This window comes from Coregonus clupeaformis, chromosome 7 (assembly GCF_020615455.1).
Source record: "Coregonus clupeaformis isolate EN_2021a chromosome 7, ASM2061545v1, whole genome shotgun sequence".
In the NCBI taxonomy this organism is placed as follows: Eukaryota; Metazoa; Chordata; class Actinopteri; order Salmoniformes; family Salmonidae; genus Coregonus; species Coregonus clupeaformis.
The window spans coordinates 58,876,538-58,948,626 of record NC_059198.1 but is presented as its reverse complement, the minus strand read 5'-3'; the positions used below and the strand labels follow the sequence as shown (position 1 = coordinate 58,948,626).

Below are 72,089 nucleotides of genomic sequence, written 5' to 3'. Positions count from 1 at the left end.
TGCAAGTCCAAAAATACTTTAATAAAGTCCACAGAATGAACGGCTACCAACAGAGCCGGAGGCACAAGAAAAAATAACGCACTCAGCGTAAAAATACAACACACGCACAACAGTGCGGACTCTCTATCTAAAATAGAGCACAAACTGACTGGCAACACCTGCTGACACGGAACAACTACACACAACCACAAGACAGAAACAACGAGAACTTAAAGGACACATAATCAAGACAAAATGAGAAACAGGTGTAACAAAACAGACCAAACCAAACAAACACAGAAACAACGAACGGTGGCAGCTAGTACTCCGGGGACGACGACCGCCGAAGCCTGCCCGAACAAGGAGAAGGAGCAGCCTCGGCAGAAACCGTGACAGTACCCCCCCCTTGACGCGCGGTACCAGCCGTGCGCCGACCCCGGCCTCGGGGACGACCAGGAGGACGCGGAGCAGGGCGCATGGGATGACCACGATGGAACTCAGTCAGAAGGGACGGGTCTAAGATATCTCTCCTCGGCACCCAGCACCGCTCCTCCGGACCGTACCCCTCCCACTCCACGAGATATTGGAGACCCCCCATCCGGCGTCTCGAATCCAGGATGGACCGAACTGTGTACGCCGGAGCCCTCGATGTCCAGCGGGGGCGGAGGAGTCTCTGCTATCTCACAGTCCTGGAGTGGACCAGCTACCACCGGCCTGAGGAGAGACACATGGAACGAGGGGTTAATATTCTTATAATCAATAGGAAGTTGTAATCTGTAACACACCTTGTTCAACCTCCTCAGGACTTTAAAAGGCCCACAAAACCGCCCGACCCAGCTTCCGGCAGGGCAGGCGGAGGGGCAGGTTTCTGGTCGAGAGCCAGACTCGATCTCCCGGTGCGTACACGGTCCCTCACTGCGGTGGAGATCGGCGCTGCCTTGTGTCGACGGATGGCCCGCTGCAGATGTACGTGAGCAGCGTTCCACGTCTCCTCCGAGCGCCGCACCCACTCATCCACCGCAGGGGCATCGATCTGGCTCTGATGCCAGGGTGCCAGAGCCGGCTGGTACCCTAATACACATTGGAAAGGAGTGAGTCTGGTGGAGGAGTGGCGAAGGGAGTTCTGGGCCATCTCGGCCCAGGGAACATACCTCGCCCACTCCTCCGGCTGGCCCTGGCAATATCACCTCAGAAACCTACCCACATCCTGGTTTACCCGTTCAACCTGCCCATTGCTCTCCGGGTGGTACCCCGAGGTAAGGCTCACCGAGACCCCAAAGCGCTCCATGAAAGCTCTCCAGACTCGAGAGGTAAACTGGGGGCCTCGATCAGACACTATATCCTCGGGTACCCCGTAATGCCGGAAGACGTGAGTGAATAGTGCCTCAGCGGTCTGTAGGGCAGTGGGGAGACCCGGCATGGGAAGGAGACGACAGGCCTTCGAGAACCGATCCACAACGACCAGGATGGTGGTATTTCCCTGGGAGGGGGGAAGGTCAGTAACGAAATCCACCGAGAGGTGAGACCAGGGTCGTTGTGGAACGGGCAGGGGTTGTAGCTTACCCCGGGGCAGGTGTCTGGGTGCCTTACACTGGGCACACACCGAGCAGGAGGAAACATAAACCCTCACATCCCTGGCTAACGTTGGCCACCAGTACTTAGTGCTAAGGCAGTGCACCGTCCGGCCAATCCCCTGGATGTCCAGAGGAGGGTGACGTGTGAGCCCAATATATAAGTCGATCCCGAACCTCGAGCGGAACGTGCTTCCGACCCACAGGACACTGTGGAGGGCTAGGATCGGCACGCAACGCCCGCTCGAGCTTCGAATCGACCTCCCACACCACCGGTGCCACCAGGCAAGACGGCGGGAGTATGGGCGTGGGCTCTCCTCCGTGTCATACCGCCGGGACAGTGCATCTGCCTTACCGTTCTGGGACCCAGGGATGTACGTGATCTTAAAAACGAACCGGGCCAGAAACATGTTCCACCTAGCCTGGCGAGGGTTCAGTCTCCTAGCTGCCCGGATGTACTCCAGGTTTCGGTGGTCAGTCAAAATGAGGAAAGTGTGTTGAGCCCCCTCAAGCCAATGCCTCCACACCTTTAGGGGCCTGGACCACGGCTAGCAGCTCCCTGTCCCCCACGTCATAATTTCGCTCCGCTGACTGAGCTTTTTAGAGTAAAAGCACAGGGGCGGAGTTTCAGTGAGCGTGCCAGACCGTTGCAGAGCACGGCCCCTATACCCGGCTTCAGACGCGCGTCTACCTCGACCTGGAATGGTAGCGCGGGATCTGGATGCGCCAGCACCGGCGCCGAGGTAAACAGGTCCTTTAGTCTCCCAAAAGCCCTATCAGCCTCAGCAGACCACTGCAAGCGCACCGGACCTCCCTTTAGAAGAGACGTTATGGGAGCTGCCACCTGTCCAAAACCCCGGATAAACCTCCTGTAGTAATTCGCAAAGCCTGTGACACTCTGGCTCCAGGGACTCTGATTTATGGAGCCAGGGTTGTTCATTTTCATTTGGGTGTATTTCTATGTTGGGATTTCTAGTTGTGCATTTCTATGTTGTGGTGGTTCTTGATTATTCATGTGACTCCCAATCGGAGGTAACGAGTGACAGCTGTCGGCTCGTTATCTCTGATTGGGAGCCATATTTAAACTGTTGTGGTTTCACTGTGTGTTTGTGGGTTTTTGTTCCTGTTTAGTCATTGTCAGTATTGGACTTCACTTTCGTCATTTTTTTTGTTGTTTTATCGTGGTTTCTTATTAATAAAGTCTCGATGTTCGCTCAACCCGCTGCGCTTTGGTCTGCTCCTTTTGACGATCGTGACAGAAAAACCCACCATAAAAGGACCAAGCAGCGTGTCCAGGAGCAAGACAGCTGGACATGGGAGGAGCGCCGGGTAAGGAGATCGAGAGGCTGGCGATGGCCCAGGTGGGCTAAATCGTGGTCCTGGGAGGACATGCTCGGGGGCAAGGGACCTTGGGGGAGGATCAGGCCTGGCGAGAGAGGAGCAACGGCGGTCAGCAGGTCCATCGTTGGAAGGACGAGAGGCAACCCCAAAAAATTTTTTGGGGGGCTTTATGGCTGGGCAGCAGAGGCTGCCACAGGAGATATGGAGAGAAGGCTATCGGATTACGGGAGCCATTGGCGAGTAGAGGAGGGAAGTTGTTGTGGCACGGCGTGAGAGACTGAAGTGTGTTACCAGTCCGGTCCGGCCCGTTCCTGATCCCCTGTTAAGGCCAGTGGTGTGTTCCGGTACGGACCGCCCGTTCCTACTCCACGCACCAGGTCCACGATTGCGTCGCCAGCCCAGCTCGGCCTGTTCCTGCTCACGCACCAGGGGATATGGTGCGCTTCGCCAGCCCGGCCCGGCCTGTTCCGGCCACTCGCACCAGGGGATACGGTGCGCACGCCGCCAGCCCAGCCCGGCCTGTTCCTGCTCCACGCACCAGGGATATGGTGCGGCCCTCCCAGCCCGGCCCGGCCTGTTCCGCCACTCGCACCAGGGATACGGTGCGCGCGTCGCCAGCCCAGCCCCGGCCTGTTCCTGAACCCCTCCACGCACCAGGGATACGGTGCGCCGCAGCCCGGCCCGGCCTGTTCCGCCACTCGCACCAGGGATACGGTGCGCGTCGCCAGCCCAGCCCGGCCTGTTCCTGCTCCACGCACCATAAAAGCCCTGAGATGCGTGTCCTCAGCCTGGGACCACCAGTTCCGCACCACTCAGGCTCGGTCGTCCCCAGGGCCCACATGCCCTGTTCCTTCTCCCCGCACTAGCCCTGAGATGCGCGTCTCAGCCCGGTACCTCCAGTTCCGGCACCACGCACCAGGCCTACGGTGCGCCTCAGACGGCCAGAATCTGCCGTCTGCCCAACGGGGCCTGAACTGCCCGTCTGCCCAACGGCGCCTGAACTGCCCGTCTGCCGCAACGGTGCTGAACTGCCCGTCGCCCAACGGGCGCTTGAACTACCCGTCTGCCCTACGGCGCTAAAGCCGCCCGTCTGTACTGAGCCTGCAAAGCCGCCCGTCTGCCATGAGCCTTCAGAGCCGTCCGCTGGATCGGAGCCGCTAGAGCCTTCAGCAGACAGGAGCCGCTAGAGCCTTCCGAGACAGGATCAGCCAGAGCCGTCTGCCAGACAGGATCAGCCAGAGCCTTCCGCCAGACAGGATCAGCCAGAGCCTTCCGCCAGACAGGATTAGCCAGAGCCTTCCGCAGCTATGAGCAGCCAGATCCGTCAGCCAGCCATGAGCAGCCAGAGCCTTCCGCCAGCCATGAGCAGCCAGATCCGCCAGCCAGCATGAGCAGCCAGATCCGTCAGCCAGCAGAGCAGCCAGATCCGTCAGCCAGCCATGAGCCGGGCCCAGCCAGGATCCGCCAGAGCTGTCAGCCAGGATCCGCTAGAGCCGTCCAGCAGGATCCGCCAGAGCCGCCCAGCCAGGATCCGCCAGAGCCGCCAGCCAGGATCCGCCAGAGCCGCCCAGCCAGGATCCGCCAGAGCCGTCCAGCCAGGATCCGCCAGAGCCGTCCAGCCAGGATCCGCCAGCCAGCCAGGATCTGCCAGAGCCAGCCAGCCAGGATCCGCCATTTAGTCCGTACTGCCCCTTAGCCCTGTGCTGTCCCTTATCCTGGTGCTGCCCCATCCTGGTGCTGCCCCTTTATCCTGGTGCTGCCCCTTATCCTGGTGCTGCCCCTTAGTCCGGTGTCCCCCTTAGTCCGGTGCTGCCCGTCTGGTGCTGCCCCTTAGTCTGGTGCTGCCCTTAGTCTGGTGCTGCCCCTTATCCTGGTGCTGCCTTTGCTGGTGCTGTCCCTTAGTCCGGTGTTGCCCCTTAGTCCGGTGCGCCTCTTAGTCCGGTGCTGCCCCTTAATCCAGTGGGGGTTATATTGGAGGGTGGTCATTTGGAGGAGGCTAACGTAAGCGGGTAGTGACTATGGTGGGGTGGGGACCACGACCAGTGCCAGAGCCGCCACCATGGACAGACGCCCACCCAGACCCTCCCCTAGACTGTATGCTGGTGCGCCCGGAGTTCGCATCCTTTAGGGGGTACTGTGACACTCTGGTTCCAGGGACTCTGATTTATGGAGCCAGGGTTGTTCATTTTCATTTGGGTGTATTTCTATGTTGGGATTTCTAGTTGTGCATTTCTATGTTGTGGTGGTTCTTGATTATTCATGTGACTCCCAATCGGAGGTGCAACGATGACAGCTGTCGGCTCGTTATCTCTGATTGGGAGCCATATTTAAACTGTTGTGGTTTCACTGTGTGTTTGTGGGTTTTTTGTTCCTGTTTAGTCATTGTCAGTATTGGACTTCACTTTCGTCATTTTTGGTTTGTTGTTTTATCGTGGTTTCTTTATTAATAAAGTCTACGATGTTCGCTCAACCCGCTGCGCTTTGGTCTGCTCCTTTCGACGATCGTGACAAAGCCCAAGAACCGCTGCACCTCTTTAACAGTGGTTGGAGTTTGCCAATTACTGTCACGCCCTGGCTCTGGGGACACTGTTATGTTGAGCCAGGGTGTGTAGATCTATGTTCTCTATTTCTATGTTGGCCTGAGTGACTCCCAATCAGAGGCAACGAGTGTCAGCTGTTTGCTGGTTGTCTCTGATTGGGAGCCATATTTAAACTGTCGGTTTTTCCTTTGGTTTTTGTGGGTTCTTGTTTCAAGTTGGTTGTGTTTGACCGTGTACTGTCACGTTACCGTCTTTGTTGTTTTGATCGCGTTTCGCTCAATAAAGAGTATGTTTGCCTGCAACGCTGCGCCTTGGTCCTCATCTGTTCCCGACGATCGTGACAGAAGAACCCACCAAGACAGGACCAAGCAGCGTGAGGAGGAGAGAGGATGGACCTGGGATCAGTGGAGTAGGAGTCTCGACTGGGCCAAGCCAAGTGAAGAGCAGAGAGGTTGGACTTTGGAGCAGTGGGGTGAGAGTCTGGCGAGAACTAGGGAGGCCTGGTCCACGGGGAGGAGAGACCCCCAGAAAATTTTTAGGGGGGGGCTCACGTCGTGGACGACGGGGCAGCAGGAGGCCGCGATGGAGCGGTCCAGCGGGTGCGCAGAGGTGGCCGCCAGGTTAAGGGGGCCACTGGTCACAGAGGAGAGGGAAAGTGTGGAGGCACGGCGAGAGGTACTGGGGTGTGTTACCAGTCCGGTCGGGCCCGTTCTTGATCTCTGCGTAGGGCCAGTGGTGTGTGTCCCCAGTGCGGTCCGGGTCTGTTCCTGTTCCTCGCGTCGAGCCTGTGGTGCGCGTCGCCAGCCCGGTCCGGCCTGTTCCTGCTCTCCGCATCGAGCCTGTGGTACGCTTCGTCAGCCCAGTCCGGCCCATTCCTGCTCCCCGCACCAAGTCTGTGGTGCGTCTCGTCCAGCCCGGCTCGGCCCGTTCCTGCTCCCGCACCAAGTCTGTGGTGCGTTCGCCAGCCCTGTCCGGCCCGTTCCTGCTCTCCGCACCAAGTCTGTGGTGCGCGTCACCAGCCCAGTCCGGCCCATTCCTGCTCCCCGCACCAAGTCTGTGGTGCGTTTCGTCCAGCCCTGTCCGGCCCGCTCCTGCTCTCCACACCAAGCCAGTGGTGTGCGTCGTCAGTCCAGCACGGCCCGTGCCTGTTCCCCGCACCAAGCCAGGGGTGCGTATCGTCAGCCCGGCTCGGCCCGTTCCTCCTCCACGCACTAAGCCAGGGGTGCGCATCGTCAGCCCGGTCCGGTCCATTCCTGCTCCACGCACCAAGCCAGGGGTGCGTATCGTCAGCCCGGTCCGGCCAGTTGCTACTCCACGCACCAAGCCAGGGGTGCGTATCGTCAGCCCGGTCCGGTCCATTCCTGCTCCACGCACCAAGCCAGGGGTGTGTATCGTCAGCCCGGTCCGCCAGTTGCTACTCCATGCACCAAGCCAGGGGTGTGTATCGTCAGCCCGGTCCGGCCAGTTGCTACTCCACGCACCAAGCCAGGGGTGCGCATCGTCAGCCCGTCCGGTCCGTTCCTGCTCCACGCACCAAGCCAGGGGGTGCGTGTCGTCAGTCCGGCTCCGGCCAGCGGGGCCAGACCGGACCAGGGGTACTTTGGGGGGTTGGAGAGGGAGTGGGGATCGGGCCCAGAGCCGGATCCGCCGCCAAGGCGGAGTGCCCACCCGGTCCCTCCCTGTGGTATTTAGTTGGCGCGGTCGGAGTCCGCGCCTTTAGGGGGTACTGTCACGCCCTGGCTCTGGGGACACTGTTATGTTGAGCCAGGGTGTGTAGATCTATGTTCTCTATTTCTATGTTGGCCTGAGTGACTCCCAATCAGAGGCAACGAGTGTCAGCTGTTTGCTGGTTGTCTCTGATTGGGAGCGATATATAAACTGTCGGTTTTTCCTTTGGTTTTTGTGGGTTCTTGTTTCAAGTTGGTTGTGTTTGACCGTGTACTGTCACGTTACCGTCTTTGTTGTTTTGATCGCGTTTCGCTCAATAAAGAGTATGTTTGCCTGCAACGCTGCGCCTTGGTCCTCATCTGTTCCCGACGATCGTGACAATTACGCACGGCCGACACACGGTCAACCTCCATCTTTACCCCTGACGCAGATAACTGATAACCCAAAAAGGAGACAGACTCCTGGAAAAACAGATATTTCTCTGCCTTGACATACAGGTCATGCTCCAACAATCTCCTCAACACTCGGCGCACCAGGGCTACATGCTCGGCTCGGGTAGAAGAATACACTAGAATGTCGTCAATGTACACGACCACTCCTTGCCCCTGCATATCCCGGAAGATCTCATCTACGAAGGATTGGAAGACTGAAGGAGCATTCATTAACCCGTATGGCATGACGAGATACTCGTAATGACCCGAGGTGGTACTAAATGCTGTCTTCCATTCGTCTCCCTCCCTAATACGCACCAAGTTGTATGCGCTCCTGAGGTCCAATTTTGTGAAGAACCGCGCCCCGTGTAAAGACTCCGTCATAGTCGCAATCAGAGGGAGTGGATAACTGTATTTCACAGTAATCTGATTTAGACTGCGGTAATCAATACACGGGCGCAAACCTCCATCCTTTTTCTTCACAAAAAGAAACTCGAGGACGCAGGGGAAGTGGAGGGGCCGTATGTATCCCTGTCTCAGAGACTCGGCTATGTAAGTCTCCATAGCTCTCTTCTCCTCTTGAGACAAAGGATACACATGGCTCCGCCGAAAGCGCAGCTCCTACCTGGAGGTCTATCGCACAATCCCCCCTGTCTATGTGGTGGCAATTGCGTCGCCTTCGCCTTACTAAACACAAGTGCTAAATCCTCATACTCGGGGGGAATGTGCAATGCGGGCACTTGGTTTGGACTCTCCACCGAGGTCGCCCCTACGGAAACGCCCAGACATCGCCCTACACACTGAGCAGACCACTCCTTAAGAGCCCTCTGTTGCCACGAAATAGAGGGATTATGGGTAATCAACCAGGGAAGCCCCAGCACCACCGGATACGCAGGAGAGTCAATAAGATATAGCTGAATAGTCTCCTCATGACCCTCCTGCGTCCCCATCCTAAGTGGAGCTGTGACCTCCCCTAATCAACCCCGATCCCAACGGACGGCTATCTAGAGCATGTACAGGGAAAGGATTGTTGACAGGAAGGAGGGGAATCCCTAACTCTGCACAAAATCTCTGATCTATAAAATTCCCAGCTGCGCCTGAATCTACTAGCGCCTTATGCTGGGAACGAGGTGCAACCTGTGGGGAAGCAAACAGGTATGGTTAGGTGCACAACAGAGAGCTCTGGGTAAGTGGGGCACCTACTCACCTGGAAGGACTCCCCAGTGCGTGGCCTGCCGTCTCGTCCCCTAGGAGACCCCCCCAGCACCTGGCCGCAGTGTGTCCTCCACGGCCACAGTTGGTACAGGGGTTGGTCCCCCCTGGGGCTCCTTCTCCTCTCTCCTCTCTAGCGCCAGCACCCCGAGCTCCATAGGACTAGGCTCGGAGGTGCTGGAGGGTGGAATGGACGACACCCACTCAGGACGTCCGCGGGTGGCCAACAGGGTGTCTAGGCGAATGGCCATGTCCACCAACTGGTCAAACGTGAGGGTGGTGTCCCTGCAGGCCAACTCACGACGGACGTCCTCCCGTAGGCTGCAGCGGAAGTGGTCTATGAGGGCCCGCTCATTCCACCCCTGCGTCTGCCGCTAGAGTCCGGAACTCCAGTGCAAATTCCTGGGCGCTCCTCTTCCCCTGTCGGAGGTAGAATAGACGTTCTCCCGCCGCCTTCCCCTCAGGTGGATGGTCGAATACAGCCCTGAAGCGACGGGAGAACTCCGCATAGGTGATCGTCGCGGGGTCTATTCTCCTCCATTCGGCGTTGGCCCACTCAACGCCCTTGCCGGTGAGACAGGAGATGAGGGCGGAAACGCTCTCGTGTCCCGAGGGCACCGGGTGTACGGTGGCGAGGTAGAGTTCAACTTGTAGGAGGAAACCTTGACACCCGGCAGCGGTACCATCATACGCCCTCGGGAGCGAGAGCCGAATCCCACTGGGTTCCGGAGCGTGGACTAAGGGACTGACCGGTGCTGGTGGTAATGTAGGAGGAGGCGTGGGTGCCCAACTGGTCTCCAGGAGATGCAGTGTATTCAATACTCCCTGTAGAGCGTTGGTGATTTGGGCTATCCTGTCATCCTGTCCGCGGACGCGCTCCTCCCATGACTCGGTCGCTGCTGCTGCTCCTGCTGATTCCATGACTGGTGTGTAGTTCTGTCAGAACGGGCGTAGGTGTGGTGTGGGAATCAAATGCAGGATGCAGATGCAAGTCCAAAAATACTTTAATAAAGTCCACAGAATGAACGGCTACCAACAGAGCTGGAGGCACAAGAAAAAATAACGCACTCAGCGTAAAAATACAACACACGCACAACAGTGCGGACTCTCTATCTAAAATAGAGCACAAACTGACTGGCAACACCTGCTGACACGGAACAACTACACACAACCACAAGACAGAAACAACGAGAACTTAAAGGACACATAATCAAGACAAAATGAGAAACAGGTGTAACAAAACAGACCAAACCAAACAAACACAGAAACAACGAACGGTGGCAGCTAGTACTCCGGGGACGACGACCGCCGAAGCCTGCCCGAACAAGGAGAAGGAGCAGCCTTGGCAGAAACCGTGACAGCAAAAATGTTGACGTCAACATTAAACAGTCTCCCTGAGTTTCCTTTATATCCCATTGATCTTGTTTTTCTCTAAGCATGTACGGATAAACATTACATAAGCAGCAAACAGGAACCCTGGGGACCATTTGCAGCCCACTGTCTGATTTAATGACAGCCCCGAAAGTTTCTAACCTTTCCAACTCTTACATACCTCTGTTTCCAAGACTATTTGAAAGGAATACAAATATGTTTGAAGAAAAAAGCCTGTCAGTTAATGCTGTTCAGTCAATGAGCAACTGCTGAAAGCATGTGACTACAGTACAGGCTAAACAGGGGTGTAATATACATATTTTTTAGGCCTCCTGACATTTGCCTTGAAAGGAAAACAAAACCACCATTAAGGTCCACTTAACAAGGCTGTAATAAGAGAGCAGAGACCTTAGTCTCATTAGTCTGTGGGTGGAAATTGTTAACAGTATGAAGGTTATGTAGATCAGGTAAACAGAGCATTGTCATGCAGTAGCCTGTGGATAAACCACACACACCGGTGCGAGACACGGCACACCTCAGCCAGCGGAATGTGCGCTCGAACCCTGGAGCGACAGCAATCAAAAATAGGGTGTTACTCAGAAACTCAACCTCGGCCTCCTCCAGCTACGCTGCACACCTGTCTGTACACCTCTCTTTCTGTCTCTATCTCTACACCTCTCTGTCTGTATGTCTCTAACTCTCCGACTGTCTGTCCGTCTGTCTGTCTGCACCTGTCTGTCTCTACACCTCTCCGACTGACTGTCTGCATCTGTCTGTCTCTACACCTCCCTGACTGTCTGTCTGTCAGTCTGTCTCCACACTGACAAGAGATTAAGACCAACAGCCTTGATGTGATTTTGGCCTCCATTTCTCTCCGTAGCAAGAGACACAAACACATTATTGCCAAGCAATCACACCCCATGGTAATTGATAGTACCCGTAGGCATTGTAAATGAAATATGAAACCCATAATCAACAAAAGGTATGTTAGACTATGGCATAGGTGATGTCTCTCTGTAAAACGAGTGAAACACAACTACTGTACTACGAGTAATGAAATGTTACATTTTGGTCATTATCAGACGCTCTTATCCAGAGCGACTTACAGTTAGTGCATTTATCTTAAGATAGCTAGGTGGGACAACCATACAGTGCATTCAAAAACTATTCAGACCCCTTGACTTTTTCCACATTTTGTTACGTTACAGCCTTATTCTGAAATGGATTAAATAGTTTTCCCCCCCTCATCAATCTACACACAATACCCTGTAATGACAAAGCAATAACTGGTTTTTAGAAACTTTTGCAAATGTATAAAAAAACAAAAACAGAAATACCTTATTTACATAAGTATTAAGACCCTTTACTCAGCACTTTGTTGAAGCACCTTTGACAGCGATTACAGTCTCGAGTCTTCTTGGGTATAACGCTACAAGCTTGGCACACCTGCATTTTCTCCCACAGGGTTGGTCAGTGACAGCATGCTCAAGTGTTTTGGAAAGAAAAGAAAGAAGGGATCTGTAGTTTTTTACGTCAGAGGGGTCGAGAGTTGGTTTGTTGAGGAGGGGAGCAACTAGTGCCATTTTGACGTCAGAGGGGACTCAGCTTGTGGTCAGGGATGAGTTGATGAGGGAAGTGAGGAATGGGAGAAGGTCTCCAGAGGTGGTCTGCAGAAGGGAGGAGGGGATGGGATCGAGGGGACAGGTTGTCGGGATTTCATTTAGAGAGAGAGGGGAGAAAGATGTCAAGACGTAGGGTAGTTACAGTACCAGTTAAAAGTTTGGACACACCTACTCATTCAAGGATTTTTCTTTATTTGTACTATTTCCTACATTGTAGAATAATAGTGAAGACATCAAAACTATGAAATAACACATATGGAACCATGTAGTAACCATAAAAGTGTTAAACAAATCAAAATATATTTTAGATTTGATATTCTTCAAAGTAGCCACCCTTTGCCTTGATGACAGCTTTGCACACTCTTGGCATTCTCTCAACCAGCTTCACCTTGACTGGTAGTATATGTGTGAGTGGGACCAGTGGACTCAATAGGCTGAGTAAATTAGGAGCGGATGTAGTCAACCTTCTTTTCAAAGTCGTTGACAAAGTCTTCCACAGAGAGGGAGAAGGAGAAGGGAGGGGGAGGAGGATTAAAGAGGAAGGAGAAGGTGGAAAAATAGTTTCCTAGGGTTATAGGCAGAAGCTTGAAATTAAGAGTGATAGAAAGTGCCTTTAGCAGCGGATACAGAGGAAGAGAAGGTGGAGGAGGGAGTGAAATTAGGTAATGACTAATTATCAATGTAATATCACATTACTGTCACAAAGTGCACATGCATCCATAAAAGGACCATGATGCTTGGAGCCATTAACTCTAATGACTAACAGTTGCCCTTAAAACCAAGAAACAGAAGAGGAAAAATTCACAGGGTCTGTTTCACATTAAAAATGAAATATGAAATACCACCCCTCCAAAATAATGGCTTTAAGAAACCTTGAAAGAAAAGTTGAATCTTGCCCTGTCATGAACCCTAACTATATGCACAGCTCTCGATGTCAGATTTGTACGGATCATTAAGCTTTAGCCTGAATAAACCATAAAGAAAGAGCTTTAAGTCTCCTCTTTGAAAGACATGCAGTTTGGCTTCTGATGCTTGCGATCAAAGTCCCTAACATTTGCATTTCACTCAAATGTTTTTTCTTCTTCTGCAGTCGATCCAGACTTAGGGTATCATCGCTACAGCTGGCTCCAACAACCATCGCTGCGCTTTCCATCATACTTACTTACACAACACTTTTGTGTTGTCGCAGTAGCCATTACTCTAAAATTCTGTCTCTAGCTAGGGTACCATCCAACTAGCATGCGAAAATTCTAAAATCTGCATAAAAACAATATGCGCATTTTCCCACCAGAGATGTGATTCCATCAAATTGACTTGTTGTGGATAAAAGGCTGTGCGCGATGACGTAACTTTTTCGGTTAAATTACCATGTGCCAAATATAAAATACAAGTTAAATGGGTTTGCATCACATTTTCAACTCTACTGAAGGTTTTGTCAAAATAAATGTTGAGTTATATAGCGAATGTGCCCACTCTGGTCTTGGCACGTGCTCGCACATACAGTGCGGGTATAGCCTACATGATGAAATTATTATGGACTGTGGTATCTAAAAATATGTTGCTAATTATGCTGTGAGAACAAGGAAGGTGTGGAAATGTTCAGATTCCATCATCGACGTTGCATTGGAAGTCGACACTGCTGAGGAGATGAAGTGTAGTGGACTACATTCCAGTGTCTGCAATGATATATAGACATATAGATAGAGAGAATCCACAGGAGGGTCCGATGGGTCGACCAGCCTGAATGTGGACATTTTTTATTGTATTTTGTTTGCTGAGGCTTTCATGTGTATTCAAATTGCATCATAGTTTAAAATGCATTGATAAAGATTTATGAATTGATCTGGAGTACTTAGGTGGTTGCCTGGGGCAGAGGGGCCGTGAGAGAATTTTACTGTCTTGATTGATTGATGGATATTTGGAAAGAAAGCTGCCAGATCGGTTTTTCGCTCTCACACTCCATAAAGATTTGTTCATATTTCATAGACATTTATTTACACTCCATAGAAAAATGTGTTTTTTGGTTTATTGTTAAAGTTATTCAATAAGAGAAATTGTTATTTGTCATAATCCTATTTTTTATTTTCGAGTCTCGAAGGGGGGAAATATGTAGTGTTTAAACAGTTTATGACTTTGTTGATGTTTGCAAATGGTGTGTTAGAGGAAGTCTGTTAGGTGGCCTCCTGGGATTGGTTTATGGGAAAACACCCATATTATGTTACATAGGGCATAGGATATAAATACCACGGTTAAAACAAAGGAGGAGAGAACAACATATTATTTTGGGTCCGTTGTTCTCCAGATGCCTGCAGATGTCTGTAAATTTACGCTGAAATCCTTTGAAATAATAAACCTTTATAATCAAAGTACAGTGTAAGCGGACTCCTTGTTCTCACAGCATAATTAGCAACATATTTTTAGATACCACAGGACAAAAGAGCGAGATTATTTTTATTTGTCAAACGGCAGCCAAGCATCAATCATCATGTCACCAGAATAAGACCCTCGATATTTATTGGAAAGGAGTATCAAGCTCATCACAGTGCACTTTCACCACCCTGTGAAGTTCATCATAATTTATATAATCTGTAGCCTACACAACATATCATTGCATAACTCCAAATTCACTTTGATATGATGGTTATTATATCAATACTTGTGCATAAAGGCGTTTCCACCGCCATTTCTCGCATAATTAATTATACTGACACAAAAAATATCCCACCTTGCCTAGCGTATTTTGGTTAGTCGAGATTTGGAAAGTTTACCGACAAATTTGCTGTTTTCATCAGGCTTGTCGTTAATTTTTTTATCCGACATGTACTTTACTTGCATAAAAAGATGGATGGAAACCTGGTTAGTGAGAGAGGCATTGAAGAGAATTTGTAAATTGACTGGCTGGCTCAGTAAACATAGCACACTTCAATCAATGCAGTCAGAGGTAGACCTGGGTTCAAATTCTATTTCAAATAATTTCAAACAATTAATCTGTGCTTGATTGAGCTTGCCTGTTGCAGTGGAACTAATAGAAAAGTCCCAAAAGTGCAAACCCCCCCCACCTGGCACTCCATGTAGGTTAAAGCAAATGCTCCCCCCCAAAAAAAGTTTTTGAAGATTTTCGAATAGTATTGGAACCCAGGTCTGGGAATAGAACATTCACTCTGCAGAAAGCAGAAAGCGCAAGGGGGGCATATTCATTTTAAATGGGGAATCCTTTCTATTTAATATTAAAAACAACATCTTTGTTTTATTATGGCAATAATGTGTATGCACAATTTCAAAGGATCTGAATAATGAATAAGCACTACTCTGAAAATGAAAACCCCACTAACAGACATTTGCTTTTATATTTTCTGAAATAAAGCTCAGACATACTACAGAAAATGACATCTTGAACAAGAAAAGCAAGATGAATGCGGATTAATAAAAATCACTAATATATAAAACAAAACTATATAAATAAGAGATATAATACTGTTTTAATGTTAAACAAATACATTCAATAAATATATTACATAAAATTATCAGTTCTTACCTCAAACTAACTCCATAACAAGAACACCATACAAGTACAGTACATATAATTCAAGAATGATAACACAGAGACCTGATAGCAATACAAAGCTCACTATCAATGACCCTTAAAACCAGCTCATTCTCTGTGATGTTGCAGATTGTGAAATGACCCTCTCTGTGTCTGTCTGGAAGGTGACACTCACTACTCAAGATTCACTCAGGCAACGCATGACCTTTGACACCAGCTCCTCTTTCTTGTCCTTGGACCGTACCACCACTCTGCGGCTCTTCAGCCAGGCCTGCAGGGTCGCTACATTGATCTTCGACAGCTGAATAAATAGCAAACAAGACAAGTTCAATCATAAAGCCAATCAATCAATCAATCAAATGTATTTCATAAAGCCCTTCTTACTTCCTACTTATCCTACTGTAGGTCGAGAAAGAATCTGAGGTGGTAGAGCATTTCCTCACAGGTATACTGTAATCTTTGTATAATGTCATCTTTCTGACGCTTACAACGATCACCGACAACGATGAGACAGCCTATAGGGAGGAGGTCAGAGACTTGGCCGTGTGGTGCCAGGACAACAACCTCTCCCTCAACGTGACCAAGACAAAGGAGATGATTGTGGACTACAGGAAAAAAAAGAGGACTGAGCACGCCCCAATTCTCATCGACGGGGCTGTAGTGGAACAGGTTGAGAGCTTCAAGTTCCTTGGTGTCCACATCACCAACGAACTATCATGGTCCAAACACACCAAGACAGTCGTGAAGAGGGCACGACAAAGCCTATTCCCCCTCAGGAGACTGAAAAGATTTGGCATGGGTCCTCAGATCCTCAAAAAATTATACAGCTGCACCATCGAGAGCATCCTGACTGGTTGCATCACCGCCTGGTATGGCAACTGCTTGGCCTCCGACCGCCAGGCACTACAGAGGGTAGTGCGTACGGCCCAGTACATCACTGGGGCCAAGCTTCCTGCCATCCAGGACCTCTATACCAGGCGGTGTCAGAGGAAGGCCCTCAAAATTGTCAAAGACTCCAGCCACCCTAGTCATAGACTGTTCTCTCTGCTACCGCATGGCAAGTGGTACCGGAGTGCCAAGTCTAGGTCCAAAAGACTTCTCAACAGCTTCTACCCCCAAGCCATAAGACTCCTGAACAGCTAATCATGGCTACCCGGACTATTTGCACTGCCCCCCCACCCCATCCTTTTTACGCTGCTGCTACTCTGTTAATTATTTATGCATAGTCACTTTAACTCTACCCACATGTACATATTACCTCAACTACCTCAACTAGCCGGTGCCCCCGCACATGACTCTGCAACGGTACCCCCCTGTATATATAGCCTACCTACTGTTACTTTATTTTACTTCTGCTCTTTTTTTTCTCAACACTTTTTTTGTTGTTGTTTTATTTTTACTTTTTTTGTTAAAAATAAATGCACTGTTGGTTAAGGGCTGTAAGTAAGCATTTCACTGTAATGTCTGCACCTGTTGTATTCGGCGCATGTGACCAATAAAATTTGATTTGATTTGATTTGACTTTGCTTACTTTAGTTTCTGAATTATAGCTCTCAAATTGGACCGATAAGGAAATTTGTATTTTTTGAAAATCCTTCAGCTTAGTTTACAATTCGCAGTTTGAGAGTGATGTCATCAGACACAGTAGTTAGAAACTTTCACCTTCTGAGGGGGGAGCACATCAAACATCATTTCTTATGTGAATCCTCCAAACATTATGTGTTGAGCTCCTTAGTTTTGTTCATTCTTTATTGTACAGGAAAATGTACTTTATGTTGATTGTGTGTAGATGTTGGCAAATTTCCTGGCTCCATTGGGTGTTTGTTTACAGAGAAACGTATAAATGAACTAAAAGCTCAAATCAACTCGGACTTCCATAGTTTACCTTACCTGTGTCATTTATTCAAATAAAACCAAAACCAATGCAGCTACAAAAGATAAATAACTGCAGTTGAAATAATTAACTATGCAGACACTGTAAGTAATTTCAAAGAGTAACATCCCTATAGATTACATCTGGCCCTCCCTAAAGTATATTAGGTCAGGTCACTATGTCCATTCAGTGCCCATGTGTGTCCCAGTCCGAAAACGAATCAGTCAAAATGGCAGCAATCATTCTAACAAACTTTCCCCGGCTCCCTCGTAAAAATGATCAACCGAGTCATAACTTTCGTTAAAATAGTATCTGTAAAAAATAGTATCTGGCTCGGGAACAAGACACTAGATGGATCTCATTTAGTAAAAGCTTGTAATGGAATTAAATTAGGGGTGTAGTGGGAAAATCTATTTGGTTTATGGATCTTGCTAAACACTTACCCTGAAGTATCGTCCCCTAATCAACCTGCTTTGGTGGGATGTTTTGCCTCCCTCAAACCATTTGTCGAATTTATCACCTCTCTCAACATGCAGAACATTTGCAAAATACATCATTTTCACTTTAAATCAAAGCTATGGTAAAGGTAAAAGTATAGTAAAGGACATACCTGGTTACTTCTCGCGTGTTTCTCCACGTCCACATCCTGCACTGCAGACTTTGGCTTCTTTGGTTTTGACTCAAACCAGTCCCCCTGAGAGGTGAGAACCCATTACTTTAATTACAATACAATGTATCTTTATATATATAAAAAAATAAATATTCAAATTCTCTGCAAATACACACATAAAACATATTTGACTACTGTCTAGTCTTTCAAACATACAGTAAAGGGACAAATCCTCACCTGAGAAAAGTATTGACTTCACGCAAACAATCAAGCACTGATGTCAATGGGAGATATGCCCTTAAAGTTAAATTAGGCGAGCTAATCTCAATTCCTAAGATTGAAATCACATCATAGCCCTTTCCTGCATTCAAATAACCTAGTGGCCTCATGGGTGGAATGTTATTCATATTTTTAATTATTTCAAAATTAATAAACATTATTTTAAAAAAACTGCCGAAAATACAGTGTTTCTATGTGAAACAGTTTTTCTCTGTTTGTCTGTTGCCAGTTCGTTTTGTTTCGTCAAGCCTACCAGCAGTTTTCCCCTTGCGCCTGTCTTTTTCAAGTTCCTGTTTTCTATTTTTCTGATTTTGACCATTCTGTCTGACCTGACCCTGAGCCTGCCTGCCGTTCTGTACCTTGTCACACCACCCTGGATTATTGAGCTCTGCCTGCCCTGACCCTGAGACTGCCTGCCGTTCTGTACCTTTTGGACTCTGTTCTGGATTACTGACCTCTGCCCTTGACCTGTTGTTTGCCTGCCCCGTTTTTGTAATAAACTTTTGTTACTTCGGCACTGTCTGCATCTGGGTCTTCTCCTGAAACGTGATAATTACATCTAGCGGCGTGTTTGGTGGTGACTCACCCCTCTGTTGCCTAGCGGGCCAGATGGAAGAGGATGAGGGGGACCCACGGCGATCTCGTCCCTCACCCTGAAAGCGCTCTCACTGGCGTGCACCTGGGAGGAATGTGGGGAAACCCCTTCAGGCCGCGGACGGGGGGTAAAGTGAGGCCGGTGGGCTTCCTGTGTCCAATTGGAAGAGGTAGACGAGGAAAACAAAGAGGGGGGAACAGACCAGAAGGAAAAGGAGGAGGAGAAGGCTGGGCAGGGCCTCTTCTGTCCCGACACAGGTGTCTGCCGTTGCTCCTCGGCTCTCCTCTGCTGCTTCTCAGCCAGAAGCTGGGTGACATTGACATGGCGCGGGAGGGCCTTGTTCTTGAAGATGGGTACCATCTTGGGTCCAGTCGGTAGTGCCTGGCTGGGTTGAGGGTGTGTGGTGGGTTGGGGAGGGGCAGCACTGGGATAGAGAGAGGAGGAGGGCAAGCCTCTCCCTGGGGTATAACTCTGAGGGGGAGTGGGATGGACCCCCTGGGTTCTTCCAGTGCTGAGATAGCTACTGCTGCTACTCTGTCCCACTGGCTGGCTGAGAGACTGGGCGCCTGGTGCCCCCCCAAATGAGGGCTTGATGGGGCAGGGAGCATGGAGTTGGCTCAGCACGGGCCTGCTAGCTGACTTGGTCGTCAAGTTCACTGGTTTGCCACTAGCCACCTGTGACCACAAAGGAATACACAGTGCAGTGATGTTGGAACATGGAAACATATACAGTTCTGGGCATTAAAAAGTGAAACTGTACTGCAGCTTAGTAAAAAACATTTGCTTCAAAGTGGATGTAACTGCACCGTCATTACATGTTGTATTGTTAAATGATTGCTAATTAACTTGGCATTTGGCGCCATGTTTGTCACATTAATGATGTACCTTGCTGTAGCAGGGCATTTTGAAAAAATATGATGTAATGCCCAGAGTTGCACCAGCTTTGTATACTATAAATGTATGAAATGAATGACTCCATAGAAATGAATGACTCCATAATACCTAAAAACCATATATCACATTACCTAAAATCAAGGTACCCAGTTATTACTATTGTAAAACGGATGATTACCGTGAGTTCAAGTCCTACTTCTTCATTAACTTCTTAATTAAACACTGTAAATACCCACTTGGCACACACTGGTTGAATCAACATTGTTTCCACGTTTTTCAATGAAATTACATTGAATCAACATGGAATAGATGTTGAATTGACGTCTGTGGCCAGTGGGTAGGGTGTTTCAACAAGCACCCACATCATTTGTCAAACTTTAATAACAGAGTCGTGTTCCAGGTCCAGCACAAATAAAACTCTATTCACTTTGACAGCGAGTGCTTCCACCACCACCATCTGTGGGCCATAACAAACCAGGGTCGTATTCACTAGGAACCAAACAGACGCAAAACGGATTGAAACAGGGAGGGACTAACCTGAAGTTGTCCAATATGAATCGTTCGTTTTCATGGCTGTTTTCCATTGCAAAACGTTTTGCTACGGTGTGTGCTAATGAATATGACTCAGGGAGGAGGTTATGACCTAGCTGCTAGTAGAATGCTTCGCCATTGTTTCAACTTGGAAATTCAAGGATTTTCTCTGCCTTGTATTATTCACCCAGATTGTACTAATCTCTTTCTGCTCATTTCTCACATCCTATTGGGAGGACCCAGACATTTATCACCACAGGTCCTTTCTGACAGGATGGGATGAGAAAACTGTCAAACATTAATTTGGATGTTGAGAAATCTTATTTTGTGATGATATATTCTACAGATAAAACTAAAGTGGGAAATATCAACCTATTATTAAAGTAAAATCTTTATCACGAACAGTGTCTCTTTTGTAAAACTTCTAAAAGTTAGAAATCTTGCATGTGTAATTTGAAATACAAGCGAAATATGAGATGCATCAAGTCACAATATAGTACCAGTATGTGCGTCTATGTGTGGAAAATGACATACGTTGTACCAATGACAGTCTGGAGTCCTGTACCTATGCATGTGTCTGTGCGTGGGTTGACTCATAACCCACGGATACCGCAGGCCAGGCGGGTTTAGGGTAATTAAATATTGTGTGGATAAAGGGCGGGTTGAATAAAGAGAAAACAATACCTTAAAAAATTCATAAATGTATCATTCTTGTGCAATTTATATCTATAGCAGGGATGGGCAACTGGCGGCCCCCTTTTGTCAGGGTCTCAACTTACTGTTGAGAGTTAAAATAATAGAATACACGGTGCAATTTCTAAATTTGGTTGTGCATCAGCAGACACTCAATTAGCCCATATCAGCTAAACATTTTTAGAGTGGTAAGTTAGTCTAGCGGCCAGCTATCTAAACTTGTAGTAAGCATGGTCAAACGACTGGGATGGGGCCGATTGATCATCAGTTATCACATAGTCTTCATATTAACTCTTACGAAATTAATCATTTCTTGCATTAAAATGAAAACCTACACCAAATGTAGGCAACATTTTGACTCGGGAACAGGAGTGGAGAAATATGATTTCTTTCTTTCAGTATCTTGAGAGAATGCTAATGCTCAGTTAGATACCATCTGTAGAGGTGCTATATTTATCAGCATCATAAAAGCTGATAGTATTTCAACCACATAAAATATGCATCCAAGCCGAACTGAAATCTTATCAGAAACATGTTGGGTTGTTTTCACAGCTTTCTATTTCCTTACAACAGATCAAATTGCTGAAATTTTGGGGGGGAGTTACTGCATTTTCTCCCGGTCCCTAAAGGTCTTTGCTCCATGAAAGAAGACGACAGAGAAAACTTTACCGATGTCAACTAGATTGAAGCATTCATTCTATCGATTTATGACATTATTCTGGTGAGCAAGGGTTTATTTAGTCTTCTAGGGCAACATATAATGAAAGAAGAGAAGCTGCATGGATCTAATTATAGACAAGTTGACTAACAAATAGCCTACCAAAATGTCCTGCACCCCCTGTCAAAAAATCTTTCCGCCATCTTTGACTGTAGCCTATAGAGCATTTTCTATATTTGCGGGTTAGGGTTGGGTGCGGGCCTCAGATTTTCACTTTATCACATATAGTCGGGCGGTTGTGGATTATTAGCAATTGTGGGCATGTGCGGGTGAACAGCTGACCCGTGCACCACTAGTGTGCACCCTGTACCTGTGCTGAGGCAATGCTGAGCAGGCTGGTGGTGTGGTAGCAGGGCTTGCTGGTCATGCGGGCTGGGAAGCCACAGACAGCCTGCAGGCTCTCCCTAAGGTGGGATAGGAAGGAGCTGAGCGCTCCCTGGAGGTCCACCCTGGGACAGCGCTGCACCGGCTCAGTCCGGATACAGCTCAGAGGGTATCTTAGCACACTAGGTAAAGGTCCAATGCATCTGTTTTTATCTCAGTATCAAATCATTTCTGGGTAACAATTAAGTACCGTACTGTGAATGCTTTCAATTAAAATGGTCAAAAATAAACAAAAACTGCTTCTTAGAAAATAGCAGTTTCTCAAGCAAGATTTTTGCTAGGACTGTCTGGGAGTAGTCTGAGTAGGGATGGGAAAACTAAAAATGAGCTGTTATTGGCAGAGAGGTTTGGAACTCTCTTTCCTATTGGTCTATTGGTCTATTAACCGTTGACTGGTGATGTCACCAGGCAGGCCAAAACTCCATCCCACCTAAACAGGCTGAAATTTCATGCAGCCTTTTCAAACAGCTCTTACACTAAAAGTGCATTATCAACATTTTCACAATTTCACAGTATTATTCCAACCTCATAGTGTGGAAGTATATATAAAACACAGGAAAATCTCATTTTTGACTGCACTGGGCCTTTAAAGAAATGGAACAACTTCACTGTCTGGATTGAACTCACTTTAAATGAGTCATCTGGGATTGGTACATCCATTTGTTTTACTTCTAAATTAATGATGTATAGCCATTGAAGAATATAACTTATAAATGCCTCACAAGCTTAGTTAAACTGTTGTACCCTATCAGAAGCCAAAATATAAGCTTGTTTTACTCCATTATTTGTAACAATGTAATTGCCCCTTTAAGATTACTTGAAATGTTTGCAAAATTTGAATGAATTTAAACAGTGGACACTGACTTGAAGAACACCATATGTGAACCATTTTACACTGTGTTTGTTTTGTTATTTTCTCTCCCGATTTCAATTACTGTTTCATTTTACAGCCTATCAAGGGACAAATGCGGGTTACAAGCAGTTACACATTACAAGAAAACAATAACTGTGGCCTATCGCAATAATAGTTGCATGAGTAGACATAAACGTGACAGTTTTGAGTCAGTGTAACAACATAACAGTCAACAGGTGGGCCAAAGGCAGATGCCTCAGATGGTCCCCAATCCATACCACAGGCTTAAAAGGATACGTGAACAGCCTTTCTCCGACCAGTTTGAAGTATACACTGCAATAAATCACTTCTTCCTCATCAATTTGGGGGAGTCGGTAGCCATACTGAAAAATAAGAAAAAACAAGGAAAGAAGAAGTAGTAAGGACAAATGTGTGTGAGTGTGTATTTTTGTGTGTGTAAGCTAGCAGTGTCAAACAGAGGGGATCAGTAGAAGAGACAGCAAGGGAGATGATTTGTTTGTGACCTGGATGTTAAGCACTCCCCCAGATGTGACAACAGACCAACACCAACACTAACGTGTCGAGCATTATTATCAGCCAGCTGTCCCGTACATATGGTCTATCCACTCTCCACTGAGAGCTCTTATTCAAGGCTGAGATACAATAGTCATACAGCCCTATAATATACTCAATGAATAACACATGTTGGGGAGAGGGCTTTGGCAATGCATGTTTATCATTGGGCATTTTAGGAGCAACAGGACCTTAATTAACAACATGATGGTGTTGACAGTCATACAAAAGTTATACTTAAATCCGAACTGGTTCTCTAGCAAATTAGTAAGATTGTCTCACCCAATGTTCAAGAATGGCCTTTTTCCCTTTATTCAGATTACAACCTCTCACTTTCAGTTATTTGAAAAGGAAATCATCTCCCAAATATCACTATTTCTAAAACAAGCCATAGAAAGTTGGTTGCAATTTCAATTTAATCCTCCAGAAACGACAAAACAAATAATGCAACAAATATTGTGGTTAAACTCAAATATACTAATTGACAAAAAAACTTTTTTTTTTGACAAAATGTTTAAAAAAGGTATAATCTTCGTAAATGATATCATCGGTAGGACTGGTGGAGTTATGTCGCACATGTAGCTAACCAAAACATATGGAAATGTCTGCTCTACCCAAAATTACAACCAAATAATTGCAGCCTTACCGCAAAAATGGAAGAGGAAAGTGGAAGGGTGAGAAAGTAAGGAACTTGTTTGTCGGCCTTGCATTAAAGAACATAATTGGATAAGGAAAACTGTGATAAATAAAAAAGTATATCAGTTTCATTTAAGGACCAAAGGATTGACAGCCGTCCCATATAGATTGCAAAATAGTTGGGAAGAGATTTTTGACGTACCGATCCCATGGCATAGTGTTTATGAACTGATACGCAAAACGACACCGGATTCAAAACTTAGAATCTTTCAATTTAAATTATTATATAAAATTCTTGCTACCAATAGAATGTTATTTATATGGGGGATACAATCTTCCCAGCTCTGCAGATTTTGCTGCGAAGAGACAGAATCATTAGATCATTTGTTTTGGTACTGTCCATTTGTAGCTTGTTTTTGGACACAGGTCCAGGAATGGCTAAAGGATTGCAATATTTAGCTGGAGCTAACCTTGCAGATAGCATTACTGGGTGATCTGAAAAGTCATAGTCAATCGATCAATAACATAATTGTCACACCCGGCCCGGCCCGGCCTGTTCCTGCTCCTCGCACCAAGCCTACGGTGTGCGTCGCCAGCCCGGCCCGGCCTGTTCCTGCCCTTCGCACCAAGCCTACGGTGTGCGTCGCCAGCCCGGTCCGGCCTGTTCCTGCTCCTCGCACCAAGCCTACGGTGTGCGTCGCCAGCCCGGCCCGGCCTGTTCCTGCCACTCACACCAAGCCTACGGTGTGCGTCGCCAGCCCGGTCCGGCCCGTTCCTTCTCCACGCACCAAGGCAGGGGTGCGAGTCGTCAGCCCGGTCCGGCCCGTTCCTGCTCCACGCACCAAGCCAGGGGGTGCGCATCGTCAGCCCGGTCCGGCCCGTTCCTGCTCCACGCACCAAGCCAGGGGTGCGAGTGCGTCCAGCCCGGTCCGGCCCATTCCTGCTCCACGCACCAAGCCAGGGTGCGACGACAGCCCGTCCGCCCGTTCCTGCTCCACGCACCAAGCCAGGGGTGCGCACGTCAGCGGTCCGCCCGTTCTGCTCCACCACCAAGCCAGGTCTCGCGCACCAGCCAGTGGCCGACACCCGGTCCGGCCCGTTCCTGCTCCACGCACCAAGCCAGGGAGTGCGCATCGACAGCCCGGTCCGGCCCGTTCCTGCTCCACGCACTAGCCAGGGTGCGCGTCAGCCGGTCGCCGTGGCCAGAGGGCGCGAGCGCTGCTCCACGCACAAGCCAGGGGTGCGCATCGTCAGGCGGTCCGCCCGTTCCTGCTCCACGCACCAAGCCAGGGGTGCACGTCGTCAGTCCGGCACAACCCGTGCATGGGTCACGGGTGCCTGGTCAGGTACCGTCAGCTGCTCCACACCGGAGCTTAAGCAATCCGCTCCTACGATGTCCAGTCCAGCTCCAGCCAGCGGGACCGGATCAGGGCGCTACGGGGATTATTGGAGGGTGGTGGGGCGAGCCCGGAGCCGGAACCGCCTCCGAGGAGGAATGCCCACCCAGCCCTCCCCTGGTTTGTTTATGTTTAGGCGCGGTCGCAGTCCGCGCCTTTAGGGAAATACTGTCACACCCTGGCTCTGGGGACTCTATATGTTGAGCCAGGGTGTGTATATTCTATGTGTTGTATTTCTGTGTTGGCCAGAGTGGTTCCCAATCAGAGGCAACGAGTGTCAGCTGTTGCTGGTTGTCTCTGATTGGGAGCCATATTTATAGAGGCTGATTTCCCACAATAGTTGTGGGATCTTGTTCCAGTTGGTTTGTTCCTTTTGGTCTGTACCGTAGGACTGCACGTATCGTTTGTTGTTTCGGTTATTGTTTGTATTATCACTAACGATAAATAAACATGTTCGTTCATCACGCTGCGCCTTGGTCTACTCCGTCTAACGATCGTGACAATAATAATACTTTTAGCAAAAATGTTTATTTTCAATTCACAATCTGTAGAAACAATGAGAATAGGAAGGTTCAGAACTTTTGTAAGACATCACAGTACAGTTGAAATATATATAAATAATAATAATAATATAAATAATAATAATATGCCATTTAGCAGACGCTTTTATTCAAAGCGACTTACAGTCATGCGTGCATACATTTTTGTGTATGGGTGGTCCCGGGGATCGAACCCACTACCTTGGCGTTACAAGCGCCGTGCTCTACCAGCTGAGCTACAGAGGACCATATATGGCAAATAGAAATCCTATATAGATGGTGTTAAAAAATAGATGGGAGGTGTTGAATGGAATTGAAGGATGGGACTAATAACAACTAACAACAAACAATAACAAGATAACTAATAATGTAGGCACGCTGTGTCCATAATAAGTGTATGGGTTGTAGGTTGAGAGCTTTTGTGAAAGAGCACAGTTAGAAAGATATGGCATATAGAAGCAAACCGGATGGACATCATGAAAATGATCGGAGAGGTTGAGAGTAGAAGTTCAGGAGAAAAAACAAACAAAATATAATTATTGTAAAATTGACTGTGTCCATAAAATGTAGATAGTAAGTATAAGCTGGAAGTAGAGGCCTAAGCATTGTTGTTCACTAGTTTACTCCAAGTAGGGAAAGGGTGGCGTGGTTGGAAAGTAATAAAGGGGAATATATACAGTGGGGAAAAAAAGTATTTAGTCAGCCACCAATTGTGCAAGTTCTCCCACTTAAAAAGATGAGAGAGGGCCTGTCATTTTCATCATAGGTACACGTCAACTATGACAGACAAATTGAGAAAAAAAAATCCAGAAAATCACATTGTAGGATTTTTAATGAATTTATTTGCAAATTATGGTGGAAAATAAGTATTTGGTCACCTACAAACAAGCAAGATTTCTGTCTCTCACAGACCTGTAACTTCTTCTTTAAGAGGCTCCTCTGTCCTCCACTCGTTACCTGTATTAATGGCACCTGTTTGAACTTGTTATCAGTATAAAAGACACCTGTCCACAACCTCAAACAGTCACACTCCAAACTCCACTATGGCCAAGACCAAAGAGCTGTCAAAGGACACCAGAAACAAAATTGTAGACCTGCACCAGGCTGGGAAGACTGAATCTGCAATAGGTAAGCAGCTTGGTTTGAAGAAATCAACTGTGGGAGCAATTATTAGAAATGGAAGACATACAAGACCACTGATAATCTCCTCGATCTGGGGCTCCACGCAAGATCTCACCCCGGTGGGGTCAAAATGATCACAAGAACGGTGAGCAAAAATCCCAGAACCACACGGGGGACCCTAGTGAATGACCTGCAGAGAGCTGGGACCAAAGTTACAAAGCCTACCATCAGTAACACACTACGCGCCAGGGACTCAAATCCCTGCAGTGCAAGACGAGTCCCCCCTGCTTAAGCCAGTACATGTCCAGGCCCCGTCTGAAGTTTGCTAGTGCATTTGGATGATCCAGAAGAGGATTGGGAGAATGTCATATGGTCAGATGAAACCAAAATAGAACTTTTTGGTAAAAACTCAACTTCGTCGTGTTTGGAGGACAAAGAATGCTGAGTTGCATCCAAAGAACACCATACCTACTGTGAAGCATGGGGGTGGAAACATCATGCTTTGGGGCTGTTTTTCTGCAAAGGGACCAGGACAACTGATCCGTGTAAAGGAAAGAATGAATAGGGCCATGTATCGTGAGATTTTGAGTGAAAACCTCCTTCCATCAGCAAGGCCATTGAAGATGAAACGTGGCTGGGTCTTTCAGCATGACAATGATCCCAAACACACCGCCCGGCAACTGAAGGAGTGGCTTCGTAAGAAGCATTTCAAGGTCCTGGAGTGGCCTAGCCAGTCTCCAGATCTCAACCCCATAGAAAATCTTTGGAGGGAGTTGAAAGTCCGTGTTGCCCAGCAACAGCCCTAAAACATCACTGCTCTAGAGGAGATCTGCACAGAGGAATGGGCCAAAATACCAGCAACAGTGTGTGAAAACCTTGTGAAGACTTACAGAAAACGTTTGACCTGTGTCATTGCCAACAAAGGGTATATAACAAAGTATTGAGAAACTTTTATTATTGACCAAATGCTTATTTTCCACCATAATTTGCAAATAAATTCATTAAAAATCCTACAATGTGATTTTCTGGATTTTTTTTTCCTCATTTTGTCTGTCATAGTTGACGTGTACCTATGATGAAAATTACAGGCCTCTCTCATCTTTTTTAAGTGGGAGAACTTGCACAGTTGGTGACTGACTAAATACTTTTTTCCCCACTGTATATATATATATTTTTAAAGGATATGTATGTGTATGTATGTATGTATGTATGTATGTGTGTGTATATGTGTATGTATATGTGTATATATATATATATATATATATATATATATGTATGTGTATATGTATGTGTATGTGTATGTATGTATATGTATGTATACATATATATATATATATATAAAACATGGGGGATTGGAAGTGATGCAGACAATTACATTGATGGAAGTTACAATCTATCTGCAATATTAAGCTGATCTACCCTCAAAAAATTAAATATATATATATATATATATATATATATATATATATATATATATTATTATTTTTTTTTTAAACAACAACATGATGGTGGAGTAAACTGTTAGGCAGCGTGGGTGTGAAATCTGCTGGTTTGTTTCCAGCCAACGTTAGTGAGTCATACCGTTATTCTGACAGGCCAAGTCCACACACACTCACACGCATACAGGCACACACAAGCACACACACTCCGCCAGGCCAAGTCCATGTTTAGTTGCTGACAGATGTTGACAGACCACCGTCAAGTTTGCAAATAGTCCGGGTAGCCATGATTAGCTGTTCAGGAGTCTTATGGCTTGAGTGTAGAAGCCTTTTGGACCTAGACTTGGCGCTCCGGTACCGCTTGCCGTGCGGTAGCAGGGAGAACAGTCTATGACTAGGGTGGCTGGAGTCTTTGATAATTTGTAGGGCCTTCCTCTGACACCGCCTGGTATAGAGGTCCTGGATGGCAGGAAGCTTGGCCCCAGTGATGTACTGGGCCGTACGCACTACCCTCTGTAGTGCCTTGCGGTCGGAGGCCGAGCAGTTGCTATACCAGGCGGTGATGCAACCAGTCAGGATGCTCTCGATTGTGCAGCTGTATAACTTTTTGAGGATCTGAGGACCCATGCCACATTTTCTCAGTCTCCTGAGGGGGAATAGGCTTTGTCGTGCCCTCTTCACGAATGTCTTGGTGTGTTTGGACCATGATAGTTTGTTGGTGATGTGGACACCAAAGAACTTGAAGCCTAGCCAATTAGGTGACCTATTAGTGAATAAGTCTGATTTTACAGTGACACATGGTTCACTACAGTCAGCTTGACCCAACCTGGAATCACAACCTTTAACTAGGGCACAGAGCTTTTCCTAGTCAGGTAACGTGGTCAGGAAAAACTCGTAGTTATGACTCGTAGAGATGTCTCTTTCATGGCAGCTTTATGCAGCCCTTATGAAGGGTAGTTAATGTGAAGTGTAACTTACCTAGCCTGGTCTCAGATCGGTTTGTGCTGTCTTGCCAACTCCTATAGCCATTGTCATGACAGTGACCATAGCAGTTGGCATGACAGCACAAACAGATGTGGGACCAGGCTGTAACCTACCAGACTGCTCCAGTGATTCTGGATGTCAGCGTAGCACTGGAAGGGGCTCTCGGCGGGCATCCGGTGACTGATGCTGACAATCTGACCCCTTTTCATGCTACACACAACACAGACGGAAGCTATATATCAAGTGTACCTATAACATATCAGTGAAGACATACAATATTGACAGGTTGTACAGATGTCGGATCTTAATTTGGATCTTAATTTGTCAAATCTTAATTTGAGCCAGTTTGCTACAGCAGGAAAATAATCCTGCAGCAACAGGACATTTGAATTATTATGTGATTATAATTCATGGACATTTTTGTTGGTGTTGATACATTTATCGTAAGGGAAAATCAAGTCTGACATTTCAAAGTGGAAATTACAAACTTTAGAAGCCTTTTTAAACCTCAAATTAATATCCTAAACCTATACCTTCTATTTTATTCAGGTTTGGGCTCAATTCCATTTTAATTCAGTAAATTCAGGAGGTAAACTGAAATTGCTAAATGTATGTTCACTTCCTGAATTGACTGAATTGAAATGGAATTGAGCCCAACCCTGATTTTGATGTTCTTATGTTTTATGTTATTCTCTGTTCATACATAAGAATTCAAGTTCTCTGGCATATCAACAATTCAATCCAACCTGTCATCGCAATGTTCTTTTTCTCCATTTATTCCATTCCAGCCATTACAATGATCCTGTCCTCCTATAGCTCCTCCCACCATCCTCCACTGGTTTACAGTGTCTTTTTTTTCAAATTCCTGCCTGTGTGCACGTACGTGTGTACAAACCGCTGCCTGTGTGCTCGTAACACTTGTTATTATGAATACTGAAATAATCTGCATGGTGCTTGCAACGCTAGGGTTGTGGGTTCGATTCCCACAGGGGACCAGTATGAAAAAAGTATGAAAATGTATGCACTCTACTGTAAGTCGCTGTGGATAAAAGCGTCGACCAAAATGTGATGACGTGACTGCTGTGAAATTGCTGAGTCTACCTTTAAAAGGAAAATAAAACATGTCAAAGTGCTGACCTTGGCAGAATGTAACACCAGTTGCTGGACATTGAGAAGGTCTGGATAACAGCATCTGGCTGGCTATGGAAGTTCCTCAGGACCATGGGAGGGATGTCAAAGTCCGCCAACTAAAAGTCAACCATAAAATCCTTAAAAAATACATGTTACTGAGTACAACTAGAGATAACTAATGAGAATTTAAATAGAAGGCTCTGAGAACAAATGATTATAATGACAACCTGATGAATGGTTAAGGTAAAAATACTTGATGAAGGTGTGTAGTTTGTTATTGTCTGTCTGGCAGTGTGATGCATGGTACAATACATTGTGTTGGGGGAGAATTGCCAGTGAATAGGCCCTTGTTAGGTTTGGTTCTTCTAACGTACTGTTTTAGCAGTGTTCTATGGAAGATCAGACAGTGAGACCACTGCTTTTATTTTTACAGCATTGTGTGTGTGTGTGTGTGTGTGTGTGTGTGTGTGTGTGTGTGTGTGTGTGTGTGTGTGTGTGTGTGTGTGTGTTGCGTGCGTACGTGTGCGTGTGTGTGAGTGAGTGAGTGAGTGAGTACGTAGGGGTGTTTTGACTGGCTGCTGGGCTCACCCTGGTTGGAGGGAGTCGGACAGTGTTGGCCTCCACACTGACACACAGCTGGCTCTCATTGGCACTCAGCTCCATCACTGGCAATGGAAACATTGAACCTTGTCATTCTGTTGGATTAGAGGCTGGTAACACTTCATTTTAAAGTGGCCTAAATACCCCTAAAAAAAATTCTATATAATTCCGTCAAATACATCTGTACAGGGGTGAATACCAACATCTTTCTACTCAAGTTGATTTTTCACTTAGTCATGCCATGTCAATGTCAGGTGGAAGTTTATATGTACAGTACAGTCCTGTACAGTCCTCACCATATGTATTTGGACATTAAAGCTACAGCCCAGCAATTTGAATTTGAGATCAAATCAATTCAAATTGTATTTGTCACATGCGCCGAATACAACAGGTGTAGACCTTACCATGAAATGCTGACTTACAAGCCCTTAACCAACAATGCAGTTCAATAAATAAAGTTAAGAAAATATTTACTTAATAAACTAAAGTAAAAATAAAAATAAAAAGTAACACAATAAAATAACAATAACGAGGCTATATACAGGGGGTACCTGTACAGAGTCAATGTGCGGGGGTACAGGTTAGTCGAGGTAATTTGTACATGTAGGTAGGGGTAAAGTGACTATGCATAGATAATAAACAGCGAGTAGCAGCAGTGTAAAAACAAAAGGGGGGTGTCAATGTAAATAGTCCAGGTGGCCATTTGATTAATTGTTCAGCAGTCTTATGGCTTGGGGGTAGAAGCTGTTAAGGAGCCTTTTGGACCTAGGCTTGGCGCTCCGGTACTGCTTGCCGTGCGGTAGCAGAGAGAACAGTCTATGGCTTGGGTGACTGGAGTCTTTGACCATTTTCTGGGCCTTTCTCTGACACCGCCTAGTATATAGGTCCTGGATTGCAGGAAGTTTGGCCCCAGTGATATACTGGGCCGTACGCACTACCCTCTGTAGCGCCTTACGGTCGGATGCCGAACAGTTGCCATACCAGGCGATGATGCAACCGGTCAGGATGCTCTCGATGGTGCAGCTGTATAACCTTTTGAGGATCTGGGGACCCGTGCTAAATCTTTTCAGTCTCCTGAGGGGGAAAAGGTGTTGTCGTGCCCTCTCCACCACTGTTTGGTGTGTTTGGACCATGATAGTTTGTTGGTGATGTGGACACAAAGGAACTTGATACTCTCGACCCGCTCCACTACAGTCGCGTCGATGTTAATGGGGGCCTGTTCGGCCCTCCTTTTCCTGTAGTCCACGATCAGCTCCTTTGTCTTGCTCACATTGAGGGAGAGGTTGTTATCCTGGCACCACACTGCCAGGTCTCTGACCTCCTCCCTATAGGCTGTCTCACTGTTGTCGGTGATCAGGCCTACCACTGTTGTGTCGTCAGCAAATGTAATGATGGTGTTGGAGTCGTACTTGGCCACGCAGTCGTGGGTGAACAGGGAGTACAGGAGGGGACTAAGCACGCACCCCTGAGGGGCCCCAGTGTTGAGGATCAGCGTGGCAGACGTGTTGTTGCCTACCCTTAACACCTGGGGGCGGCCCATCAGGAAGTGACAAGATAGTACAGAATGTCACCTTTTATTTAAGGGAAATTGTATTAAATATCTGTTTGACCATTTAGACATAAAAGTGCTTTATATATCTAGTCCCCCAAGTATTTGGACAAATTGACTTATAGTGTATTGAAGTAGTCTGAAATTAGTAGACTAAGTAGTCTTACTAAGTATATTGAACAAAAATATAAATGCAACATATAACAATTCAAAGATTTTACTGAATTACAGTTCATATAAGGAAATCAGTCAATTTAAATAAATAAATTAGGCCCTAATCTATGGATTTCACATGACTTGGTCACAGATACCTTAAAAAAAAGGTAGAGGTGTGGATCAGACACCCAGTCAGTATCTGGTGTGACCACCATTTGCCTCATGCAGCGCGACACATGTTGTCCCACTCCTCTTTAATGGCTGTGCGAAGTTGCTGGATATTGGCGGGAACTGGAACAAGCTGTCGTACACGTCAATCCAGAGCATCCCAAACATGCTCAATGGGTGACATGTCTGGTGAGTATGCAGGCCATGGAAGAACTGGGACATTTTCAACTTTGTTTCAGAACATTAAATTATCTGACAATAGCTCTGGTTGACATTCCTGCAGTCAGCATGCTAATTGCACGCGCCCTCAAAACTTGAGACATCTGTGGCATTGTCTTGTGTGTCAAAACTGCACATTTTAGAGTGGCCTTTTATTGTCCCCAGCACAAGGTGCACCTGTGTAATGATCATGCTGTTTAATCAGCTTCTTGATATGCCACACCTGTCAGGTCAATGGATTATCTTGGCAAAAGAGAAATGCTCACAAACAGGGATGTAAACAAATCTGTGCACAACATTTGAGAGAAATCATGAATAATGATGAGTATAAAAGTTACAGAGGCTACAACAACAGATGCTAACCACTCACCATGACCAAAAACTGGTGATACATGGTGAGGACTATTTAAATTGACTACAGTGGGGAGAACAAGTATTTGATACACTGCCGATTTTGCAGGTTTTCCAACTTACAAAGCATGTAGAGGTCTGTAATTTTTATCATAGGTACACTTCAACTGTGAGAGACGGAATCTAAAACAAAAATCCAGAAAATCACATTGTATGATTTTTAAGTAATTAATTTGCATTTTATTGCATGACATAAGTATTTGATACATCAGAAAAGCAAAACTTAATATTTGGTACAGAAATCTTTGTTTGCAATTACAGAGATCATACGTTTCCTGTAGGTCTTGACCAGGTTTGCACACACTGCAGCAGGGATTTTGGCCCACTCCTCCATACAGACCTTCTCCAGATCCTTCAGGTTTCGGGGCTGTCACTGGGCAATACGGACTTTCAGCTCCCTCCAAAGATGTTCTATTGGGTTCAGGTCTGGAGACTGGCTAGGCCACTCCAGGACCTTGAGATGCTTCTTACGGAGCCACTCCTTAGTTGCCCTGGCTGTGTGTTTTGGGTCGTTGTCATGCTGGAAGACCCAGCCATGACCCATCTTCAATGCTCTTACTGAGGGAAGGAGGTTGTTGGCCAAGATCTCGCGATACATGGCCCCATCCATCCTCCCCTCAATACGGTGCAGTCCTCCTGTCCCCTTTGCAGAAAAGCATCCCCAAAGAATGATGTTTCCACCTCCATGCTTCACGGTTGGGATGGTGTTCTTGGGGTTGTACTCATCATTCTTCTTCCTCCAAACACGGCGAGTGGAGTTTAGACCAAAAAGTTATATTTTTGTCTCATCAGACCACATGACCTTCTCCCATTCCTCCTCTGGATCATCCAGATGGTCATTGGCAAACTTCAGATGGGCCTGGACATGCGCTGGCTTGAGCAGGGGGACCTTGCGAGTGCTGCAGGATTTTAATCCATGACGGCGTAGTGTGTTACTAATGGTTTTCTTTGAGACTGTGGTCCCAGCTCTCTTCAGGTCATTGACCAGGTCCTGCCGTGTAGTTCTGGGCTGATCCCTCACCTTCCTCATGATCATTGATGCCCCACGAGGTGAGATCTTGCATGGAGCCCCTCGTCATCTTGAACTTCTTCCATTTTCTAATAATTGCGCCAACAGTTGTTGCCTTCTCACCAAGCTGCTTGCCTATTGTCCTGTAGCCCATCCCAGCCTTGTGCAGGTCTACAATTTTATCCCTGATGTCCTTGTTCGCTGCTCTGGCACCCCAATGGTGGAACAAGCTCCCTCACGACGCCAGGACAGCGGAGTCACTCACCACCTTCCGGAGACATTTGAAACCCCACCTCTTTAAGGAATACCTGGGATAGGATAAAGTAATCCTTCTACACCCCTCCCCCAAAAAAAAAAAAAAAAAAAGAAAAGAAAATTCAAATAAAAAAAAATATATAGAAAGAAAAAAAAAAAGAACAAAAGAAATATAAAAAAATAAGATTAGCACAAAATTACAAATATTTATAAAAAATATATATATATATTGTCAATTGGTTATCCCAATGGCTATAAGGTAAATGCACCAATTTGTAAGTCGCTCTGGATAAGAGCGTCTGCTAAATGACGTAAATGTAATGTAAATGTCCTTACACAGCTCTATGGTCTTGGCCATTGTGGAGATGTTGGAGTCTGTTTGATTGAGTGTGTGGACAGGTGTCTTTTATACAGGTAACGAGTTCAAACAGGTGCAGTTAATACAGGTAATGAGTGGAGAACAGGAGGGCTTCTTAAAGAAAAACTAACAGGTCTGTGAGAGCCGGAATTCTTACTGGTTGGTAGGTGATCAAATACTTATATCATGCAATAAAATGCAAATTAATTACTTAAAAATCATACAATGTGATTTTCTGGATTTTTGTTTTAGATTCCGTCTCTCACAGTTGAAGTGTACCTATTATAAAAATTACAGACCTCTACATGCTTTGTAAGTAGGAAAACCTGCAAAATCGGCAGTGTTTCAAATACTTGTTCTCCCCACTGTATGTCCTAAGATTTGTCATTTACTGAGCAATTAACAATAACTCAGAATTAAGCCTAATGCATTTGGTTATAGCAACTAGAATTGTTATTATAGCCTTTCCACTATAGGAAACCTTAAACCCAGAGCCATATATAGTATAGTGACCTCTATATCTCTATATATGGCTCTGCGTATACCACTGTGGTTCGAGAGCTAAAGGTTAAAGGTTGTGAGAAATAGCATAAATAGCTCAAATAATTTCTAAACCAATGTTGTAAAGGATACTGAAAGTGTAACAGGTGATCATTCACACTCAAACACCTACCAATGGCATTGAGCTTCCCCGAATCAGCCAGAAAATCCCTCCCTAGAAAGTGAACAAGATCAACAGACATGGTTAAGTAATCAAACATAGAGTAGTGTTGTTGCAGTACAATATAGTTGGATTAGTACTAGTCATCTATTGATCAGTGTGTGTCTCTCTCTCTGTGTGTGTGTTCGTGTGTGTGTGCGCGTGCGTGTGAGACGTGTGTGTCTCTCTCTCTGTGTGTGTGTGTATGTGCGCGCATGCATACGTGTGTGTGTACGTGTGTGTCATTCTGGCAGCCATGAAGGACTAGATAAAAAAGAATACAGTTGGCAAGGAAGGTCACGTTTAGCACGGAACGAACTCCAAGTCGAAGGACAGTCTGTCCTTTGCCCGGTCTGCTATCATAAGACCTGGACACGCTCATGTAAAACATAAAGGATTTGGAGGACATCAGATACATTTTCTCTCCTCTTGGCCAGGCTCTTGAGATGGTGTTATAAAAAAATCAACTTAATTTATTTATAGATTATGGGGGCTGGGGGGCTTGTGAGAGATGCAACGGCAGTAATGATGCAGCATTAACGATAACATTACTGTAGTTGTCTAAGCAGCACTGTTCTCATAGTCGTAATCTAAATAAGTGCCAGACAGGCTGTTCATGGATCCCATCCATCTACTCATTCAAGGGTTTTTCTTTATTTTTACTATTTTCTACATTGTAGAATAATAGTGAAGACATCAAAACTATGAAATAACACATATGGAATCATGTAGTAACCAAAAAAGCGTTAAACAAATCAAAATATATTTTATATTTGAGATTCTTCAAATAGCCACCCTTTGCCTTGATGACAGCTTTGCACACTCTTGGCATTCTCTCAACCAGCTTCATGAGGTAGTCACCTGGAATGCATTTCAATTAACAGGTGTGCCTTCTTAAAAGTTCATTTGTGGAAATTCTTTCCCTCTTAATGCGTTTGAGCCAATCAGTTGTGTTGTGACAAGGTAGTGGGGGGTATACAGAAGATAGCCCTATTTGGTTAAAGACCAAGTCCATATTATGGCAAGAACAGCTCAAATAAGCAAAGAGAAACGACAGTCCATCATTACTTTAAGACATGAAGGTCAGTCAATACGGAACATTTCAAGAACTTTGAAAGTTTCTTCAAGTGCAGTTGCAAAAACCATCAAGCGCTATGATGAAACTGGCTCTCATGAGGACCGCCATAGGAAAGGAAGACCCAGAATTACCTCTGCTGCAGAGGATAAGTTCATTAGAGTTACCAGCCTCAGAAATTGCAGCCCAAATATATGCTTCACAGAGTTCAAGTAACAGACACATATCAATATCAACTGTTCAGAGGGGACTGTGTGAATCAGGCCTTCATGGTCGAATTGCTGCAAAGAAACCACTACTAAAGGACACCAATAAGAAGAAGTGACCTGCTTGGGCCAAGAAACACGACCAATGGACATTAGACTAGTGGAAATTTGTCCTTTGGTCTGGAGTCCAAATTTGAGATTTTTGGTTCCAACCGCCGTGTCTTTGTGAGACGCAGTGTGGGTGAACGGATGATCTCCGCATGTGTATTTCCCACCGTAAAGCATGGAGGAGGAGGTGTTATGGTGTGGGGGTGCTTTGCTGGTGACACTGTCTGTGATTTATTTCGAATTCAAGGCACACTTAACCAGCATGGCTACCACAGCATTCTGCAGCGATACACCATCCCATCTGGTTTGGGCTTAGTGGGACTATCATTTGTTTTTCAACAGGACAATGACCCAACACACCTCCAGGCTGTATAAGGGCTATTTTACCAAGAAGAGTGACGGAGTACTGCATCAGATGACCTGGCCTCCACAATCCCCCGACCTCAACCCAACTGAGATGGTTTGAGATGAGTCGGACGGCAGAGTGAAGGAAAAGCAGCCAACAAGTGCTTAGCATATGTGGGAACTCCTTCAAGAATGTTGGAAAAGCATTCCCGGTGAAGCTGGTTGAGAGAATGCCAAGAGTGTGCAAAGCTGTCATTAAGGCAAAGGGTGGCTATTTGAAGAATCTCAAATATAAAATATATTTTGATTTGTTTAACGCTTTTTTGGTTACTACAGTGAGGGAAAAAAAGTATTTGATCCCCTGCTGATTTTGTACGTTTGCCCACTGACAAAGACATGATCAGTCTATAATTTTAATGGTAGGTTTATTTGAACAGTGAGAGACAGAATGACAACAACAACATTCAGAAAAACGCATGTCAAAAATGTTATAAATGTATTTGCATTTTAATGAGGGAAATAAGTATTTGACCCCTCTGCAAAACATGACTTAGTACTTGGTGGCAAAACCCTTGTTGGCAACCACAGAGGTCAGACGTTTCTTGTAGTTGGCCACCAGGTTTGCACACATCTCAGCAGATCTTCTCCAAGTCATTAAGGTTTCGATGCTGACGTTTGGCAACTCGAACCTTCAGCACCCTCCACAGATGTTCTATGGGATTAAGGTCTGGAGACTGGCTAGGCCACTCCAGGACCTTAATTTGCCTCTTCTTGAGCCACTCCTTTGTTGCCTTGGCCGTGTGTTTTGGGTCATTGTCATGCTGGAATACCCATCCACGACCCATTTTCAATGCCCTGGCTGAGGGAAGGAGGTTCTCACCAAAGATTTGACGGTACATGGCCCCGTCCATCGTCCCTTTGATCCGGTGAAGTTGTCCTGTCCCCTTAGCAGAAAAACATCCCCAAAGCATAATGTTTCCACCTCCATGTTTGACGGTGGGGATGGTGTTCTTGGGGTCATAGGCAGCATTCCTCCTCCTCCAAACACGGCGAGTTGAGTTGATGCCAAAGAGCTCCATTTTGGTCTCATCTGACCACAACACTTTCACCCAGTTATCCTCTGAATCATTCAGATGTTCATTGGCAAACTTCAGACGGGCCTGTATATGTGCTTTCTTGAGCAGGGGGACCTTGCGGGCGCTGCAAGATTTCAGTCCTTCACGGCGTAGTGTGTTACCAATTGTTTTCTTGGTGACTATGGTCCCAGCTGCCTTGAGATCATTGATAAGATCCTCCCGTGTAGTTCTGGGCTGATTCCTCACTGTTCTCATGATCATTGCAACTCCACGAGGTGAGATCTTGCATGGAGCCCCAGGCCGTGGGAGATTGACAGTTCTTTTGTGTTTCGTCCATTTGCAAAATAATCGCACCAACTGTTGTCACCTTCTCACCAAGCTGCTTGACGATGGTCTTGTAGCCCATTCCAGCCTTGTGTAGGTCTACAATCTTGTCCCTGACATCCTCTTTGGTCTTGGCCATGGTGGAGAGTTTGGAATCTGATTGATTGATTGCTTCTGTGGACAGGTGTCCTTTATACAGGTAACAAGCTGAGATTAGGAGCACTCCCTTTAAGAGTGTGCTCCTAATCTCAGCTCGTTACCTGTATAAAAGACACCTGGGAGCCAGAAATCTTTCTGATTGAGAGGGGGTCAAATACTTATTTCCCTCATTGACATGCGTTTCTCCGGATTTTTTAGTTGTTATTCTGTCTCTCACTGTTCAAATAAACCTACCATTAAAATTATAGACTGATAATATATTTGTCAGTGGGCAAACGTACAAAATCAGCAGGGGATCAAATACTTTTTTCCCTCACTGTACATGATTCCATATGTGTTATTTCATTGTTTTGATGTATTCACTATTATTCTACAATGTAGAAAATAGTAACAATTAAGAAAAACCCTTGAATGAGTAGGTGTGTCCAAACTTTTGAGTGGTACTGTATGTGTGCGTGTGTGTGTGAATCAAATACTCAATGTCATATAAAATAGGCCCAAGGTGAAGGTAATGGAGGGTGGCGTAACATATTTGCAGAGTCACTGCGATTATAGATATGCCTTCTCAACAGGACTGCGATTAAACAGTGACCTTTGCAACCGTCTAGCGAAATCACTTCCAACTAGAAACAGAATTCCAGGAAAGACAGGGAAAGGGCCCCTGTTCGGAAATAATTCAATGTTATCAGGCCCAAGAGAATGGGACCTGTAACAGTCTATTAACTATCCGCTTTTCTTACTTTGTAAATGACAAACGCTTTAATTTGATGATGAGCCATAAAAAGGGCAATGGAAAATACCATGGATTAGGGAAATTCCGGCAGCCATGATGGATGAGTTCAAAACAATACAATTTAGAAAGAAGGCCTCATCGATCTCCTCTCCTAGATAAAACAGACAGGTGGTAGGCTAACTACTGTATATCATAATAACTAGCCAATAACAATATTACTAACATAAAACAGTGCCATTATATTAATTCCATATTCCTATATACAGTACTAGTACAAACCAGCAATAAGGAACTGTCCGACTTTGTTCCAGTTTGGAGCCAGCCTGCTGGTCAAGGAGTAGGACAGACAGGTCTGCAGAATACCAGGGAGAACCCTCTGAGGAGAGCCCATCTGCCCAAACACAACACAGAGAGACTACATGTAACTTAACTGACTAGACATCATCCACCTGTCTATGATACTGCATTCTATATCAGTGATTCTCAACCAGGGGACCAATTACTGAAGTGAGCATTTAAGGGGTCACAGGAAAAGCCGGGCAAGACCTCACAAGTAGAAAATAACAGCAGTAAGAACAAAATATCTCACATTTCATGAAAAACAACTGTTTGACATACAATGATATTTAAAACGTGGATGTGGATAATGAATGTAAAACTAACATACTCATAAAACATTTATCTGAATTGGTTTCTAAACTTGGTCAAAATTGCAGAAGTAATGAGTGAGAGTGAATGACAACTAGGCCAGCCCAAGCTTACCTGCAGACTGTGTCGTTGTACATAAGCTTGTACTATTCCTCTCTTAAAAAAGGGAATCTGTTAGGGGGAAAAGTTTGAATTCAATAATATGAAACAAACAATTATTTGGTCAAACAAGGGATCATTGAGTCTTCTGCTGACACACTCGGTTAAAGGGAAGATTGTTAAACAACTGCAACACAGTCAATGATTCACCAGAACTGTGTGTGGAGCACTAGTGAAAGCAAATGGAGTGCTGGAGCAGATGCACAATGTAGATTACATGTTTACATGCAGGGGTTAATCATGCAGATTTTCCAGTTAGGAAGTTATTGGTGTTTCACAAATAGAAAACCATTCATTGTTTTTGTTTGAAATTAAGATTAAAATATGGAGAACCTGTTGTTTCTATGTTTTTGTAAAGCAGCTCAAACCATTATACGCAGCTTAAAATGATACTACATTTGGACAATTATAATATTGTTTTTGTTTTTCTATTATTTTGGCTACAATCCAGAAGGGGTGAAAAAAATGACAGTGTTTGGATTGCAGACCAACCATTTTGGGTTGCATGCAACATGCCTCTGCAGGAGACGTGCAGGCACGCAGACACATAAGTTACACTCACTCACACATCACACGCACACACATTTCTCATTTTCTCACGCACTATTAACCTCTTTACATCATCCATTTAAACCAGAGACAGTATTTCAGTGGATGAATTAATAAATGAAAGAGTACCCGTTTATGTCGCATTATGCTACCCATTCCATATAAGATTATTAAACACTACAATTTAATTGAGTTACAATGATAGATTAGAGAGAGAAGCCGATTGTGTAATCGTGCAATGTGAAACGGGGTAAATCCCTCCTCAAAATCCATAGAAAATCCAGGGTTGTGTTCATTAGGGCATGCAACGGAAACTGCCTTCAAACTTTTTGCAACTGAAATCGACAATGAGCGTTTGTTATTTGACAAGTCCAGGAAGTCCTTTCCCGTTTCAGTCCATTGGCTTCCATTTGGTGCCTAATGAACACAACCCATATATCTCCCTCTAAGAAAAACAAACAATTTCCTATGATTGGAGAGTCGTGACAAAGCCTCCCTTGCGTGCACACCTTGTTGGTGTCATGTTACATGGCATGTGAAGGTGGTGTTTTACTCACTGTGCTCTTACATAACCTCCAACAATTGGTAAACAAGCCAGATCAAAGGCTCCAATGACCTGATTTAGTGCAGTCATTGGTAATCATACTAATGAAAGTGTATGAGACAAAGTATACAGGGGAACTACTGACAATACTGAGTAAAATACATTTCACACAATTCATAAATGCATGATTTTCAACTGATTGTTTCAAAAAGTGTATCATCATCTTACTAAAATATTTGCAGGAGAAAAAGTATTGTGTTGGCTTGTTGCCACAAGTACATTTTGCCAAACGTTAACCAGAAGTAAAATTTTGTGTAATTTGGTCAGCTGCCTGATTAACTTCTGTGTTCAAACGTGTTAGAAATTGAGTGTTCCGGCAAAGTCTTCACCCTCGCAAATGGAAACTCACAGCCAAAGCACCACCTTCACCCAATCCTGATATGTCCAAATAACCAGACATGAAAACCTAAAAACCGGAACTAATGTTGCTCGGATATCACACATCCCATTCAGTCCTGGCAGATTCACTCGGTCTACACGCAGAATTTGCCCACGGGAGATTAGTATGTTTCATGGACTATTAAATACGGACTTGAGTGCAGACTTACCGCCATCACCATTGTGATCTCCGAGAAGCACCCCAATACCGGAGAGGCAATGATGTCTGCATACAATAACAACAGCTCCCTGAAAGTGAATATAGGAAAGTTAATTCAATTGGTCTGCTTATTAACCTGAGAACAGCAACAATGCACTTTAATAAAAATGTAAAAAGTCGATTTTAAACTAGAGAAGAACTGTGCAACCTTTTTGCACCTCAAAGGTTTTCATAATTCATTCAAAAACAACCTGAGTTTCTTACAGAAAGATAAATACATTACCATTGGGTTAAGAAGAGATTGGGCATTTTGAACTTTGCCTCCTTTAATTCATCAATCAAAAAATAAGAACCTGTATTTATTCAAGCAACCTCCAAGCAAACTCTGAGCAGCTGTCTCACCTGCATGTTTTCACCTGCTTGTTTCTCACTTCTCCGTCATCAGACTGCAAGGACAGGGTGACACAGCACAGCTTCCTCAGGTCAGGGAGAATTAGAAAGAACAGGGACTGCTCTCCACCTCCAGCTCCACTCATCCTGCTGAAAGACAGAAATAGAATTGAAAGGGTCTTTGGCTGTGTCAAGCAATGAAACATTGCTCTGTTGGTACAGAGAGTCCTATGTTCTTTTCATTGTGCTCAAGGCTTCCAATAACTGTGGAATTGATGCCTTTGCAGGCATCATGAGTGTACAGCTCTCTTACATTAACATGCAAGTGATATTGCAGTGTAGGGTGTAGCAGCTAGTGCGCCACACACAGTGCTGGTGACAATCACGTGTGTTTAAAAATGAACCTACCTATGAACAACCAAAACATAAACATGGAGTTGTAGCTAGCTAGCTAGCTAGGTCCTTTTTTTGTTGTTGTTATGAATCATAAGGTGTTAAAGCAAGTTGTAGAGCAGGTGTCCTCAAACTTTTTTGGGCTGGGGTCCCCTTTTGTGATCGCAAATTCATCAGTGACCCCCTCATAATCAGAACACAACTCGAGTTTGATAAAAATAGCATACAAGGAGTTTTACTCTGACATCGGCAGTGCATGGCCGGACGAACCAAGTCTCAGGCCCTGGGAAGGAACACTTTAAAGGCTTGGCGTCGGAGATAACATTTTGCATATTTCAAGCTATTTTGATTGCAATTCTACACATTTTGTCATGGGGCACAGAGATTTTTTTGTTGTTGCAGCTTTAAAGGACGCCACCAGAGGGCAATGCCACCCCTATTTCGACGTAATTCCTGTTCTAGAGCAGAAATGTAGAGTAGAGTAGTCTTTATTATCACCAAGGGGCAATTCATTTTGCAGCACGTAGTAAAAACACATGAACATTATTGTAATGTTTGTTTATGTGTCAATTAATCCCATTAGGGATGAGTTGCCAATTGGCGATTTGACACAAAAATCAAATTTCATTCATTCAAAAATAAATCATTAATTGAACACATGACAATAAATATACACCAAAACAATATATACAGCAATATGTACACAACTACCAGTAATACTAGAGCTTATTGAGAAAGCTGATAGCTGCTGGCATGGAGGAGAGTTTAATCCTATTCGTTTATTTGGTCGATTAAGTTCCACCTCTGAAGAATGACTTATACATGATACTTATACATATTCACGAATTGGGGGTGGGAAGGAACGCGAAGGAACGCGGAGTGGAGAAACATCAACAAATAGGGCACTGACAGCTGTCAGTGTAGCTAACTAGCATGCTAACCTTATCTATCTATCTAGTTAGCTTGCTAACCTTATCTAGCCAGCTAATGTTATCGGTTGTAAAAAACAAACAATACTACACTGTATTCAAAAGATTAGTCAGCTGGCTAGGCTATGGCTGGTTCTGGAGCTGGATTTGTTATAAAGATTTAGGGAAAACTTCACCACAGATGGAAACCAGTATCTTTGACTTCGCCATCTATTATCTCCAAAGTTTTGGCATTTTCCATAGATTGCGGTCGCGAATCCTCCATAGAAATAGTAATAAGATGAAGCTCCGGTAATATGGATAACTATTGAAAGGTTTAGAGACATGTGTTTTTCTACATTGTAATGGACACGGTGCCACCTTTGGTAGGTAGGCTGCTGGCAGACTTCGGCTGTGGTACAGCAAAGCCAAATCAGCCCTTGCTCATGGTTATCACAGAGGATGTGAAATGGTAGGTTCCAATGACTTTGCTCATGATGCACGTCGCAAATGACACCTAACAACATCCTGAGCGCATCAGACTTGAAACGCCAATACAAATGTAACAACAGCACACCAAAATAGGTAAACAAGTTCCTTGAATTTTATTTTGCGGGGGCCTTTTCATTACAGGACAGACACTTGTGGTTCTATATCGTGGAGTTCCGCCCCATAGGGGAGCTCTGCTCCTATTAGTTTACCCCGCTGCCTAGGCAGCAAATAGCCTGAGACAAAATTATGCACACACCTGCAGCCAATAGGTGTACAGGTGTCCCTATAAGAGGGGACGCTTCCCCTCAATCAGCCTCCCATTATCTTCAACGACTGGACTGGACTGAAGAAGCCAAGAAGAGACGAAGACTCAGGACGAAGATATCGCCGTCGATTTTCCAGATCATCGACGTCGTCCGAGATGAGCACACCTGGAGATTTTCGACCCCCTAAAGCTCTTTTCAGAGCTCAATGTCGCTGTTCCGCCATGGCGACTGCTGACCCCCACGACTTATGTTTTGTGTGCTTAGGGTCACAGCACGCTAGGGACCGCCTCATTAATCCCCCACTATGCGCCAGCTGCGCCCTCCTTTCCTTGAAAGAGAGGAAGCAGCGATGGGCATTTTTCAGGGAGGATATTCCTCTGGAGGATGTGCTCAGTGTTAGCCTCAGCTTCTGAGGCATCATCTGAGGGCGCTGACTCAGGAGATGACAGGGATATTGGGAAAGAGATGGAGATTCCTTTGGAACAATCCGTCTCAATGACCCAAATATTCAAGACCCCCTTTCCTTTGGAAAGCGAGAGGTCATGTTCATCCCTGGGCGATGACGACACGGGCTCTGAGAGTTCAGCAGCCCTGTCTTACGCCGTAGCCTCTCTGCGCTTGGATTTTCCGGGACTCATTGAGAGGGCTGCCAAACGTCTTGAGATTAAGCTGCCTCCCATTCCCTCCAGATTGGAAGGGAAGCTCCAGCCATGCCATCTCTTAGTAAGTACGTTGAGGGCTCATGGGAGGCACCCTTGGCGGCGCGTTCGCCGGCCAAGGCGTACCTCACATTCACCACAGTGGAAGGGAGACAGCAGGGCTTCTCTAAGGGAATCCCCAGGCTCGAGAGCGCCATGGCTGCGTATCTCGTGCCGGGTTCGAGTCCCTGGCCCTCATCCAAGAAAGCCACCTTGCCTACGCAGAAGGACCGATTCACTGGTTGAGAAGTCCTTCGTGTTGGGAGCCCAAGCTGTAGCAGCAGCAAATAATATTGCCCTCCTCGTGGCCTCTCTGTCCCGTTTAACCACGGGTAAGACTGAGCTCACGAGAGAGGAGGTGGAAGAGGCGTCCAGAATTTCTGCCGCTATTCTCCACCTGACACAAGCATCGGCTGTCTGTGCGGGGAGGTCCATGGCCACTTCGGTGGTCACGGAACGACACCTGTGGCTGTCCATGACGGCCATGAAGGAGGCCGATAGAGCGTCGCTCTTGAACGCCCTCATCTCTGACGATGGCCTTTTTAGGGTCGCCGTCAAGGATGTGTCGGAGCGTTTCATGAAGTTGGACGAGGAGAGGAAGCAGCTCGCTAGACACCTGCCTCTGGCAGGGAGATCTAGTCATGCGACACAGAAGCCGTCCACCTCCACCGCCTCTAGTAGATCTGGGTCTACTGCGAGGCGTCGCGCCCGGCGTCAGACGGCGACCCCGAGCAGCAGCAGGAGAGAGGGCTCCGCCCCCCCAGCGGCACCTGAGGTTCCGACCATTCCGCCGGCAAGGGAGGTCATCAGAGCGTCGACCTGGCATCACCCGAAGGGTAGCCAGAAGCGACGACGGCAATGACGGGACGAGGGGGAGAGAATGGATGCTGGCACAGCGACTGGTTTGACTGCGCCCACTATTCCCCCCACCCTTCTGTTGAGGGTACGGAGGAGGCTGTATGTATCGATGTGTGTAATAAAGAGTTGGCTCCAATTGACTTTGTCACAAGAGAGCGCCTTTTCCAAGTATAAACACCATGGGACCACGCAGCCGTCATACCGCTCAGGAAGGAGACGCGTTCTGTCTCCTAGAGATTAACGTACTTTGGTGCGAAAAGTGCAAATAAATTCCAGAACAACAGCAAATGACCTTGTGAAGATGCTGGAGGAAACAGGTACAAAAGTATCTATATCCACAGTAAAACGAGTCCTATATCGACATAACCTGAAAGGCCGCTCAACAAGGAAGAAGCCACTGCTCCAAAACCGCCATTAAAAAGCCAGACTACGGTTTGCAACTGCACATGGGGACGAAAAACCGTACTTTTTGGAGAAATGTCCTCTGGTCTGATGAAACAAAAATAGAACTGTTTGGCCATAATAACCATCGCTATGTTTGGAGGAAAAAGGGGGTCGCTTGCAAGTCGAAGAACACCATCCCAACCGTGAAGCACGGGGGTGGCAGCATCATGCTGTGGGGGTGCTTTGCTGCAGGAGGGACTGGTGCACTTCACAAAATAGATGGCATCATGAGGAAGGAAGATTATGTGGATATATTGAAACAACATCTCAAGACATCAGTCAGGAAGTCAAAGCTTGGTCGCAAATGGGTCTTCCAAATGGACAATGACCCCAAGCATACTTCCAAAGTTGTGGCAAAATGGCTTAAGGACAACAAAGTCAAGGTATTTAATCCTCCAGAAACGACAGAACAAATAATGCAACAAATATTGTGGTTAAATTCAAATATACTAATTGACAAAAAAACTATATTTTTTGACAGAATGTTTAAAAAAGGTATAATCTTCGTAAATGATATCATCGGTAGGACTGGTGGAGTTATGTCGCACATGCAGCTAACAAAAACATATGGAAATGTCTGCTCTACCCAAAATTACAACCAAATAATTGCAGCCTTACCGCAAAAGTGGAAGAGGAAAGTGGAAGGGGGAGAAAGTAAGGAACTTGTCTGTCGGCCTTGCATTAAAGAACATAATTGGTTAAGGAAAACTGTGATAAATAAAAAAGTATATCAGTTTCACTTAAGGACCAAAGGATTGACAGCCGTCCCATATAGATTGCAAAATAGTTGGGAAGAGATCTTTGACGTACCGATCCCATGGCATAGTGTTTATGAACTGACACGCAAAAACGACACCGGATTCAAAAATTAGAATCTTTCAATTTAAATTATTATATAAAATTCTTGCTACCAATATAATGTTATTTATATGGGGGATACAATCTTCCCAGCTCTGCAGATTTTGCTGTGAAGAGACAGAATCATTAGATCATTTGTTTTGGTTCTGTCCATTTGTAGCTTGTTTTTGGACACAGGTCCAGGAATGGCTAAAGGATTGCAATATTTACCTGGAACTAACCTTGCAGATAGCATTACTGGGTGATCTGAAAAGTCATAGTCAATCAATCAATAATATAATAATACTTTTAGCAAAAATGTTTATTTTTAATTCACAATCTGTAGAAGCAATGAGAATAGAAAGGTTCAGAACTTTTGTAAAACATCACAGTACGGTTGAAATATATATGGCAAATAGAAATCCTATATGGATGGTGTTAAGAGATAGATGGGAGGTATTGAATAGAGTTGAAGGATGGGACTAATAACAAATAACAACAAATAATAACAAAGATAGCTAATAATGTAAGCATACTGTGTCCATAATAAGTATATAGGTTGTATGTTGGGAGCTTTTGGGAAAGAGCACAGTTAGAAAGATATGGCATATAGAAGCAAACCGGATGGACATCATGAAAATGATCGGAGAGGTTGAGAGTAGAAGAAGTTCAGGAGCAAAAAATAAATAAAAAATAAATATATATATATATATAATATATAATATATAATTATTGTAAAATTAACTCTGTCCATAAGGTGTAGATAGTAAGTATAGACCGGAAGTAGAGGCCTGGGCATTGTTGTTCACTAATTTACTCCAAGTAGGGAAAGGATGGTGGGGTTGAAAAGTAATAAAGGGGAGTATATATATAAAAAAAAGAAGAAAAAAACAACAACAACAAACATGGGGGATTGGAAGTGATGCAGACAATTACATTGATAGAAGATACAATCTATCTGCAATATTAAGCTGATCCATCCCCCCCAAAAAAAATAATAATATGTAAATATGTAAACTTCTAACCCACTGGGAATGTGATGAAATAAATACAAGTTGAAATAAATAATTCTCTCTACTATTATTCTGACATTTCACATTTTTAAAATAAAGTGGTGATCCTAACTGACCTAAGACAGGGAATTTTTACTAGGTTAAATATCAGGAATTGTGAAAAACTGAGTTTAAATGTATTTGGCTAAGGTGTATGTAAACTTCCGACTTCAACTGTACATACACACACACACACTTTTACACTCATCATTTGCGGCTGCTACTCTGTTCTTTATTTTACTCTTATTATTATCTATCCTGATGCCTAGTCACTTTACCCTGCATTCGGAATGTATTCAGACCCCTTGACTTTTTCCACATTTTGTTACGTTACAGCCTTATTCTAAAATGGATTAAATAAAATTGATCATCAATCTATACACAATAACCCATAATGACAAAGCGAAAACAGGTTTTTAGAATTATATAATTTTTTTGTATAGAGCCTTCAGAAAGTATTCACACCCCTTGACCTTTTCCACATTTTGGATTTAATTGTCATTTTTTGTGAACGATCTACACAAAATACTCTGTAATGTCAAAGTGGAACAAAAATTATAACATTTGTAAAACATTCATGAAAAATAAAAGAAATATATTCTGATTAGATACGTATTCAACCCCGAGTCAATACATGTTAGAATCACCTGTGCCAGCAATTACAACTGTGACTCTTTCTGGGTAAGTCTCTAAGAGCTTTCCACACCTGGATTGTGCAACATTTGCCCATTATTCCTTTCAAAATTTGTCAAACTCTGTCAAATTGGTTATTGATCATTGCTAGACAACCATTTTCAGGTCTTGCCGTAGATTTTCAAGTAGATTTAAGTCAAAATTCTAACTCGGCCACTTGGTAAGAAACTCCAGTGTAAATTTGGCCTTGTGTTATAGGTTATTGTCCTGTTAAAAGGTGAATTCATCTCCCAGGGTCTGGTGGAAAGCAGTCTGAACCAGGTATCCTCTAGAATTTCCCCCAAACATAACACTTTGTATCCAAGACAAAAACTTAATTGCTTTGCCACATTTTTTGCAGTATGACTTTAGTGTCTTATTCCAAACAGGATGCATGTTTGGAATATTTGTATTCTTTACAGGTTTCCTTCTTTTCACTCTGTCAGTATTGTGGAGTAACTACAATGTTGTTGATCCATCCTAAGTTTTATCCTATCACAGCCATTAAACTCTGTAACTGTTTTAAAGTCACCATTGGCCTCATAGTGAAATCCCTGAGTGGCTTCCTTCCTCTGTGGCAACTGAGTTAGGAAGGACGCCTGTATTTTTGTAGTGACTGGGTGTATTAATACACCATTCAAAGTGTAATTAATAACTTCACCATGCTCAAAGGGATATGCTTTTTTTTTTTTTTTTACCATCTACCAATAGGTTCCTTCTGTGCAAGGCTTTGGAAAACCTCCCTGGATTTGTGGTTGAAACTGTGTTTGAAATTCACTAGTTTACAGATATTGTATGGGTGGGGTACAGAAATGAGGTAGTCATTCAAAAATCATGTTAAACAGTATTATTCCATACAGTGAGTCCATGCAACTTATTATGTAACTAATTAAGCATATTTTTACTCCTGAACTTATTTAGGCTTGCCATAACAAAGGGGTTGAATACTTATTGATTAAAAACATTTAAAATGTTCATTGTTTATTAATTTGTTTAAAAATGTATGAACAACTGAATTCCACTTTGACATTATAACGTATTGTGTGACAAATAAATAAAAACTTAATTTAATCAATTTTAAATTCAGGCTGTAACACAACAAAATGTGACAAATAAAATGTATTTTCATAAAAATATGACATGTAAATATAGCTAGCTATGTATATACTTTCAGATATGGGCATGGACCCCCTGCACTGCAGTACCTCCACAGACCTCACTTTGAGAACTCCTGTTGTAGAGAACCCAATCATGAGCTTTGGAAGCCTTTCGCCATCATTGGCCTGGAGTTGAACAATATAGCTAGGTATCCCAACAATAATAACTCACCTGCAGAACAGTTGTGTCACAGATACTGGGTGGAACTGGATTCTGTACCTAGCTAGCTAACGTTAGCTAGCCACCTTTAGCTACCTTGTCCTCTTCTTTGGCTGGCTAGCTAACCTTGTCCTCTTCTTTGACTAGCTAGCTAAATAACTGACCTGGGTAGGCTACACAGGTCTATAAGCAATAACACCATCTGGCTTGACTGGCTAACAATATTTTAATTGAGACAACATGTTGATTTTGTGACTGCTAACTAGCTACCAACGAAAATATCAGAAAACATCATAAATTCGACCTAGCTAGCTCTTCGGGGCACATTCCTGTTGCTCACTCTGGCGGGAAAACCATCGCGTGCATCCCAAGCCATATACTGCCTGCATTATGTTATCATAAGGCATCACAAAATGGTTAACAGTGTTTCTGCTCTGGTGCACAACATTTTCTCCTCAAGTGTGTGGTTACAATGTTTCAAGTCAACATTTTTATCAGTGCATAGTTCCTCACATAATTAACAAGGTTATCTAGCCTATGTATAATTAATAGCATTCACTGTAGCCCATACATAACCTACACTCACTAGCCTATACGTTTTTTATTGTTGTTGATATATTTATTGATTTACATTAGACTAAGCTAAAGAGTCGCCCAAACAACATTTAGTTAGGCTTGCACACAGCAGGAAAGGACAACGCCTAGCTTGCACTTTGTTATTTTGTTGCATATTTTTTTGCAACATTCCTGGTTTAAAGCAATTGGCCTATACAATGCACATGTATAAATGCATGCCCATCTTATTGCGTGAGAAATAGGTCCTCGGGATGAAGTTTTGTGAACTTTAGTCTAGTCATCATCCTGAACGCTATTTTGAAATGGACAGACTGACATGGAGTACACCAATAAGAGAGCCTCAGAATGAAAATGATTTTTAAAAATAACCAATCACCGCAGTCATAGGCAAGTCTGGGGGAGGTTCCTGGTGCGTGCCAGGAACTACAATATAAATCTTTGAACTCACTTTGAAAACTAGGCTAAATGTCGCTACGTGTGTGCTTGTGCATAGTTACTGCATCGAATTATTTGTAAGATTGGAACATCATTGTTTCCTGGATTCACATTCATATCAGGTATATTTATTTAAAAGATAAATGGAGGATAAAGGGGAGAACGGGCAAGCTGTAAAATACTACCGACTGTCAGAAATCGAGGAACAGAATACGTTCAAGAGTACATGGATTATAATCAACCATAACGTGTACGATGTCACCACATTTCTGGAAGAGGTGAGAAAATTAGGTTACACGAATGGTTAATATTATAGCCCATCAAATGTTACTTGATTTAGGCTAATGTCCATAATATATCAATGGCAACAGTCAACTAAACCAGTGTTTCTCAAGCCTAGGACCAGAATTGAGAAACACTGAACTAAACCCCATGGTCAGTTTTTCTCAGCAATCATCCAAGGCTTCATTTCAATAAGGCCTACCATTGTGTGAACATTCCATAAATCAGAGGGTTTGTAGCCTTTTGGTTGCCGGTAGCCAGCAGATTAAGACCCTACTATTACGCTTGTTTACACTGAGCTGCACTGGGATCAGAACGCAATCATGGTTACATTAAGACACTGTGGAGCCAGCGTGAGATATTGGTCGGAAAACGTACCTCAATGCAGGGATGGGATATGCCACTGTACTCCAAATTGTACCTTTATCCACACTGATACATTGAGAATATTTAAATGCTGCTAGTTCTCCAAGAAAACTGCCCTTTTTGTCTTTATGCTAACTAGCAGTAGCCACATTAAATGGCACTTGTGTTGAACAACAAAGGAGCTGATTGGCTGACACTGCCATTCCTAAATGGCTACTTCTAGCTAGCATGAGGACGAAAAGGGCAGTTTTCCAGGAAAACTAGCAGTATCTCAATCTTTTGCAGCCCTCTAACCAATTGTACTATTATGTGTGTTTTTCTGCATTATTTGTAATTTATTCTGTACATAATGTTTCTGCCATTGTCTCTTATAACCAAAAAGAGCTTCTGGATATCAGGACAGCGATTACTCACCTCGTATTGGATGAAGATTTTTTCTTCAACAAGTCGGACGCGAAGGATATCCTACAGACACTCGACAAGGCCCAAATCCCCGTCATTCGCATGAGAAGGAGACAGAGATATCGTGGACGTAGGTCGGGGTGCCTTGTAAGGATCCGACGGCGAGCGAGTAAACTGCCTCCTCCATCAATCCTATTAGCCAATGTTCAATCATTTGAGAATAAATTAGATGACCTAAGATTATGGTTATCCTACCAACGGGACATTTAAAAACTGTAATATAATATGTTTCACCGAGTCGTGGCTGAACGATGACATGGACAACATACAGCTAGCGGGCTATACGCTACATCGGCAGGATAGAACGGCTGACTCCGGTAAGACAAGGGGTGGCGGTCTGTATATATTTGTAAACAACAGCTGGTGCACAAAATCAAATACTAAGGAAGTCTCGAGGTTTTGCTCGCCTGAGGTAGAGTATCTTATGATAAGCTGTAGACCACACTATTTACCAAGAGAGTTTTCGTCTATATTTTTCATAGCTGTCTATTTACCACCACAAACCAATGCTGGCATTAAGATTGCACTGAATGAGCTGTATAAGGCCATAAGTGAACAGGAAAATGCTCATCCAGAGGCAGCGCTCCTAGTGGCCGGTGACTTTAATGCAGGGAAACTTAAATCAGTTCTACCTAATTTCTACCAGCATGTTAAATGTGCAACCAGAGGAAAATAAACTCTAGACCACCTTTACTCCACATACAGAGACGCATACAAAGCTCTCCCTCGCCCTCCATTTGGCAAATCTGACCATAACTCTATCCTCCTGATTCCTGCTTATAAGCAAAAACTAAAGCAGGAAGCACCAGTGACTCGGTTAATAAAAAAAGTGGTCAGATGACGCAGATGCTAAGCTACAGGACTGTTTTGCTAGCACAGACTGGAACATGTTCTGGGATTCTTCAGATAGCATTGAGGAGTACACCACATCAGTCACTGGCTTCATCAATAAGTGCATCGATGACGTCGTCCCCACAGTGACCGTACGTACATACCCCAACCAGAAGCCATGGATTACAGGCAACATCCGCACTGAACTAAAGGGTAGAGCTGCCGCTTTCAAGGAGCGTGACTCTAACCCGGACGCTTATAATAAATCCCGCTATGCCCTCCGACGAACCATCAAACAGGCAAAGAGTCAGTACAGGATAAGATTGAATCGTACTACACCGGCTCTGATGCTCGTCGGATGTGGCAGGGCTTGAAAACTATTACAGACTACAAGAGGGGGGGGTGCTCTGTCCCCTCCTGTTGGCCAGGCCAGGCACGACTCCAACACCATCATTAAGTTTGCCGACGACACAACAGTGGTAGGCCTGATCACTGACAACGATGAGACAGCCTATAGGGAGGAGGTCAGAGACCTGGCCGTGTGGTGCCAGGATAACAACCTCTCCCTCAACGTGACCAAGACAAAGGAGATGATTGTGGACTACAGGAAAAAAAAGAGGACTGAGCACGCCCCTATTCTCATCGACGGGGCTGTAGTGGAACAGGTTGAGAGCTTCAAGTTCCTTGGTGTCCACATCACCAACAAACTATCATGGTCCAAACACACCAAGACAGTCGTGAAGAGGGCACAACAAAGCCTATTCCCCCTCAGGAGACTGAAAAGATTTGGCATGGGTCCTCAGATCCTCAAAAAATTATACAGCTGCACCATCGAGAGCACCCTGACTGGTTGCATCACCGCCTGGTATGGCAACTGCTCGGCCTCCGACCGCAAGGCACTACAGAGGGTAGTGCGTACGGCCCAGTACATCACTGGGGCCAAGCTTTCTGCCATCCAGGACCTGTATACAAGGCAGTGTCAGAAGAAGGCCCTCAAAAGTGTCAAAGACTCCAGCCACCCTAGTCATAGACTGTTCTCTCTGCTTCCCCACGGCAAGCGGTACTGGAGTGCCAAGTCTAGGTCCAAAAGACTTCTCAACAGCTTCTACCCCCAAGCCATAAGACTCCTGAACAGCTAATCATGGCTACCCGGACTATTTGCATGGCCCCCCCACCCACCCCCACCCCATCTTTTTACGCTGCTGCTATTGTGTTAATTATTTATGCATAGTCACTTTAACTCTACCCACATGTACAGTGGGGGAAAAAAAGTATTTAGTCAGCCACCAATTGTGCAAGTTCTCCCACTTAAAAAGATGAGAGGCCTGTAATTTTCATCATAGGTACACGTCAACTATGACAGACAAAATGAGAAAAAAAATCCAGAAAATCACATTGTAGGATTTTTAATGAATTTATTTGCAAATTATGGTGGAAAATAAGTATTTGGTCAATAACAAAAGTTTCTCAATACTTTGTTATATACCCTTTGTTGGCAATGACACAGGTCAAACGTTTTCTGTAAGTCTTCACAAGGTTTTCACACACTGTTGCTGGTATTTTGGCCCATTCCTCCATGCAGATCTCCTCTAGAGCAGTGATGTTTTGGGGCTGTCGCTGGGCAACACAGACTTTCAACTCCCTCCAAAGATTTTCTATGGGGTTGAGATCAGGAGACTGGCTAGGCCACTCCAGGACCTTGAAATGCTTCTTACGAAGCACTCCTTCATTGCCCGGGCGGTGTGTTTGGGATCATTGTCATGCTGAAAGACCCAGCCACGTTTCATCTTCAATGCCCTTGCTGATGGAAGGAGGTTTTCACTCAAAATCTCACGATACATGGCCCCATTCATTCGTTCCTTTACACGGATCAGTCGTCCTGGTCCCTTTGCAGAAAAACAGCCCCAAAGCATGATGTTTCCACCCCCATACTTCACAGTAGGTATGGTGTTCTTTGGATGCAACTCAGCATTCTTTGTCCTCCAAACACGACTGAGTTGAGTTTTTACCAAAAAGTTCTATTTTGGTTTCATCTGACCATATGACATTCTCCCAATCCTCTTCTGGATCATCCAAATGCACTCTAGCAAACTTCAGATGGGCCTGGACATGTACTGGCTTAAGCAGGCGGACACGTCTTGCACTGCAGGATTTGAGTCCCTGGCGGCGTAGTGTGTTACTGATGGTAGGCTTTGTTACTTTGGTCCCAGCTCTCTGCAGGTCATTCACTAGGTCCCCCGTGTGGTTCTGGGATTTTTGCTCACCGTTCTTGTGATCATTTTGACCCTACGGGGTGAGATCTTGCGTGGAGCCCCAGATCGAGGGAGATTATCAGTGGTCTTGTATGTCTTCCATTTCCTAATAATTGCTCCCACAGTTGATTTCTTCAAACCAAGCTGCTTACCTATTGCAGATTCAGTCTTCCCAGCCTGGTTCAGGTCTACAATTTTGTTTCTGGTGTCCTTTGTCAGCTCTTTGGTCTTGGCCATAGTGGAGTTTGGAGTGTGACTGTTTGAGGTTGTGGACAGGTGTCTTTTATACTGATAACAAGTTCAAACAGATGCCATTAATACAGGTAACGAGTTGAGGACAGAGGAGCCTCTTAAAGAAGAAGTTACAGGTCTGTGAGAGCCAGAAATCTTGCTTGTTTGTAGGTGACCAAATACTTATTTTCCACCATAATTTGCAAATAAATTCATTAAAAATCCTACAATGTGATTTTCTGGATTTTTTTTTCTCAATTTGTCTTTCATAGTTGACGTGTACCTATGATGAAAATTACAGGCCTCTCTCATCTTTTTAAGTGGGAGAACTTGCACAAATAGTGGCTGACTAAATACTTTTTTTCCCCACTGTACATATTACCTCAACTACCTCAACTAGCCAGTGCCCCCGCACATTGACTCTGCACCGGTACCCCCCTGTATATATAGCCTCCCTACTGTTATTTTATTTTACTTCTGCTCTTTTTTTCTCAATACTTTTTTGTTGTTGTTTTATTTTACTTTTTTATTAAAAAATGAATGCATTGTTGGTTAAGGGCTGTAAGTAAGCATTTCACTGTAATGTCTACACCTGTTGTATTCGGCGCTTGTGGCCAATAACATTTGATTTGATTTGATTCTCGGTGTATAAGTACAGTGGCATATCCCATCCCTGCATGGAGGTATGTTTTCCTACCCATATGTCACGCTGGCTCCAGTGTCTTAATGTAACGATGACTGCGTTCCAACCCCAGTGCAGCTCAGTGTAAATAAGCATAATGGTAGGGTCAGAATCTGCTGGCTAGGTTCCAGGGAGCTAAGTGGTTGGGGTCAAATTCACAGATGAAATGTCTAGGATTATAGTTTCCAAATTGACTGTTCTAAATTGGTTCATAGCCTACACATAGCCCTAATGAACTAAATTTACACAAATATGATTGGTCTCAGTCAGCTCATGTCTCAACCTGGATTTGTTACCCAAACTATTAAGTGTTCATAACCATCATCATCAGTGGGGAAAAAAAGTATTTAGTCAGCCACCAATTGTGCAAGTTCTCCCACCTAAAAAGATGAGAGAGGCCTGTAATTTTCATCATAGGTACACGTCAACTATGACAGACAAAATGAGAAAAAAAAATCCAGATAATCACATTGTAGGATTTTTAATGAATTTATTTGCAAATTATGGTGGAAAATAAGTATTTGGTCAATAACAAAAGTTTCTCAATACTTGTTATATACCCTTTGTTGGCAATGACACAGGTCAAACGTTTTCTGTAAGTCTTCACAAGGTTTTCACACACTGTTGCTGGTATTTTGGCCCATTCCTCCATGCAGATCTCCTCTAGAGCAGTGATGTTTTGGGGCTGTCGCTGGGCAACACAGACTTTCAACTCCCTCCAAAGATTTTCTATGGGGTTGAGATCTGGAGACTGGCTAGGCCACTCCAGGACCTTGAAATGCTTCTTAAGAAGCCACTCCTTTGTTGCCGGGGCGGTGTGTTTGGGATCATTGTCATGCTGAAAGACCCAGCCACGTTTCATCTTCAATGCCCTTGCTGATGGAAGGAGGTTTTCACTCAAAATCTCACGATACATGGCCCCATTCATTATTTCCTTTACACGGATCAGTCGTCCTGGTCCCTTTGTAGAAAAACAGCCCCAAAGCATGATGTTTCCACCCCCATGCTTCACAGTAGGTATGGTGTTCTTTGGATGCAACTCAGCATTCTTTGTCCTCCAAACACGACGAGTTGAGTTTTTACCAAAAAGTTATATTTTGGTTTCATCTGACCATATGACATTCTCCCAATCCTCTTCTGTATCATCCAAATGCACTCTAGCAAACTTCAGACGGGCCTGGACATGTACTGGCTTAAGCAGGGGGACACGTCTCGCACTGCAGGATTTGAGTCCCTGGCGGCGTAGTGTGTTACTGATGGTAGGCTTTGTTACTTTGGTCCCAGCTCTCTGCAGGTCATTCACTAGGTCCCCCTGTGTGGTTCTGGGATTTTTGCTCACCGTTCTTGTGATCATTTTGACCCCACTGGGGTGAGATCTTGCGTGGAGCCCCAGATCGAGGGAGATTATCAGTGGTCTTGTATGTCTTCCATTTCCTAATAATTGCTCCCACAGTTGATTTCTTCAAACCAAGCTGCTTACCTATTGCAGATTCAGTCTTCCCAGCCTGGTGCAGGTCTACAATTTTGTTTCTGGTGTCCTTTGACAGCTCTTTGGTCTTGGCCATAGTGGAGTTTGGAGTGTGACTGTTTGAGGTTGTGGACAGGTGTCTTTTATACTGATAACAAGTTCAAACAGGTGCCATTAATACAGGTAACGAGTGGAGGACAGAGGAGCCTCTTAAAGAAGAAGTTACAGGTCTGTGAGAGCCAGAAATCTTGCTTGTTTGTAGGTGACCAAATACTTATTTTCCACCATAATTTGCAAATAAATTCATAAAAAATCCTACAATGTGATTTTCTGGATTTTTTTTCCTCAATTTGTCTGTCATAGTTGACGTGTACCTATGATGAAAATTACAGGCCTCTCTCATCTTTTTAAGTGGGAGAACTTGCACAATTGGTGGCTGACTAAATACTTTTTTTCCCCACTGTAATTTTCTCTCTTGGGTTTCTTTGCACTTTTCATAGGCCTAGTCTATATTACAATGTAGCTTAATGACAAAATGAAATATTGCCAGATAAAATAGTCTCAAAATTAGACGAGTTAAGGCGAGGCCAGACTGGCCCATTGATTTGATCCATATCTGTGATTTCCAATGCTTTCTCAATGGGAGTCGTGCATTGATGGTCAACGAAGATGTGTCCATATCCATCCTTGAGCAAGACCCTTAAAGCTGCAATATATAACTTTTTGGGTGACCTCACCAAATTCACATAGAAATGTGAGTTATAGATCTCTCATTCTCATTGAAAGCAAGTCTAAGAAGCAGTAGATCTGTTCTACAGTATGTGTGCTATCTCTAGGCTTCCCGTTCTTAAGTTGTTTATGCATCTTTTACTTCTGGTTTTGTACACCAGCTTCAAACAGCTGAAAATACAATATGTTTGATTATTGAAAATATATTTCACAGAGGTTTAGATGGTACAATGATTCTCACGTAAACTGAAGTTAGGCGAACTATTCAAATTTTAGCAACCAGGAAATGGCAGAGTGATTTCTGCATATTGCACCTTTAACCTTTAACTTCTCCAGGGGAGTTGCACTGTGGTAGACCCTTTGTTCTCCCAAAAAATATGTTCTCACTCTGTGTGTTTATGTGGTGTCTAGGTGGTTGGGCTTAGGGGCAAAAGACAATTTCCCTTCGCAAGATAGACAATAAAGTACTATTCTATAAAGTTATATTCTACTCTGCACAGTTGTTCATTTGTTCAGTCAGGTTTCACGAAGCTACCTTAGACACAGTGTATAGTGCAATTTGGGGATTCCTTATTTAGGCCAATAACACGCAGTCAATAGGTCAAGCATGACAAATCTTACTGTTCCATTGGGTTCACCCATGATGAAATATTTGAACCTGTTGTACAGTCTCCAAATGTAGGTGTGTGTTCTAGACTTTTTATGTTTCTGTTATATTATGCAAAAAATACTATGTTACATTATTGCTTCTGGTCCTCTCCTTTCCCAATTGTCCATTTTAGCTACAGTTTAACATTAGCTTGGTTGAGAATAAAACAGTGGTAATGGACACTTGTTAGTATGCGCTCAATAAGCCTAAATTGCTTGAAAAAAACTACTCTGACATGTACAGTATATTACAGCACCCAGGCGGAGAGGAGGTCTTGAGGGAACAGGCTGGCGGCGATGCCACGGAGAGCTTTGAAGACGTCGGACACTCATCAGATGCCAGGGAGATGGCTGCCAACATGGTCATTGGAGAACTGCATCCAGTAAGCACTCTTCATGTTTCAAACCAGCGTTTTAACAGCTTTACGTAACTTTTGTCTCTGGCAATCAGAAACTAAGCTTCCTTTCTGTATCTGTAACAATGGCAATGCTGGGAGCCTCTGCCTGTAAGTTATTGCAGTATCCCAAAACCCCATAATATGGTGTTATTTGGTCATGGGGAAGAGAGGTATGTTTAGGGTACTACAGGGTAAATGCTCTAATTTGACATTACTACAGTATACTAACAACCTGTATACAAAACTCTTTGTAGCACCTGCGCTACTGGTTCCTTGTAGCACTTTCGGTACTGGTTGCACTATTATTCAACTGGTAGTGTTTGTCTTAATGAATTCCAAAAGTAATTCATAGGTTGTTATTGTTTCCAAGTAAGGACCCGTCATCTTCTTTACCATAAAATTAAGTTGTATAGGTTTCAGAGTTAGCAGGCAAATTCTACTCTCTTTTGAGGCATGAGACTGGATTGTTAGAATACGGATAAAAACAAAACACCCAGACAAACGTTAAGTTGCTGTCTGAGAGTCCCTTCTTGCACAACTCCTGTGACCTATTGAGTGGGAGGAGCTGCTCAAGACAAGTCTGGCACTGTGAGTGGAGTATAGTGGCTGAACACAATATGGTATTGTGGTTGTGTTGTCCGACCTGTTGTGTTCATTGAATGTAAGCATACTGACATTGGCTACCCTTCCATTCTCTTTTTGTCATCTTGATTGAATGCATATGACCATGATGTTGTGTAGGACGTTTCAGTGGTCCCATAGTCCTGCTATGGCAATGATATGGAAGAGACCTCTTAATTTTCATTGGATATATTTGTTGAATAATTAATCATTCTGGTTTCAGTTGGCTGATGTGAAACTTAATAGCTCTACATTTTGTCTGTTTTGGTAAACTGCTTTGCTGCAGAGTATAGAAATAATTTAGTTCTCAGCCTTCCTCCACATCCAGTGTAATCTAATGTTTTTTATGCCTACCAACTCATAGCATAATAAACAACCTCTCTCTCTCTTTCTCTCTCTCTCCCTCCCATTCTCTTCCTTCCTCTCTCTTGTGTAGGATGATCGGCCAAAGATGGCCAAACCTTCAGTAAGTAAAACAACTATCTAAAATGTGAAAAGTTACGCTACTCATATATCAGCACACATAGTAAGGTGTAGCCATATGTTTTTGCTTCGATGATAATAAGTCACCAACATTTTGATGGCAAGCTGCCTTCATCAAGGTTTATTTTGAAAACTGTAGTTCACATGTATAATACATATAAAACAATAACATGAGTCATAAAGATAGGCCTACTCAAAGATAGAGATATCCATGTAAAGATTTGTGGAGGCCTTACAGACTTTCCTTTTCTTACAGGAGTCACTTGCCACCACAATCGAGGAAACCTCAAGGTATGTAGGCACCCCTGATGCCATTTTCATATTCTTGGTTTGAAACAAAACTGATTTAAATCAGAATTTATTTTAGCAAGTTTGCATCTGCATGAGCTATGGATACTTCAGATGCTTGTTAATGTTTTTATGTATGTTTAAAATTCATTGGGATGATTTTTCAAATGCAGTTTAGTCCTGCAATCTGGCAGAACTATTGTTTGCTATTCTACGACATTAGTCATTTTTGTACCATTTCAGCTGTCCGTTTTACTGATGTACTGTATCAGAGCTCTTGTTGTTCCTCTCCCCTTAACAGTTGGTGGACAAACTGGTTGATCCCCGGTTTGGCTGCGGCAGTCATCACGGTTATGTACCACATGTACACATCCGTGGAGCAGTGACCACGCCATCGGTCCGTCACCTTTGCCAATCAAATGTAAATCACAATCCCTGAGAAACCACTGCTACTTTTTGGGATTTGCACAGCTCATATGCAGTACTGCAGTATCCATGTTTAATTTCATGTTTTTCATCCAATCACTCGGCATCATGTTAATGAAGGCATATACTTTTGTTGTTGTGTTAATCTTATTTTTCCTCTCCTGATTTACATATTGATATATAAATAAAATACTTATATTTACATATATTGAGATATTTTAGACAGATTAACATGAATGTAAATGTTTTTATTATGTTATTGTAATATCTTAAGATTCACTATTACTCGAACATACTGTAACCCTGCAATTGAAACAGAAAATTACAGTTTAGCTTAAAAAAGCAGGCAATTACATCTTACCTGTGCATAACTAGACTGAATTTACTTTCATTTTGGAACAGAACTAATGACCCCACCATTCAAATCATAAAGGCTCAGGTTACATAATGTTTTGCATTAGCTGTGTCTTTTTTAAGCAATATGCATATAGCAAGAGACATGCTTTAAATTGCACAATGTATGTCAGTAGAGTACTGTGTACATAATATATGCTATAAAGAGTGAATTAGTTGATTTAACATCGATATGCAAAACTGTAAACCCAATTGTCCCATATTTCTGGTGCCATTAGTATCAACATTCCATAGACAGAGTAGACCAAAAGATGGCACTGTGCAGACTCATGCTTGGGGAGCCAAGAGGGCAACAACTAAGTGGGGATTAAGTTGACCTCATGTGATTTCCCTTGAACAGTACAATGTGTTTTTAATGGAAAATATCCTGGTTGTCCCTACTTTTAAGATGCTAATGTGTGTAAGAAGCTCCCCACTGAATAGTGTGTGTAGGAAACTCACCACTGAATGTTCTAATCTACAGTCGATCAAATGTAATTGTACAGCAGCAATTGTAGTTTTTTCAATAAAATGATTAATAAAAGTGTTGTTACAGTTGTCTAATTTGACCATAAATATAAACAATTATGCATTGGTACACAGTGGGTATTAAACCATCAAAAGTATGCTATTGTGTCGCATGCCTAACTTTATTACCATACTTTGATTAGGTATTATTTTTGCAAAACCCACCTCTGTGCAGGCTCATCATACCTTTAAATTTGTTCTTGTAGATAGTGATAGAGCACCATCTACTGGATAAATAGTTGCTGTGCTGAGAAAGGTTTTATTATAGAGCCCACACCTAGGATTTTGCTTGTCATTAGAAAATCTTTGGTTGTTCACACAATCTCATTGTGTCAGTAGTTCTAGCCTATTAGCTAAAATGGCCTTTTTTGAAATGTATTTTTCATTTTTGCTTAATTGAGATAGTGATAGGCCTAAATTTGCATAAGGGGGAGACAGTGACAACTTTTCACTTTCATATTCTGGATGAAACATGAACCTAAGAAGTACTGACAAACATTGATAAACTAATCTACACAGAGACACAAAATAGGCCATTTGATGACATGCGAGTCAGAAGATATGACAATAACAGTACGTACTAGATGCTGTTGATGTTAACAGATATCCCCACTTGCTTGAACAAATATGGTGAAAAATCGATCAAAAAGTGAACCAAATGACGTAGGTATGATGTGCGTGCAGCGGACCTCTTGATTTTGTGAGCGGTTTTGTCTACTGTGACAGTAGGATATCGCTTATGCAATTTTGTTGTTTTGTTGGCTGAAATAACAGCCATGATCATTCCTCAGAATAAATAAAAAAATGTGAACGCTTCATTTTAAGGGGTCCTTATTGCAGTGTAATTACATGTGTAATTACACTAGCAAGGATTGTAGTTAATTGCAATAACTCATAGTTACACTGTAATAACAACATGTAACTGATTGTAATTGCAGTCTGTAATTACAGAGGTGTAACAACAAATGCTTGTTAACATGCTTGTTACAAATGGGCAAGTTTCCACTAAATTCACCAATTTAATTTATTCTCAGCTGCATCTGATTCAGTAATAACTGTCACAAGGTTGTAATCTCTTGTGGACAGATGGGCTGGGTGTCCGAGATTACAAAGATTGGAGGCTCAATAGGCTCTAATTGGATCCCCAGACAGATTAATATATGTTTATCCCAGAATCGGCGGAACAGAATCGGCGGAATGAATACACCCCTGTTCACACGCAAACACAGTTCACTTTCATAGCAGCCACATAAAAACAGCATGATCACTTTGCTCGTTGTATATATCATTCCTTCTCGCAACTATCTATGCGCTCTCCTCCTCTCACCTTTTCCCTTCACTTGCGGTCTTCAGTGCACAACACATCAGCTGTCACGTCAGCTGTCTAGGCTAAGCTAGCTAGCTGCATTCACTAGCTAAGTGAACGTGAAAGTTTAAAAAAAGTAGCTAGCGCTCTCTCTTTTGCAACTCCTTAATTTTGGAAGAAATGCATTTGTTCAAAATTGTTCAACTATTGTCTTTCTCTGAGTCAACTACTCACCACATTTTATGTACTGCGGTGCTAGCTAGCTGTAGCTTATGCTTTCAGTACTAGATTTATTCTCTGATCTTTTGATTGGGTGGACAACATGTCAGTTCATGCTGCAAGAGCTCTGAGAGGGTGGAGGATGTCCTCCGGAAGTTGTCATAATTAGTTTGTAAATTTATGGAAGGGGGTGAGAACCATGAGCCTCCTAGGTTTTGTATTGAAGTCAATGTACCCAGAGGAGGACAGAAGCTAGCTGTCCTCCGGCTACACCATGGTGCTACCCTACAGTGCTGCTGAGGCTAAAGTAAACCATTGCAAAACAGTGTTTTAATCAATTATTTGGTGACGTGAATATATTTAGTATAGTTTTATCTAAAAAGTACAACTTTTTAAATGTTTCACTATCTTTATTTTTATGAAATTCACTGAGGAGGATGGTCCTCCCCTTCCTCCTCTGACGAGCCTCCACTGCTTGAGGTGTACATACTTGTAATTATTGTGTACCCACAAAGTACTTTACCCATTCTGAAAATCTAATCGTCAGCTTCTGAAAGCACCATCCAAGTAAGAAAAAAAACACACTAATACAACACAGAGTACATATCTGTAATATCTGCATAAGTACAAGGTTGTCACTAGTTCTTACACAGGATTTAGCTATTTAAAGTGAAGTGTAACTTTATAGTTACCTATAAACAATTTATATGTAATTAGTTATTACTCATTACCAAGTGAAAATACCTACAAACAAAAGATGAGCTTCTATTTTAGGTCAACTTTATTGCAACAGGTAAAAAGACCTTACATTTCTTACAAAATAATAAGGATTTATATTGTTAGATGAATAATTAGATTAATTAAATTAAACAAAGATGTACAGTATAGGCCTACTCAATAACATAAACATAACTATTCTAGTGATGACTCAAATCTGTAGCCTACAGTATGGTGAGTAGCCTAGATAGCTAGGTCATTTAGAAAAATGGGATTGTCTTTTTCTTCACTTTTTAACATTACAAGTAACAATGGAAATCGACCTCTGTTTCTGTTTTCATACGTTTCTTTCTTGTAAGTATTTTCCCATCCTGGAGTCTGAGACCTTGTGGGAATCTGTGGTAGAGAAGAAGAATGTATGACAACCTAGCATAGACACTATACATTACCCCTAGTTATCATCATAGTGATTTCTATAGTTTAGGCATATAGCTAGCTAGGCCTAACTAGTTGTTGTGTTATCCATCTAGTAATAATAGTGCTTGTGTTGACACAAGTAGCTAGCTAGTTAGTTAACGTTAACATGCAGAGTGTCTCACGCAATACCCTTGGGGTACAAGGGTTATGCCCTCCGCTATGCCCTCCGACGAACCATTAAACAGGCAAAGAGTCAATACAGGACTAAGATTGAATCGTACTACACTGGCTCTGACGCTCGTCGGATGTGGCAGGGCTTGAAAACTATTACAGACTACAAAGGGAAGCACAGCCGCGAGCTGCCCAGTGACACAAGACTCCCAGACGAGCTAAACCACTTCTATGCTCGCTTCGAGGCAAGCAACACTGAAGCATGCATGAGAGCACCAGCTGTTCCGGATGACTATGTGATCACGCTCTCCGTAACCGATGTGAGTAAGACTTTTAAGCAGGTCAACATTCACAAGGCCGCAGGGCCAGACGGATTACCAGGACGTGTACTCCGAGCATGTGCTGACCAACTGGCAAGTGTCTTCACTGACATTTTCAACATGTCCCTGACTGAGTCTGTAATACCAACATGTTTCAAGCAGACCACCATAGTCCCCGTGCCCAAGTACTCTAAGATAACCTGCCTAAATGACTACCGACCCGTAGCACTGACGTCTGTAGCCATGAAGTGCTTCGAAAGGCTGGTCATGGCTCACATCAACAGCATTATCCCAGAAACCCTAGACCCACTCCAATTTGCATACCGCCCCAACAGATCCGCAGATGATGCAATCTCTATTGCACTCCACACTGCCCTTTCCCACCTGGACAAGAGGAACACCTACGTGAGAATGCTATTCATTGACTACAGCTCAGCATTCAACACCATAGTGCCCTCAAAGCTCATCACTAAGCTAAGGATCCTGGGACTAAACACCTCCCTCTGCAACTGGATCCTGGACTTCCTGACAGGCCGCCCCCAAGTGGTAAGGGTAGGTAACAACACATCTGCCACACTGATCCTCAACACGGGGGCCCCTCAGGGGTGCGTGCTCAGTCCCCTCCTGTACTCCCTGTTCACCCATGACTGCATGGCCAGGCACGACTCCAACACCATCATTAAGTTTGCCGCCGACACAACAGTGGTAGGCCTGATCACCGACAACGATGAGACAGCCTATAGGGAGGAGGTCAGAGACCTGGCCGTGTGGTGCCAGGACAACAACCTCTCCCTCAACGTGACCAAGACAAAGGAGATGATTGTGGACGACAGGAAAAAAAAGAGGACTGAGCACGCCCCCATTCTCATCGACGGGGCTGTAGTGGAACAGGTTGAGAGCTTCAAGGTCCTTGGTGTCCACATCACCAACAAACTATCATGGTCCAAACACACCAAGACAGTCGTGAAGAGGGCACGACAAAGCCTATTCCCCCTCAGGAGACTGAAAAGATTTGGCATGGGTCCTCAGATCCTCAAAAAATTATACAGCTGCACCATCGAGAGCATCCTGACTGGTTGCATCACCGCCTGGTATGGCAACTGCTTGGCCTCCGACCGCAAGGCACTACAGAGTGTAGTGCGTACGGCCCAGTACATCACTGGGGCCAAGCTTCCTGCCATCCAGGACCTCTATACCAGGCGGTGTCAGAGGAAAGCCCTCAAAATTGTCAAAGACTCCAGCCACCCTAGTCATAGACTGTTCTCTCTGCTACCGCACGGCAAGCGGTACCGGAGTGCCAAGTCTAGGTCCAAAAGACTTCTCAACAGCTTCTACCCCCAAGCCATAAGACTTCTGAACAGCTAATCATGGCTACCCGGACTATTTGCACTGCCCCCCCCACCCCATCCTTTTACGCTGCTGCTACTCTGTTAATTATTTATGCATAGTCACTTTAACTCTGCCCACATGTACATATTACTTCAACTACCTCAACTAGCCGGTGCCCCCGCACATTGACTCTGCACCGGTACCCCCCTGTATATATAGCCTCCCTACTGTTATTTTATTTTACTCCTGCTCTTTTTTTCTCAACACTTTTTTTGTTGTTGTTTTATTTTTACTTTTTTGTTAAAAATAAATGCACTGTTGGTTAAGGGCTGTAAGTAAGCATTTCACTGTAATGTCTGCACCTGTTGTATTCGGCGCATGTGGCTAATAAAATTTGATTTGATTTACAGATACCCTGAGAAATAGGTTCAGGGAAGATAAGACCATATAGCCCAGCTAACCTTAGCTAGCGAGTAGAGACCATAGCATATTCGCCAGTTTTAGGTAGCTACACTGAACAAAAATATAAACGCAACATGCAACAATTTCAAAGATTTTACTGAGCTACAGTTCATATAAGGAAATCAGTCAATTGAAATAAATTCATTAGGCCCTAATCTATGTATTACACATGACTGGAAACACAGATATGCATCTGTTGGTTACAGATACCTTTAAAAAAAAAAGGTATGGGCGTGGATCAGAAAACCAGTCCATATCTGGTGTAACCTCCATTTGCCTCATGCAGCGTGACACATCTTCTTCGCATAGAGTTGATCAGGCTGTGGAATGTTGTCCCACTCCTCTTCAATGGCTGTGCAAAGTTGCTGGATATTGGCAGGAACTGGAACACGCTGTCATACACGTCGATCCAGAGCATCCCAAACATGCTCAATGGTTGACATGTCTGGTGACTATGCAGGCCATTGAATAAATAGGGCATTTTCAGCTTCCAGGAATTGTGTACAGATCCTTGCGACATTATCATGCTGAAACATGAGGTGATGGCGGTGGATGAATGGCACGACAATGTGCCTCAGGATCTCGTCATGGTATCTCTGTGCATTCAAATTGCCATTGATAAAAAGCAATTGTGTTCATTGTCCGTAGCTTATGCCTGTCCATACCATAACCCACCGCCACCATGGGGCACTCTGTTCAAAACGTTGACATCAGCAAACCACTCACCCACATGACGCCATACCGCTGTCTGCCATCTGCCTGGTACAGTTGAAACCGGGATTTGTTGATAACCCGTTTTTGCCATTGGGCCTGGGCATCAGACTCCCGATCTTTATTGCATAGTTGTATCAATGAGGTGGTAGGTTTTCAACTGGTTTACACTTATCATGTGGTTTGTGCAGGCTGAAATATGGTGAGTTGGGATGCTATCGGAAATTGTAACATTTGTAACAAGCATTGTAACAAGCATTCATTGTTACACCCCTCTAATTACAGACTACAATTACCACCAGTTACATGTTGTTATTACAGTGTAACTATGCATTATTATAGTTAATTACAATACTTGTTACAGTGTAATTACATATGTAATTAAACTGTAATAAGGACCCCCTAAAATGAAGTGTTACCAAAAAGGTATGCAAGGTTATTTGAAAGGGTTTGAGTGTTGCCAATTTAGATCTATTTATTCACTGATGGAAGAATATAGCCTACACAGTATTATATTGTCACCAAACTAGATGTATCCTAGATGTTGGCATAAAACAGTCATTTGTTTATAATGAATATTGAAAATGATTTATTGATCATGAATAATTAGATGACTTTATAGCCTAATAATGTGCTTCTTTGGCACGCATCCTGTGCGCTGGGCAGGTGAGCTGTTGTTTGTAAACTTGGATTAAGTCTACATTGCAATGACGTATTATAATGACGCTGAATACGACAACAAGCAGTTAGTTGTATGATGAGCTTTTAAGTGGGCGTATCACACTAAGTGAAAAGTTCCATTGGGAATCTAAACTCCCGGAACTGTTCCCTGCATATCCATAACGCACGCATTACCGATATGTCCAATTCAGACCTCCTGCGTTATTCCAAGCAGTGTTCTCCAACTTCAGGGGGAACCATGCTATCAGGGAGTGAAGATGAGCCAACGGATAATGGTGATGAGGACTTGGAAGATGGCTTAATCGAACCACCAGAAATGTATAAGAAAGACAGGGGAAGGGCGAAATCTCTGCCCGCATACCCGGAGCAGGCTATGCTTTTTGAAGAAATAGCCAATAACGGCCGAAAACGGGTGAAGTTCGCAGACTCCATGGGGCTTGATTTGGCAAGCGTGAAGCACTTCAGCACATCAGAAGACCCGAAAATCCCTTCCAAGGTATTGTCGAGATTGCAGATCTTTCCCCCTCAACCACAGGACCGAGAGTATACAATTGGGAACCTGTGCGTAAACTTAAAATCTACCTTGACCATGGACCGTCTCATCCCAACTTTCAAGATGCCAGTTGAGTCTGATGATTTTGAAACCACGGTATTGCAGCGCCACGTCAACCTGGAGAAGGTGACCATCACTCAGTTTGACATCCGTGGGCAGATTCGGACGAATACTCAAAACTGTTGCAAGAGGGAAGTTGGTGTGAGGTACACATTCAACGAGTGGCTCTCTTTCGTGGACGCGCAGGCGATACCCATGCCCGTGGATGAGAATATTGTCGGTGAGCGTTATACCTTTACCATATTCACACCTCCATTCCTAGACCCATCTTCCTCTGTGCACTTCGCCGTGTACATCAGGAATGACCAGGGCGAGTTTTGGGATAACAACTATGGTCAAAACTATACCTTCAAGTATCACTGTACATGTATGCCGACCTACGAGGACGTAGCATTCCATGCAACCTGAAATCCGCCGTTACGCACGTGCGTAAAGATGGTGTCGCTCAACCAGGTCTCTTATGAAGTTGTTCTCCATCACGTGGAATGATATGTACTTTTCAATTAAGTTAATGTATTTTCGTCTTGCTATCTGAGCCCACCGTTTTGTTATCAAGGTGTTCATGAGTTCATAATGATTATTATGACCTTAGGCCTACTGTACCATCCTTTTTAAAGTAAAACATGGAGTTGACAAGTTTGCCTCTGTCCAGTTGTGTCTTCTTTCCTGTTCTGGAATGACATTCAATAACAAGAATGTCCAATAATAGTTGTTGGACTGATTTGCAGTTAGATCTCATTGTCTGAAATGAGGAAATTAACAAATCAGGACCCATGGATGGACTGATTAACATTTCTCAGCTACACTGCCAATGGGGTATGTACAGACCCGAGACTCAAGGGACCATACTAAAATACTTTAAATGAGGCATTTTAGGACACATGATATACAGTACATCTCATATCCAAGAGGACTTTACCTGTTCTACATCATATTTGCCTGTCATGTCATCAAATCAGAAAGAGAGCTATCCTACTGTGCCAAGTTGTGGATTCAGTTTAGTCATTTATATGACTTGTGTTGTGTCATTCAGTTTCATGATTGTGCTAAACTTGTGGCACCCTATTTCCTATAGATAGCACTACTTTTGATCTCTGGTGCACTACTTTTGACTAAAGGGAATGGCTGGTCAAAAGTAGTACACTTTAAAGGGAATAGTGTACCATTTCAGACATTGCCTTTGATTCAGGGCCCAGAATATTGCAGAGTATGAAAATGTGTGATTTATCCTAGTTATAATGCCATCATGTGAAGCAAAATCTGTCAAAGAGTTCTCTGCCATTAAATATATGAATTCTTGTTTATACTCACATGGGCACAGAGGAATGATTAACGAGCAATCTGTCTGTCATATTAGTGTGATTGGCTACACAGTGAACAGCTTGATCAAATGGTCTGAGGCAGCAGGTTCGTGGAACATAATGTACAAAACGTATTTACTGCTCTGTAGAGCACTGGTTTCCCAGTGTTGTTAACAGCATTTCTGTCCAAATTACAGCTGTGACGGAATTATATCTATTCTACATGTTATGTTTGGGGGAGGTAATAGTTTTAATCAACTGTATGTTATAAAGCAGACATTACACATCTACATAGCTATAAAGTCATACATACAATAGGCCCATTACAATATTCTGTAATACAGCTGTTTAATGTAAAACTTATTTGTTGACATTATGACATCCATACAATTACGTAGGATCTCTATGATATCCCCTTATCAAAACTCCTCCACTGCTTTCCCTACAATCAGGACATTCAGAGGGTGTTTGTAATACTGTTGATGGGTATGTGAGCAGCACACTACTGATGCCAGTGATGTTACTTCCCTTGTTTGGCCTGTCATGTACAGTTTACTAAAATATTACATGGTGGCTGTCAGGTTGTTGTCCCATTCCTGTCCCCTGACCAAAGTTCAAGAGGCAAATCAGCAAATCACATGGAGTTGTTTACTCTGTCAACAGAGAATGGCTGGTTTCTAGGCTTCATCTCTACAGTGATCTCACCGGACAACGTCCACACAGACCTGGGTTCAAATACTATTTGAAATAATTTCGAATAGTATTAGAACCCAGGTCTGGCGTCTGGACAACATCCATGTTGATGGAACGTGTACTGTCCAGTCTGTCTCAGAATCTTGGCCTACTGAACTGAATGTAAAAATAGACTATAGACAATGTGAAAATGCAGTTAATCTCAATCTTAAATGGTACATGCATGTATGTTGATGTAACAGTG

At 44.1% G+C, this 72,089-nt stretch overlaps 3 protein-coding genes across 4 annotated transcripts; 2 read left to right on the top strand and 1 right to left on the bottom strand.

Moving 5' to 3' along the window:
• Positions 1 to 15,195: 15,195 nt before the first annotated feature.
• LOC121569833 (uncharacterized protein C18orf63) lies at positions 15,196 to 51,132 on the bottom strand. 2 transcript variants are annotated; one of them, XM_041881060.2, is made up of 14 exons: positions 50,819 to 51,132; positions 42,882 to 43,019; positions 42,490 to 42,568; positions 40,744 to 40,800; positions 40,261 to 40,372; positions 35,929 to 35,970; positions 31,119 to 31,195; positions 30,537 to 30,646; positions 29,513 to 29,609; positions 23,007 to 23,092; positions 21,783 to 21,969; positions 18,628 to 19,311; positions 17,763 to 17,846; positions 15,196 to 15,580 (listed from the first exon to the last, which is right to left on the bottom strand). In XM_041881060.2, the coding sequence occupies exons 2-14, from the start codon at positions 43,013 to 43,015 to the stop codon at positions 15,458 to 15,460; spliced, it is 1,872 nt and encodes a 623-aa protein (XP_041736994.2). In that variant the 5' UTR covers positions 43,016 to 43,019; positions 50,819 to 51,132; the 3' UTR covers positions 15,196 to 15,457. The 2 variants fall into 2 exon arrangements, with proteins under 2 accessions (XP_041736994.2, XP_041736995.2); XM_041881061.2 differs by having other exon boundaries at positions 42,882 to 43,016.
• Positions 51,133 to 51,793: 661 nt separating this feature from the next.
• LOC121569834 (cytochrome b5) lies at positions 51,794 to 62,926 on the top strand. Its single transcript, XM_041881062.2, has 5 exons — positions 51,794 to 52,095; positions 60,023 to 60,151; positions 61,224 to 61,253; positions 61,527 to 61,561; positions 61,860 to 62,926. Exons 1-5 carry the CDS (start codon positions 51,961 to 51,963, stop codon positions 61,942 to 61,944), a joined length of 414 nt encoding a protein of 137 aa, XP_041736996.1. The 5' UTR covers positions 51,794 to 51,960; the 3' UTR covers positions 61,945 to 62,926.
• Positions 62,927 to 69,416: 6,490 nt separating this feature from the next.
• Positions 69,417 to 70,259, top strand: ppp1r3g (protein phosphatase 1 regulatory subunit 3G). Its single transcript, XM_041881738.2, has one exon. It carries the CDS (start codon positions 69,417 to 69,419, stop codon positions 70,257 to 70,259), a length of 843 nt encoding a protein of 280 aa, XP_041737672.2.
• Positions 70,260 to 72,089: the final 1,830 nt, after the last annotated feature.

Excerpts from the sequence above, each read along its gene's own strand:
- LOC121569833 (XM_041881060.2), bottom strand. The coding sequence starts at position 43,015 with ATGAGTGGAGCTGGAGGTGGAGAGCAGTCCCTGTTCTTTCTAATTCTC. Across the intron at positions 30,647-31,118 it reads TCCGACTCCCTCCAACCAGG|TTGGCGGACTTTGACATCCC; the intron begins GTGAGCCCAGCA and ends GTTGACTTTTAG. Across the intron at positions 29,610-30,536 it reads TGGTGTTACATTCTGCCAAG|CATGAAAAGGGGTCAGATTG; the intron begins GTCAGCACTTTG and ends TGTTGTGTGTAG.
- LOC121569834 (XM_041881062.2), top strand. The coding sequence starts at position 51,961 with ATGGAGGATAAAGGGGAGAACGGGCAAGCTGTAAAATACTACCGACTG. Across the intron at positions 52,096-60,022 it reads TCACCACATTTCTGGAAGAG|CACCCAGGCGGAGAGGAGGT; the intron begins GTGAGAAAATTA and ends AGTATATTACAG. Across the intron at positions 61,562-61,859 it reads ACAATCGAGGAAACCTCAAG|TTGGTGGACAAACTGGTTGA; the intron begins GTATGTAGGCAC and ends TCCCCTTAACAG.
- ppp1r3g (XM_041881738.2), top strand. The coding sequence starts at position 69,417 with ATGTCCAATTCAGACCTCCTGCGTTATTCCAAGCAGTGTTCTCCAACT.